The sequence below is a fragment of the Caretta caretta genome, chromosome 10 (genome assembly GCF_965140235.1).
Source record: "Caretta caretta isolate rCarCar2 chromosome 10, rCarCar1.hap1, whole genome shotgun sequence".
Taxonomy (NCBI): Eukaryota; Metazoa; Chordata; order Testudines; family Cheloniidae; genus Caretta; species Caretta caretta.
Genome location: NC_134215.1, coordinates 48,008,213 through 48,061,310, shown reverse-complemented (window position 1 = coordinate 48,061,310; position 53,098 = coordinate 48,008,213). Strand labels below are relative to the sequence as shown.

Below are 53,098 nucleotides of genomic sequence, written 5' to 3'. Positions count from 1 at the left end.
AACAGTGATTATTTTGCTTGGCTTTAATCATGGTGTCCCCCAAGGTATGTAAAAGAACCCCTGTGACTAAAATAGTGGAATTGGGAAACAGGAAGAGACAGCCGAGCATTTCTTGTTTCTCTAAACGAAATATTTTTACTAAGTTTTGGGATGAAATTATTTGACATTCAACACAATTTAAAATGACCCCTTTCCACCCCACACTGAGTTCACAGCAGTATGGACTGGTTTAAATCAGAGCGAGTCAAATCAATGATTTTCATTGTGATTTAAATCCGCAGGCACAGGAAATCTTGATTTAAATCAGTGATTTTAATCTTGTTTTCCATTTTTACTTTTTAGATATTTACCTAAAGAAAGGCTGATTCTCAGAGCTTGGTATAATTTTGTACTTCTTTTTCCTAACCCCTGAGGATGCACTAAGTGTAAGCAATTATATAGCTTAACATATGTTTATTCAGTCTTAATTTTTACATTTTTTATTGTGATAGAAAATTGTGAATCATACATTTCCTATTTACTGGATGGTGATTAATCTTTTACTCATGATTTGTGTCAAGTTAAATTTAGATGGAAATTGGAATACAATTAAAAATGCACAAAAGTGTTTTTAAATTGTTTCTTATTAAAGAAAATGATGTTAAATGTGCTGGGTACATAAGAAAATATGTAAGTTTATCAAAGCCTGTTTTGCATTTAAATCTAACTGATTTATTAAATGAAAGAAGTACTATCTGCAACTGATCAGTTGAACTGATTTTTTCCGGTCACTATGTCTGTCGAGATTTTAGAACTAATAGATCTCATCCTCTCACATCTCTTTTTAATTCATAGATTAGAAGAGGAAAACAAGCTTTCCTGCTTTTTCAACTCCCAAACAAGTCCTAAACTTTAGATGAACTACTCATTGAACTGAACTAGTTGGATAAACTGAAATGAAGAAAATATTCTCTCTGAATCTGCAGAAGAGGCTACTGCCATTGAAATAGGGTTTAGTACTTCAGCAAACTCTAGTTTCTTCCAAGTGGTTAGTCAGTGACATCTACCAGGTCAATGCTTTGACTTTCTTTAAAACTTTGACAGCAAGCCCAGATGGCTAGAATATTTGCTTATTTAATTTCAGTTATAATAATAGATTATATTCATTTTAGGGCTGAATATAGGTTGTCATGCTTTCATATTTAAATTTTAAATAGATTTATCTGTAAAAGTGTATTTAATTTGAAGAAAAAATCTGATTACAATAAAAATATCTGATATTTTTGATTTTTTCATTGATTTTTTTATTCACCCTCGTTCATGGAGGAATCAGGAAGAGAGAGGAAGGGGCACTGAGGGAGAAGAACGAGGGGGCAGGGAGGTGGAAGAAAGAAGGGAAGAAGAGGAGAGCTCAGATTCCTTTTCCCAGCCCCTCACTGGAATGTTTCCCCCAGATCAGCCTGCGGGAAAACTGGAAGATCCCCCTTCTCTGTGGAAAGAAAAGGAGTACTTGTGGCACCTTAGAGACTAACCAATTTATTTGAGCATGAGCTTTCGTGAGCTACAGCTCACTTCATCGGATGCATACCGTGGAAACTGCAGCAGACTTTATATATACACAGGTTTCAGAGGAACAGCCGTGTTAGTCTGTATTCGCAAAAAGAAAAGGAGTACTTGTGGCACCTTAGAGACTAACCAATTTATTTGAGCATGAGCTTTCGTGAGCCACAGCTCACTTCATCAGATGTGTACTGTGGAAACTGCAGCAGACTTTATATATACACAGAGAATATGAAACAATACCTCCTCCCACCCCACTGTCCTGCTGGTAATAGCTTATCTAAAGTGATCATCAGGTTGGGCCATTTCCCGCACAAATCCAGGTTTTCTCACCCTCCACCCCCCCACACAAATTCACTCTCCTGATGGTGATAGCCCATCCAAAGTGACAACTCTTTACACAATGTGCATGATAATCAAGTTGGGCCATTTCCTGCACAAATCCAGGTTCTCTCACCCCCTCACCCCCCTCCCAAAAACCACACACACAAACTCACTATCCTGCTGGTAATAGCTCATCCAAAGTGACCATTCTCCCTACAATGTGCATGATAATTAAGGTGGGCCATTTCCAGCACAAATCCAGGTTTTCTCACCCCCCACCCCCATACACACACAAACTCACTCTCCTGCTGGTAATAGCTCATCCAAACTGACCACTCTCCAAGTTTAAATCCAAGTTAAACCAGAACATCTGGGGGGGGGGGTAGGAAAAAACAAGAGGAAAAAGGCTACCTTGCATAATGACTTAGCCACTCCCAGTCTCTATTTAAGCCTAAATTAATAGTATACAATTTCCAAATGAATTCCAATTCAACAGTTTCTCGCTGGAGTCTGGATTTGAAGTTTTTTTGTTTTAAGATAAGGAGTACTTGTGGCACCTTAGAGACTAACCAATTTATTTGAGCATGAGCTTTCGTGAGCTACAGCTCACTTCATCAGATGTTTACCGTGGAAACTGCAGCAGACTTTATATACACACAGAGAATATGAAACAATACCTCCTCCCACCCCACTGTCCTGCTGGTAATAGCTTATCTAAAGTGATCAACAGGTGGGCCATTTCCAGCACAAATCCAGGTTTTCTCACCCTCCACCCCCCCACACAAATTCACTCTCCTGCTGGTGCTAGCCCATCCAAAGTGACAACTCTTTACATAATCAAGTCGGGCTATTTCCTGCATAGATCCAGGTTTTCTCACATCCCCCCAACCCCCATACACACACAAACTCACTCTCCTGCTGGTAATAGCTCATCTAAACTGACCACTCTCCAAGTTTAAATCCAAGTTAAACCAGAACATCTGGGGGGGGGGGGGGGGTAGGAAAAAACAAGAGGAAACAGGCTACCTTGCATAATGACTTAGCCACTCTCAAAGAAACTGCGGAATCACCTGATCAAGATCCTCTACAGCAAACAGGGAAAGATTAAGAATGAGCTCTCAAAAATGGATACTCTCATAAAGAACCAACCTTCCACACAAACTTCCTCGTGGCTGGATTTTACTAAAACTAGACAAGCCATTTACAACGCACACTTTGCTTCTCTACAAAAGAAAAAAGACACTAAACTTTCTAAACTACTACATGCTACAAGGGGCTACAGCAATGGTTCCCTCACCCCACCTAGCAATATTGTTAACCTATCCAACTATACTCTCAGCCCAGCAGAAGCAGCTGTTCTATCTCGGGGCCTCTCCTTCTGCCCCTCCACCCCCACGAACATGATACAGTTCTGTGGTGACCTAGAATCCTATTTTCGACGTCTCCGTCTCAAGGAATATTTCCAAAATACCTCTGAACAACATACTAATCCACAGAGGTCTCCCTGCCAACACTACAGAAAGAGGGATTCTAGATGGACTCCTCCTGAAGGTCGAAACAGCAGACTGGACTTCTACATAGAGTGCTTCCGCCGACGTGCACGGGCTGAAATTGTGGAAAAGCAGCATCACTTGCCCCATAACCTCAGCCATGCGGAACGCAATGCCATCCACAGCCTCAGAAACAACTCTGACATCATAATCAAAAAGGCAGACAAAGAAGGTGCTGTTGTCATCATGAATAGGTCGGAATATGAACAAGAGGCTGCTCGGCAGCTCTCCAACACGAGTTTCTACAAGCCATTACCCTATGATCCCACTGAGAGTTACCAAAAGCAACTACAGCATTTGCTCAAGAAACTTCCTGAAAAAGCACAAGATCAAATCCGCACAGACACACCCCTGGAACCCCGACCTGGGATATTCTATCTACTACCCAAGATCCATAAACCTGGAAATCCTGGGCGCCCCATCATCTCAGGCATTGGCACCCTGACAGCAGGATTGTCTGGCTATGTAGACTCCCTCCTCAGGCCCTACGCTACCAGCACTCCCAGCTACCTTCGAGACACCACTGACTTCCTGAGGAAACTTCAATCCATCGGTGATCTTCCTGATAACACCATCCTGGCTACTATGGATGTAGAAGCCCTCTACACCAACATTCCACAAAAAGATGGACTACAAGCCGTCAAGAACACTATCCCCGATAATGTCACGGCTAACCTGGTGGCTGAACTTTGTGACTTTCTCCTTACCCATAACTATTTCACATTTGGGGACAATGTATACCTTCAGATCAGCGGCACTGCTATGGGTACCCGCATGGCCCCACAGTATGCCAACATTTTTATGGCTGATTTAGAACAACGCTTCCTCAGCTCTCGTCCCCTAAAGCTCCTACTCTACTTGCGCTATATTGATGACATCTTCATCATCTGGACCCATGGAAAAGAAGCCCTTGAGGAATTCCACCATGATTTCAACAATTTCCATCCCACCACCAACCTCAGCCTGGTCCAGTCCACACAAGAGATCCACTTCCTGGACACTACAGTGCTAATAAACAATGGCCACATAAACACCACCCTGGATTTGAAGTTTTTTTGTTTTAAGATAGCGACCTTCATGTCTGTGATTGCGTGACCAGAGAGATTGAAGTGTTCTCCGACTGGTTTATGAATGTTATAATTCTTGACATCTGATTTGTGTCCATTTATTCTTTTACGTAGAGACTGTCCAGTTTGACCAATGTACATGGCAGAGGGGCATTGCTGGCACATGATGGCATATATCACATTGGTGGATGTGCAGGTGAATGAGCCTCTGATAGTGTGGCTGATGTTATTAGGCCCTGTGATGGTGTCCCCTGAATAGATATGTGGGCACAATTGGCAACGGGCTTTGTTGCAAGGGTAAGTTCCTGGGTTAGTGGTTCTGTTGTGTGGTATGTGGTTGTTGGTGAGTATTTGCTTCAGGTTGCGGGGCTGTCTGTAGGCAAGGACTGGCCTGTCTCCCAAGACTTGTGAGAGTGTTGGGTCATCCTTTAGGATAGGTTGTAGATCCTTAATAATGCGTTGGAGGGGTTTTAGTTGGGGGCTGAAGGTGACGGCTAGTGGCGTTCTGTTATTTTCTTTGTTAGGCCTGTCCTGTAGTAGGTAACTTCTGGGAACTCTTCTGGCTCTATCAATCTGTTTCTTTACTTCTGCAGGTGGGTATTGTAGTTGTAAGAAAGCTTGACAGAGATCTTGTAGGTGTTTGTCTCTGTCTGAGGGGTTGGAGCAAATGCGGTTGTATCGCAGAGCTTGGCTGTAGACGATGGATCGTGTGGTGTGGTCAGGGTGAAAGCTGGAGGCATGCAGGTAGGAATAGCGGTCAGTAGGTTTCCGGTATAGGGTGGTGTTTATGTGGCCATTGTTTATTAGCACTGTAGTGTCCAGGAAGTGGATCTCTTGTGTGGACTGGACCAGGCTGAGGTTGGTGGTGGGATGGAAATTGTTGAAATCATGGTGGAATTCCTCAAGGGCTTCTTTTCCATGGGTCCAGATGATGAAGATGTCATCAATATAGCGCAAGTAGAGTAGGAGCTTTAGGGGACGAGAGCTGAGGAAGCGTTGTTCTAAATCAGCCATAAAAATGTTGGCATACTGTGGGGCCATGTGGGTACCCATAGCAGTGCCGCTGATCTGAAGGTATACATTGTCCCCAAATGTGAAATAGTTATGGGTAAGGACAAAGTCACAAAGTTCAGCCACCAGGTTAGCCGTGAAAACCCCTCCAACGCATTATTAAGGATCTACAACCTATCCTAAAGGATGACCCAACACTCTCACAAATCTTGGGAGACAGGCCAGTCCTTGCCTACAGACAGCCCCGCAACCTGAAGCAAATACTCACCAACAACCACATACCACACAACAGAACCACTAACCCAGGAACTTATCCTTGCAACAAAGCCCGTTGCCAATTGTGCCCACATATCTATTCAGGGGACACCATCACAGGGCCTAATAATATCAGCCACACTATCAGAGGCTCGTTCACCTGCACATCCACCAATGTGATATATGCCATCATGTGCCAGCAATGCCCCTCTGCCATGTACATTGGTCAAACTGGACAGTCTCTACGTAAAAGAATAAATGGTCACAAATCAGATGTCAGGAATTATAACATTCATAAACCAGTTGGAGAACACTTCAATCTCTCTGGTCACGCGATTACAGACATGAAAGTTGCAATTCTTCAAAAAAAAAACTTCAAATCCAGACTCCAGCGAGAAACTGTTGAATTGGAATTCATTTGGAAATTGTATACTATTAATTTAGGCTTAAATAGAGACTGGGAGTGGCTAAGTCATTATGCAAGGTAGCCTATTTCCTCTTGTTTTTTCCTACCCCCCCCCCCCACCAGATGTTCTGGTTTAACTTGGATTTAAACTTGGAGAGTGGTCAGTTTGGATGAGCTATTACCAGCAGGAGAGTGAGTTTGTGTGTGTATGGGGGTGGAGGGGGATGTGAGAAAACCTGGATTTGTGCTGGAAATGGCCCACCTTAATTATCATGCACATTGTAGGGAGAATGGTCACTTTGGATGAGCTATTACCAGCAGGATAGTGAGTTTGTGTGTGTGGTTTTTGGGAGGGGGGTGAGGGGGTGAGAGAACCTGGATTTGTGCAGGAAATGGCCCAACTTGATTATCATGCACATTGTGTAAAGAGTTGTCACGTTGGATGGGCTATCACCATCAGGAGAGTGAATTTGTGTGGGGGGGTGGAGGGTGAGAAAACCTGGATTTGTGCAGGAAATGGCCCAACCTGATGATCACTTTAGATAAGCTATTACCAGCAGGACAGTGGGGTAGGAGGAGGTATTGTTTCATATTCTCTGTGTATATATAAAGTCTGCTGCAGTTTCCACGGTATGCATCCGATGAAGTGAGCTGTAGCTCACGAAAGCTCATGCTCAAATAAATTGGTTAGTCTCTAAGGTGCCACAAGTACTCCTGTTCTTTTTGTGAATACAGACTAACACGGCTGTTACTCTGAAACCTTCTCTGTGGAGTATCTGGAAAGGTCCCTCACCCCTGTGCTGGGATGTTCGAGCCACAGAAGAATTTTGATGTTTCACGTATAATCGCAGATGACAGTGAGGATGTGGATTCCTCCACGAGTTCTGTGTAAACAGGTGCTATACACTCCAAAAATGCTCCCAACTGTCTGAAAAGCAGAGCCCAAACAGCCATGTGCTCCCTCCTCCAGCTCCCAGAGCACACTGAGCCACAGGTTGCCTACCCGCTTTGTGACCCAGGGCCACTGCTGACATCACAGTGGCAAGGTGGCCTGGAGCTGTCTGGCTAGGGCCCTTGGGGTTTGCATCCCCCAGATTGGATTAAGGGAGGATTGCTCTTGGCATTTGTTGGGGATTTTAATCCAAGGGGGCCCTGGGGCCTCCCCACAAACCCTGTCCGTATAATGTGTCATGAGAAAAGGAGATTCGACCACAAGGTGCAAAATCATTCTGTGTCAGACACTCTGGAGATCATTTGTTCTGTCCACTCCAGTATCTTGGCTCTTGCAGCAGCAAAGGGGAAGGTGAAATCCCCACAATGCACCTGGCCAGCTTTGCAGTTCTGGGATATATGGGTAAAAAAATCCTTCCTTGCCCCTCAGTGACCATGGAATCCCTGAAGCATGAGATTGGACTGGCCATCTCTCTCAGTGTGAGGCGCTCCAATTGCTAGGCCAGCCACAGCTGCATTGGTGCCCTGGACTGAGAGAATAAAAGGGCTGAGAAGATTCTTTCCTAAGGATACACACAGACACTAAATCCCATTCTTAAAGGCTGCAATAAAAGGCAGTCAGAACGCAGGTCCGTGGGTATTTATTGAGTCCCAACATCATGCTGGGGGCTGTACAACACAGGGGAGGGCACAGCCCTACCCCAAAGAGCTGAGAATCTCTTGTTTGGTTTATTTGATTTCCCATTCTTCTGAGCAGGATCTTGTATAAGGAGGAACTTGAAGGAAGAGAGGGAAGTTTGGGGCAGGAGAAAGAGAGAATAATGTTAGCCTGAGGAGCAGCATGGCAGGGGGTTGGCAAGAGAGAGCTAGGGAAGGACACAAAAGGAACGGCTGGGAGAGTGGCGGGGGAATGAGCCCGGAGAGCTAGGTGGGGACGAAGTTTGCAAAGACTCAACACGGAGCTGCACTCGGGTGCTGAATGGAGCTGAGCGAATCAGTGACTTTTCAGTTTGGGGGCCAGTCGGAGAAATACAAATACAGGTTTGGTCTGGCCTGAAACAAAACTTGTTTTGGTTTTTTGTTTCAGGTTGGTTGTGGATGTTTTTCAACCTCCACTTTTTTTTTAAATTGCCTCAATTTTAAAATGAAAAGTGACGTTTTGCTGTGGAATGGTCCAAACAGACTGGTTTAACTTTTAAAGCAAAACATTCCCTTTTTGTGTGTGGCTGAAAGGATTTGCTGAATTCACACGTGGTTTGGGTGGCCCTGAGAGATGCATTCTTGGGGAATTTGCTAGCTCTAGCATAGGACCTGCAAGGGAGCCAGGGGATGGATCGGAATGGGCTGATCTGTTGGGTGAGAAGATGATTTTACAGCGGGCTCTGAAGAGGAATGAGAGGAGATGTGGGGGGAGGGCAGAGTTAATGGGATGGGTGATCGAGGCCTGGAGCAGGTGGGCTGGAGAGGACAAGGGGGATTGTAGAGACGTGGTAAAGGAAGGACTGGCAAGATTGGGCAGCAGCCTGGATGTGGGGTTGGGGGAAGGGGAGAAGAAGGGGCAGAGTTGTAGCTGATCCCAAGGTTGAGACAGTGGGGTTGATGGAGAGGAGGGTGGCTGTGGGGCCGGCATTGGAGGGGAGGGTGTGGGGCAGCTGGGCAATGCAGCTCTCACAAGGGCTAGTATGAGTTGTGGGGAGAGAGGCGGCCATAGCCTGGAAGGTTTTTGTATTTGTTTTATTGGAATAAATTGGCCTAGAGATTGAAAGGTGTTAACACAGGGGTTTTCAAACTGGGGTTTGGGACCCCTCAGGGGGTCATGAGGTTATTGCATCGGGTCGCAAGCTGTCAGCCTCGACCCCAAACCCTGCTTTGCCTCCAGCATTTATAATGGTGTTAAATATATTACAAAGTGTTTTTAATTTGTAAGGGGGGGCTGCATTCAGAGGCTTGCTATGTGAAAGGGGTCACCAGTAAAAAAGTTTGAGAACGACTGTGTTAACATGACCCCTGCCACTGTACAGCACTAAACAGTGAAATAAGGCTTGGGATTTTGGAACATGCAGACATTGGTCTGCTCAGTCCCATGACAAACACCCCGTTAAAAATCGTTGTAACCTTTTATTAAAGACACAGAACAAGAAGGAAACAGTTCAAGCATTTGAAATGCCATGTACTGAGTGAGGCTTTAGTTTTAACAGTATTCTTTTGCAATAGAGAGAATTTTTAGAAGGGAAAAGCCCTGCCTGAAGGTCTCTTTGAATGTATTAAAGATGGTTATAACTGTCCTTTATTTTTCCCGTTGTTATTTTGGGTTTTTTTTGTTTGTTTGTTTGTTTGTTTTTGGTAAAGAGAAGGAGTTTGTTGAGATGGGCTGGATCTGTTGTTGCAGATGAATGCTGTTTCCAAAAAGACAGAACTAGCCAAAAACACACCAATAGGGGAAGACTGAAAAAACAGCTTCAGTTTCTGGTGTTGACTTTCACTTTCAGCTTTATTGCTGGTGATCTAAAGGCACAGCAGCACACGGTCCGATCAGCCACCACTGTGAGACCTGGCAAACTTGTATCAGCGTTGGGCTGCTTAGAACATTGCTTTTCGCTGCGCCTTTAGTCACAGGATCACAGCAGTGTTGCAAAATATGCACTCTTGGCCAGCTCAGCCAGACTCTTACTAAACAGAAGGCAAAAGAAGAGGAAAGAGGAGAAATAGGAGGGAAGGAAAATGACACACAAAGGTGGGGGCGGTGGTGACAGCAGGAACCAAAGTCTTACATCCCAGGTGGTGTTCGGGATTTGGCCGGAGCCAGTGGAGGTGTCAGTGTCATCTTGGTTCCTCTCTCTCAGGCCTGGTTGGACAGGACATTTCCCAGGATCAGGATCATGAAGGCCCAACAGCATTACGGTGGATCCTGAGGTCCCTAGGAGATGGTGGATGTGGCAGCCATGCGGTGAAGCTCACTTCTTCCTGTCTACCTGTCTCCCAGCTAGTCAGAACACTTCATTCTCCCCGCAAGGTCTTTTTTTTTAAACACACCCCAAAGGGAGCAATGGGTGAAATAGTCCTTCCCCTTATTATTTTGTCCAACAATTAGGCCTAATTTCCGACACACCAGTTTTGGTCCCTTGATTTCCAGCCCCACAGTTCTCTTGTTGGCCTGACATGATCTTAACACCAGGTCCGGCACACAACATTTTGGCACCTGAGGTGGGGAGCTCAAATGACGCCCCCATGCCCCCTTGCTTGGGCCAAAACTTTGAAAGCTCTCAATTCTGCCGCCTTCCTGTTCTGCTCCTCTCATGGTACTGCTCTGCTACCTACCCCAATGAAGGAGAACTAACAACTTAAAATGCCTTCTTCAAAAATTTTAGGTAACACTTAACTTTCAAATGCCTGAATGTAACTTTTCTTGTCTGGATAGTAAACACTGGCATTTTTATCTGTTTGAATAATCAAAGTGGTGCTTTATGTGCCTTCTTGGTTGCAAAGATTTGAACTGCTTCCTGCTGAAGGTCCACAGTCTGGGCCAGCTCATGCTCTATTGAGATAGTTGCAAGGCTGACCAGCCTCTCCTGTGTCATTGTGGAGCGTAGATGTGTTTTTATTAACTTCAGCTTGGAGAAGCTGCGTTCTCCACTGACAACTCTTACAGGAAGTGTTAGAAGTATGTGCAGAGCAACAAAAGCATTTGGAAAGAGGGTGGTCATCTTATTTGGGCACATATATTCCAGAACAACCTTTGGAATTGATTCTGCTGAAATGTATCTTGAAAGGGCTTTCAGTTCATCACCTAAATCACTTGCATCAATATCACACATGTCATCTTGTGTCAACTCTGTCTCTAGTGCCCTGCACTGCTGGTGTAGGTCTTCTTCAGATATAGGGAGTAGTCTTGGAATATCATACAACATCCCAAATATCCTGCTGTGTTGCTTGAGCTGCATGAAACATTCTTCAACTGACTGTATTGCACAATCTAGCACCTGGTTAAAGAATTCAATTTGAATTGTTGTTTGGGGTCTCTTATGGGATTATCCCATGCCTTGTAACCAAAATGTCGTCTTCTTTGGTGACTCCTGTATTCTTGAATGGATGGGAAAATAGCTTCAGTGTGAAGTTCCTCTGCCAACTTCTGTGCACTCTTCAGAACATTTTGAAATCCCTCATCTGACCAGTAAGACTGTAGGTATGACTTTGCTTTATCCAGTTGTTCCATTGCTCCAGATATATCAAGGTCAACACTTTGGAATCTCTTGCTTACAACATTTATTTCAAACAGTATGTCATGCCACAACACTTAGCACACAGAAATTTGAAGTTATGTATGTTTCTGGTGATTCCATTTCCCTCTGCCACTGTTCTCCCACGAACAGTTCCTGTCATAGCATTATCCTCCATAATGGCAACTATGGCATCATCTATCTTCCCAATTTGCTGTTTGATAGGCTTTATCGCCTCCACTCGACTTTCCCATTGTGTGGCACTCAGTGGTTTCAGTGTCAGAGAGGATGTTCCCAGATGTTGCTTCAAAATTTGTCATCGATGAGCTGATGCAGAGAAAAATACATAGATGCTTTGAATTACATTAAAAAATTCAGCAGCCTCACTAGAAGCTGATGCTGCATCACTGACCACCAAGTTCAATGAATGAGAACTGCATGGGACAAAAAAACCTCAAGAGTTTCACTCTCAGATCCGTGTCTGCTCTCCTCTGTTCTTTCCTCTCATGTTGGCACCTCTCATGTCAGCTATCGCAATTCCCGTATCTTCTGGCTTTTTAAGAAGCACAATTGTCATACCAGCTCCTGTAGTATCATCAATGTCAATACATTCTAGAAACTGCTCTCTGACAGTCACCATTGCAGGGACATTTTCACTAGGTTCTGTTGTTGTTACAAAATGCACCATTAAAAGTCATTTGTTCCGTATGGCTGATGTCAGAGGTGCAGTCCAGAATAACAGAGTAATATCTTTCTGACTTCAGATCTGCCACAATCTTCTGTTTGACTTTTGTTGCCAGTAACTGTGTGATCTCATTTTGAATTGTTTTTCCAAGGTAGTGGTGTGTGTACATTTCTTGGGTGGTGACTCTTCTTTGATGCTCCTGGAGTACAGCATCAAACTCAGCCATCAGCTCCACAATTTTAAGGAAGTTTCCATTGTTTGGCACATACAGCTGATCTGAAGTGCCGCGCAGTGCTAGGTTTTGGGTAGTAAGCATTCTCACAACGGCAACGAGCCTTTTCAGAACATTTTGCCAGTAAAGAGACTCTGATGCAATCTTCTCTTGATGCTGATCATCTATGGTGGCCTTTAACTTCAGTCTCATCTCAAGCTCTTTCCACCTATGGAATGCTCTCTGGTGATTTGCTGCCTTCTCATGGCATGCCAGATTTCGAGCCAGATTTTTCCAGTCCTTTATTCCTGTAGAGCCCAACGTGGCTGGAACATTAGACTGGAAGAGTTTGCAACAAAAACACCATGTAGCATTCTGGGTTTTGAGCACATAAGCCATGGCCTCTCCACTTTGTCACCATTGGGGATTTCATGCCAATAATGTGTTGGATGAAAAATTCTATTTTCATTGTCTTTGGGGAACATGAAGTTTTTCACTTGCTGTGGCCCATGCAGTACAAGGAAGTCCCTCAGGCTACTGCTCAAGTGGATCCACAGTCCTGGATCGTCTAGACTTAAGGAACTAAACTCAGCAGCAGCTGTTTCTTGTGCCTCCACCACACCCTTCTCTGATCTACACTTTTCTTCAGGAATGTGCATGGTTACATCCATTTGAGATGGAGATATGGATGCTGCAGTAGCTGCCAGGCACCTGTTCTCTGACTAACTGGAAGATCAGACATCTCCTCACCACTCACATCCTTACTGGGGCCGGAAGGTATCTGTGTATCTGTGTCTGTGTATCTCAGGAGAGATCCTTCCTGCTTAGATAGAAAAGCTTCCTTTGCTTGCTTTCTTTTTCTGAATGTGCCCCAGAGGGGTGTTTCTTTCAGTCATGATTGCTGTCCTGTGCCAGCTTTAGTGGCTCTCAACACTCAGTTGAAGGGGACAAATAAGCAGGCTGGTAGCAGGGCCTGGGTGAGGGAAGATATCAGCGTCTTAAGGGCCTAATGACAGGTTTCAGAGTAGCAGCCGTATTAGTCTGTATTCGCAAAAAGAACAGGAGTACTTGTGGAACCTTAGAGACTAACCAATTTATTTGAGCATGAGCTTTCGTGAGCTACAGCTCACTTCATCGGATGCATACCATGGAAACTGCAGAAGACTTTATATACACACAGAGACCATGAAACAATACCTCCTCCCGCCCCACTGTCCTGCTGGTAATAGCTTATCTAAAGTGATCATCAAGTTGGGCCATTTCCAGCACAAATCCAGGTTTTCTCACCCTCCGCCCCCCCCCCCCCACAAACTCACTCTCCTGCTGGTAATAGCCCATCCAAAGTGACCACTCTCTTCACAATGACAGGTTTCAGAGGAACAGCCGTGTTAGTCTGTATTCGCAAAAAGAAAAGGAGTACTTGTGGCACCTTAGAGACTAACCAATTTATTTGAGCATGAGCTTTCGTGAGCCACAGCTCACTTCATCAGATGTGTACCGTGGAAACTGCAGCAGGCTTTATATACCCACAGAGAATATGAAACAATACCTCCTCCCACCCCACTGTCCTGCTGGTAATAGCTTATCTAAAGTGATCAACAGGTGGGCCATTTCCAGCACAAATCCAGGTTTTCTCACCCTCCACCCCCCCACACAAATTCACTCTCCTGCTGGTGCTAGCCCATCCAAAGTGACAACTCTTTACATAATCAAGTCGGGCTATTTCCTGAATAGATCCAGGTTTTCTCACTTCCCCCCCACCCCCATACACCCACCATATGGGGGTGGGGGGGAAGTGAGAAAACCTGGATCTATGCAGGAAATAGCCCGACTTGATTATGTAAAGAGTTGTCACTTTGGATGGGCTAGCACCAGCAGGAGAGTGAATTTGTGTGGGGGGGTGGAGGGTGAGAAAACCTGGATTTGTGCTGGAAATGGCCCACCTGTTGATCACTTTAGATAAGCTATTACCAGCAGGACAGTGGGGTGGGAGGAGGTATTGTTTCATATTCTCTGTGTGTATATAAAGTCTGCTGCAGTTTCCACGGTATACATCTGATGAAGTGAGCTGTGGCTCACGAAAGCTCATGCTCAAATAAATTGGTTAGTCTCTAAGGTGCCACAAGTACTCCTTTTCTTCTCTTCACAATGTGTATGATAATCAAGGTGGGCCATTTCCTGCACAAATCCAGGTTCTCTCACTCCCTCACCCCCCTCCAAAAACCTCCAATCTCTCTGGTCACGCAATCATAGACATGAAGGTCGCTATCTTACAACAAAAAAACTTCAAATCCAGACTCCAGCGAGAAACTGCTGAATTGGAATTCATTTGCAAATTGGATACTATTAATTTAGGCTTAAATAGAGACTGGGAGTGGCTAAGTCATTATGCAAGGTAGCCTATTTCCCCTTGTTTTTTCCTCCCCCCCCTCCCGCCCAGACGTTCTGGTTAAACTTAGATTTAAACTTGGAGAGTGGTCAGTTTGGATGAGCTATTGCCAGCAGGAGAGTGAGTTTGTGTGTGTGTGTGTGTGTGTGTTCCCGGGGGGGTGGGGGGGTTAGAGAGAGCCTGGATTTGTGCTGGAAATGGCCCACCTTGATTACCATGCACATTGTAGAGAGCGTGGTCTCTTTGGATGAGCTATTACCAGCAGGAGAGTGAGTTTGTGTGTGTATGGGGGTGGGGGGTGAGAAAACCTGGATTTGTGCTGGACATGGCCCACCTTGATTATCATGCACATTGTAGGGAGAGTGGTCACTTTGGATAAGCTATTACCAGCAGGAGAGTGAGTTTGTGGGGGGCGGGGGGGCGCGGAGGGTGAGAAAACCTGGATTTGTGCTGGAAATGGCCCAACTTGATGATCACTTTAGATAAGCTATTACCAGCAGGAGAGTGGGGCGGGAGGAGGTATTGTTTCATGGTCTCTGTGTGTATATAAAGTCTTCTGCAGTTTCCACGGTATGCATCCGATGAAGTGAGCTGTAGCTCACGAAAGCTCATGCTCAAATAAATTGGTTAGTCTCTAAGGTGCCACAAGTCCTCCTTTTCTTTTTGCTCTGTATAGGAATGTGCTACCAGTAGCACTTATCGATATGTGTAGATTGTAAGAAACTGCTATTGTATTAAACAGCTACCTGATGTAGCAAATGCCTACAGAGAGCAGTTTCTCACCCTATTGTGTACGTGAAATTGCTACATGTAGAAAAGTGCTATCTGTAGCAGTTAGCGATACATATAGATTGCAAGAAACAGCTTTTGTAAAAAGATGCTACTGTATTTGTACATGCTTGAAAACTGTTATCATATTTCAGTCTTCCCTCATTGGTCATGTTTTCTAGACCTTAAATTTTCACAAACTTTATAAGTGTACTCTCTATGCCATTATCTAGGTCAGCGGTCTCCAAAGTTTTTGGATTGCGCACCCCCACGGTGCCGCGGAAGAAAGGAGAGGGGAAGGCCTGCCGCAGGCATGTCGCCGGAAGGGAAGACCTGCTGCATGTGTGCAGAGCTGCCGCCCGTGCCTTCTGGCTGTGGTCCTCCTGCCGCGCACCCCCTGGGATCCACTGGCGCACCCCCTGGGGCATGCGCACGCTACTTTGGAGACCACTGATCTAGGTCATGTTTTCTAGAGCTTAAATTTATAAGTGTACTCTATGTACTCTCTATGCCATTATCTCAATCATTAAGATTTTGAATAGAAACATATCCAGAACTCATCCCTGAAGAACCCCACTCATTATGCCCATCTTATTTATCGTTATGTCCATCTAGGGTTCATGTCCATAGTTTGTTTATGAGAAGGTCATGGGAGACAGTATCAACAGCCTTACTAAAGGCAAGATATACCACATCTACTGCTTGTAGGCTTTTTACACTGTTAAAGAGAGTGATCAGGTTGGTTTTACATGTGAGACTGCTTGAAATACCTTTTTTAGCAAAGTTGTACCTGTCGCTGCTGCAAACTATAGGGATGTGCTACCTATGACACTACAATGCGATGAAGCTAATTCCTACAGACAGCACTTTCTCACGCCACTGGTATGTAAGGCTATCTGTAGGAATCAGCTACGTCAGCTGGCCTTAGTGAGTTCTTACCATTAGCAGTTCCTGTTAGCCTTGTGGTGTTCTGAACAACATTAGCTATTATGCTAAGAGAAAGTGAGATGGATTGGGTACAAGCTAAAGATATGACAGTCTTAACTCCTCTGCTGACAAAACATGAAAATAACTTTTTCCTTACATATGTTTCTGGATGGTACACAACTGTGGCCAGCTCAATTAGGGCCCAGCTGGCCCTGATAAGAGGGCTGTGGGCCAGAAGCTGGAGAAGTCTCACTCTAGCCCTGGAGTGAGTGGGAAGGGGACTAAGGTACCTGAAGTGGAGCAGTGCTGGGGAAGGGCACGGGGAGCTGGGGAGCTCCAGCCTGTTACCCCCAGGCTGCAGGTCTTGATGAAGGCCTTTGAAAAGGTACTGGGGCTGCAGAGGGGCAGCCTGGGGATAGGAAAAGGCAGCAGGTCCTAACCCCTTGCCAATGATGAGTGGCCATTACACTGCAGTCTGCCTCAGTGAGCGGGGGCTAGATGATGACTGGCAGTAGCCACTGAAGCAAGGTGGGTTTAGAGGGTTGGGGGTTCCCCTGGGAGGGGAAACCCAGAATAAGAGGTTACTGCGGGGACAGCACCCCAAGGTAAAGGGCACCGGAGTCCAGCAGGGACACGGGTACCAACAGCAGGCGAGACACTGGCCAGTCGGAGGTGCTCTGTACACTGGAGAGCTAATTCCCTAGACTACCAGCAGGGGGCGCTGCGCTGGTGAGTCTCGACCTCGCTACAGTGCCATTGGATTAGAGAAGCTTTTGTGGCAAGAACCACCAGGAGAGCAATGTATGTGTAATATAACTATGTTAAAAATGCCCACCTTAACCTATTATTTCCCAACTCATGAGGATAAAAGAACTAACACACTGGATACCAGTCATATTATAAACTTTAACTTTTCTTTGTGGGTCAGTTGGACAAGTCTGTACAAATTAATGAAGAAAAATAACCAAATTATCCAACTGACTGAAATCACACAGGCCCAGGTTCAGACATGCAGTCTGGCTATTTTACATCAGGGATCTGAAATATAAAGAGTATCTGCACAAGCAGAACAAATTATAACACACCATTGGTATGATATTCTTAAAAGATGGGCCCCCTCTTGGTCTTCAACTTTAAAAATTGTTACACCCAATTATTCTTTTCTGTGTTCTGATAAGTTTAATGTTAATTGTAAAGTGTGGTATGTTCTGTTGTTTCAAACAGCTCAGGTTGTTTCAAAAAAATTATACAGCCTTGAGACAATTACATAAAGTGTGATCCATTCAGTGCCTCTGGATTGAAGGGTCATTTGCGGGTCAATGTAGAGCTGAATTGACGAAATTGTTTCTTTTCTTTAATTATTTATTACTTATTAATATGACTTTATTTTGTATCAAATGAACAAACCAAATTTCACTGTTCTAACATTGTAACTCCTGTTTGCCTACCAACATTATAAATTGTTCGTTACACTTGTTTTAATAAGATTCTATATTGTAACTAAAACCCCATTTTAAAATGCTTACTCCATTTTGCAAAACCCTGTTGTAACCTCATGAACTTAGTTCAGGTGTGTGAATGAGGTATGCACAGATATCAACCTCCAGCTGCAGCCTGTCCTGATAAAGTTAAGTGCAAACACCAACGGCTGAAGATGCAGACAACAGCCTGACAAAGTAAGAAGAGTCCACCCCAAAAGAAAAGAAGAAAGGTACAACTGAAGCAAGATCAAAGACAGGTGCAACTGACGGGTGATCAATCACACCGAACCCAGAGGCAGCGTGACACAGCAAGACCTATAGACTCTGAATTCAAACTAAAAGCCTATAAAAAAGGATGGGTGAGATGGAAGACTGTGGGTAACATTCTTCTGCCAACGTCGAGGGGCATCTGTGCGCGCCCAACAGAGACCCAGCCCTTCCTCGTACCCGGCTTTCCTGGCCAGTTAGCCGCTACGAACCCAAGCTGCGAAATCAGGCCACGTACTCAAGCTACGTTCAGGACTGGTAACTATCCAGCAGCTGCAGAACATTTGAAGTGTGTGTGTGCGTATGTGTGTGTGTGTGTGAATATTAGGTATAAGCTATTGGTTATAGATCAAATTGTGTTATAATAAACGTGGCATCTTGCCTTGTCCCCTGAAACGATCCTGTGTAGTTTTATCTGTATCACATTTTATCTGTCCCTCCCCTGTTAACTCAAGAGTAAATAGTCCAGCTACAATTCTGATTTCAGCAGCAGATATTTTCACCCCTCTGGATCTATCACCTGGTGGTGGATAGAAGTTGCTGTGCCTCCCACCTCTCTTGTGTGGTGTAGTGGACAAAAGAGTGAGAGAGAAATGATTTTTGCAAACAAACAACAGATTTATTTAAGGGAAGTAACATCGGGAAAAGGAAAAAATCATGAACTATAAAAAACATAGGCCCTAAATAACCGGAACCTTGACTGTCTCTATAATGAACAGCCCCCGAGCGATGGGTGCTCACACCGTTTTTTTTTCAAGATGCATGTGCCAAAGTTCTGAGGCAAGCAGCTCTCTAGGAAACAGGTGTAACTGGTTCCAAATGTCTCTTGGCCTCTTTATGGAACTTTGGACGGAAAGAAACTTCACTCATTTTTGGAGACAATCTACCATTGTGCTTTATACAGACTTCCACTTCTGTCACCGTTACACACACTTAAGGAGTAAAGAGGTATCACCACCAAAATGACACTCAGAACTGTGGTACTCACGTCACCTCATTGCTCTCTCATTTAATTTTTGAGACGTTTTCTTCAGCCTTTGTCTTCACTGTTAAAACGTCACTTGTCTTGTGTTGTTTTCATTAGTTTTATTAGCAGTGAAAAAAAGGCCTATCTCTGCATAATGGGGACACCCGATATATTAGACACATCTGGACTATTCTTCAGTAAGTGATAATATCAGATCCTTCTCATTCTCAGTATGCTGAGCTGAAGGGTCTGTCTTCCCATCATCCAGATTGCTGGGACAATCACTTCTCACTGTTCAGTCTTTGTACCTCAGGTTGTTTCCAGTTATTCTTGTAGGCTGTCATTGTCCACCTTTTCTTTCTTCCCCCCACTTTCTGGAAGGCTCTTTGCTGTGACCTGGGTCAAACAGCACCCACTGTGTAGAGGTATCTGATCTTGGTCAAGAAGTCCCCATTGTATAGCACTATCGTTCAGAGGTTTCTATTGCACACAGTTCCTGGGGTAATCTTTATGTGTTTATGCTTTCATTCAATAAGCCACTAACATTGTCTGGCCTCATCCAACAGAGCACATTTGAAATACAGAGACATGGTCAATATTTCTAGCCTCAGATACAAACATTACATGCATACAGGTTGGATAAACACAGTCAATAGGTCTTAAGTTTTGCAATGATACCCCATATCAGCCATCTTGTATAAAGTATACATTAGCTATGTCATATCCATATCATAAGCATATTTTCATAAAGAATGTGGAGTATAATGTCACACCCCACATGTATGTTTGCTGATCTGCAAATACTAAAGGAGCATGCAGCTTTGGGTGAAAACGCTTATGACAATCGTGCACAGCCATGCAAGCTCCATGATTCTGTGTGAGATGGCAGACAGTGAGGAAGGCCAGACAGGTTAGTGGGTTTAGAAAAAAAGGTGTAAACGTTATGTATACGTTTATGTATGGGATACATATAAAATTAGTGGATGGTTAACAATGCATTATAAGAAGTTTGATCCCATGGCCACAACCACCCCTGTCTGACCTGTTTGGTACCCAGCATATATTGCAAAACCAAAGCTTCCCAAAATACAGTGGGTGGACAGTGGGATATCTATTCATGGTGCACCTCACTCTGAATCTATACAAGTGCTTCTGGTGAGTACCCTGACTGCTGAGGCAAAGAGTCCAGGAGGCATGCACACAAGTGACGTAGTAACCATAGTAAATCTATGCTGACATAACTTGAGTTAACCCACACTTAAAGTGTAGATATGGTCTTTGGTATACGAAATGTTTGGCAAAGCTAAGATTCATTCAGGTGTTTCGGCTCAAGGCATTGGAACTGGCCTTACTGAACCCTACAGGCTCAGGAACAAAGAGGCACAAAAAAAAGATATAATTTCTTTATTAAAAATTCTTGACTGGAGGGTGTATAACTCATAAATTTAGAATTCTTGTGGCTGTAAAGATATCTTGGGATTGTAGATGAATTTTCATTATACTTTGAAAGGAAAAACTATGAATGGATTGAACAAAGAATTAGATCAGTCCCTCAGGATAAGTAGATTGGCTATTAGCCAAGATAATTGTCACGGAGTCCCCGGGCGATGCTCTGGAACTGCTCCCTATGAAGCCAGTCAGGACTCTGGTGAAGTCTCCTCTCTGTGAGCAGACTATCTTCAGGGCAAGAAGCTCACACGGCTTCCTCCTTCCTGGATCTGACCTTGGAGCATTCAACATCCTCTCCCCCTCCGTGCGCTTCCCACAGCAAGTCTGCCCAGGTGGGGTCCTGGGGAAGCCAGAGGGTCCTGCACCCCAACTTCACAGTCAGACATGACTCTCAGCCAGCCAGTAAAACAGAGGTTTATTAGATGACAGGAACACTGTCTAAAATAGAGCTTGTAGGTACAGAGAACAGGACCCCTCAGCCGGGTCCATTTTGGGGGGGCAGTGAGCCACACAACCACATCTGCACTTCGCTCCACGTCCCCAGCCAGCCCCAAACTGACTCACTCTCCAGCCCTTCCTCCTCTGGGCTTTGTCCCTTTCCTGGGCAAGGAGGTCACCTGATTCCTTTGTTCTCCAACACCTTTAGCTATCACCTTGCAGGGGGGAAGGGCCCAGGCTATCAGTTGCCAGGAGACAGAGTGTTGGCCATTTATGTATGTTGGCCCTTTGCTTTGCAACAATTACATCCCCTTATCCCACCACCTAGAGACTTAAGAAATGCATAGGATGTTGTGGAAAACGAGTCATACTTTTTGTTTGGTTCAAACAATCTGAGGCCTTTTATTGAGTACAAGCATGCAGGGAGAGAGAGTCAGAGATGGTCACACGCAGGTGCCAGCCTGATTTCTCTCTGCCCTGCCCCTATAACACCAGTCTTATATAGGTCCATGTTCAAGTCGAACCGATTAGTAATTTTCCACCACTCAAGCATTATTAATAAAGCCTTATAAGGAAAATAAAAAAACAGCTTCATAATTAGCACAGTGCTGATGCACCTTGTCATTATCAAGATCTGCGGTTTGTTGTGGCAGCATTTTGACTAGGGACTTTTTGCAAGGTGGAGGGTGCATACAAGGGGCAGCTAGGGCCTTTTCAGAGGCCCTTTGGTTCTTATTTAGTTAGAAATTGGCCTAGTCCATTATTTGTGTCAAGTGCCATAGCCTAGCATACGTCAATGCTTTAGCTCAAGCCAAGTCTTACAGGAGATAGGCCTGTAGGCCTCTTGCATTACAGCCCTTGCATATGTTGCATATAATGCATAGATGGAGCTGTAGAAAGGGGAGGGGGTTAGGTCTACAGAAATTGCCCCCACAAGAGGAAACTGAGGCACCCCTACAGTATTCAGAGGAAACATTAAGAATGTTCCCACTTTGTCACAATAATCAGGGATGCAGGCCCATGCTCTGCATGTCCCTAAACCATCCTTTGGCTGCCAGATGCTGGGAGTGGACAATGGGATGGTTCAATGAGTCATTGCCTGATCTGATCATTCCCTTAGAAGCACCTGGCATTGGCCACTGTCACAAGACAGGATATTAGATTAGGCGGACTATTTGTCTGACCACCAATATTTACACCATTGGTGGATTGACTCAAAACAGAGTTTTGACAATAGGTCAGAAATTTAGTCAGTGGAAGTCAGATGATCCAACAGAATAAACATCTGCTCTAAAAACGAGAAGAAAAAATTAGAATTAAAAATTCAGGAAATCCCAGCAGCAGATAAAACAACTTGGGAAACTGCTTGGAGACTCTATGCATTCAGATACAGTGATAAGGGATTCTTTGTTTCTGAGGGGATAGATGTAAAATGTTTCACTGAATTAAGTCTTGGGGATTATCTACACTGGCAAGTTAAAGCGCTCTAACTTGCTGGCTCAGGGGTGTGAAAAATCACCCCCGGCCCCCGAGCACAAGTTTGAACGCTTTAAAGCGCTAGTGTGGACAGGCGCGGCTCCCAGTGCTCGCAGCTAATCCCCTGGTCGAGGTGGATTACCAGGAGCACTGGCACCCGCGGCAGCGCTTTGAAGTGTGCAGTGTAGACATAGCCTCAGCCGGTTAGATAAGACAAAGAGCAGCTGCATTGAGGAGGCATTGGATGCCTGTGACTTTAAGAACCCGGCCCTGGGAAGCCGATGCTGAGAGGTGCTGTCTGTGAGAGGGGAAATATAAAAAAGCCCCTTTGCCCCCCCCATTTTGGCAAACGCTGGTGTCTCAGCCCCACTGGGGTACCTGTTACCCCCTGTGCCTGCCTGGGCCAGGTTTTGCCCTCTGTCAGCACCTCGCTCCCAGCTTAACTCCGGCTCCACCCTGATTTTGCCCTTTAGCCCCTCTCCTTATCCTGCCTCCAGCTGCTTGACCGCCCCCGACCGGTCAATTTCCGCCCCCTGCGCGGACCCTGGCCACCCCCCTGCCCCGATTCGCCCCCTTTTAAGCCCTGTAAGTTGCAGTCCGCAGATTTGTACGGCTAGTAAGGGCAGAGTGAAGGGCTCTGGCTTCCGCAGATGTTACTGAGCATGCGCAGATGAACAGAGCATGCGCAGTACACTTACGCGGAGCCGTAGCCTGCGTTACGCCGGGCTCCCCAGCCGCGGCTCGGCCCGTGTCCGCGCTGCGCCGCGGGGCCATGGCCGGGCCCCAGGTGCTGAAGCACCGGCGCACCACGCTGGAGCGGGCCGAGAAGTTCCTCTCCGAGCACGGCTTCCCCGACTGCAACCTCCGGGGCAGGTGGGAGCCGGACCGGTGCCCCGCTAGTGCCGCCCCCTGCGGCCGAGGGGGGCGCGGGGCGCTAGTTGCGTCGCCGCACCCCCAGCCCCTGGTGCCTGCTGGCCCGGCGGTACGCAGGGGCCGGGGCCGGGGCCGGGCGGGGCTGGGTTTGGACAGCGACGTGGCTTCTCCCCGGGGAAACCCGCTGCTCGGGCTGTGGGTCTGCCTGGGAGTGGCGGTGACTCCAGCCGTGCCCGGGGCGGGGGACATCGGGTGGGATGTGCCCGCCTGCTACAGCACGGGGGCCGCCGCTCTGGAGCGTGGCGCAGGCTCGGGGGGAGGGGGGGTACAGGGACACTTACTTACAAGATCCTTCATTGTGCGTTTAAAATTAAAGCCTTGAAAAATCAAAGGTGCCCTGCGGCTCTTTCCTTCCCCTTTGCCGTTTCACTCTGCAGTTAGGCTGGTCAGTTTCAGTTTTGCTGCTTCTTTCTCTCCGATTCTGATAATCCTTTTGGGTTTCTCACACTGTAGGACGGAGGTGCTCCTTTTCACCCTGTGCAGCAGCTCATAACAGATCCTCTCACAGGCCCATCTGTCTTACCAGCACCACAATCTTCCTGTCAATATTCCTCTCAAATATTTAAATAAAAAGACTATTTTCATAGACCCTACCATGACTGCTTCTGTTCCTGGCAGCTGTCATGTAAATCCTTGCTCCTGCAACTGGTTCTGCTCAGGAGGAGCCCAGCGTGGAGGCTGAGCCTCACTGACGTTAATGGGGCTTCTGCATAGACGCACAGCCTGTCCATTTACAATAAATTGCAGGATTGGGGCCTGAATCTACGCATGCACAGGAAGCTAGATGTGAGATCAACAGTATTGCCACGTGTGTGTCCCCCCTCCCCCTTCCAATCCTGCCATGGGGCACAAAGGAGTCATGTAGGCTGGGTTGAGTGGGAGAAAGTAGGAACCAACCAGCCTCAGAGCAATACTGCTATTCTCACAGCTAGCTTCCTGCCCACGTGCGCTACTCTGATAGCAGCATGCTGCAGCCACTAACCTGGGAGGATGTCTGAAACCCCCCACTTGTATTACATTTTAAAAAAATCCTTCAATCCTGTTTTTCTGGAAAAGAACAAACCAATATTTGCATTGTAACCCTCTTCTTCATAACTTAGATAAACGAATGACATGACGGGTCTAAGACTACGTCACTCTGTTGCTTCAAGAGTGGAATTTCTCTCTGGACTATATCTACATGGACTTGATCTATGCAGGAAATAGCCCGACTTGATTATGCAAAGAGTTGTCACTTTGGATGGGCTAGCACCAGCAGGAGAGTGAATTTGTGTGGGGGGTGGAGGGTGAGAAAAACTGGATTTGTGCTGGAAATGGCCCACCTGTTGATCACTTTAGATAAGCTATTACCAGCAGGACAGTGGGGTGGGAGGAGGTATTGTTTCATATTCTCTGTGTGTATATAAAGTCTGCTGCAGTTTCCACGGTAAACATCTGATGAAGTGAGCTGTAGCTCACGAAAGCTCATGCTCAAATAAATTGGTTAGTCTCTAAGGTGCCACAAGTACTCCTTTTCTTTTTGCGAATACAGACTAACACGGCTGTTCCTCTGAAACATCTCTGGACTATAAATCTCTTGATGCTTTAAGTCATAATGTGACTATTACTGCACAGCTAGTGTCTTTAAAATCTGTACAAGTAGATAACTATACCATGGTATTGCTATACGTGGCTCATGTGAGTACACGTAGTGACAGATCCTCAGCTGGTGTAGATTGTCATAGCTTCATCCAGTGCTAATATGGGGAATACTACTGTAACCTTTGCTTGCAAAGGTATTTGTAAAGCTTTGAATGGGGGCTACTGTAATTTAAATAGAAAGGAACAAAAGGGAAACATTGTTATGAAGAGGATGGTGATCAATTGTTCTCCACATCCGCTCAGGATAGGACAAGAAGTAATGGGCTTAGTTTTCAGCAATGGAGATTTAGTTTGGACATCAGGAAAAAATTTCTAATTATAAGGATAGTTAAGCTCTGAACAGGTTATCTGGAGAAGTTGTGGAACCACCATCATTGGAGGTTTTTTAAGAACCCCTTGGACAAAGACCTGTCAGGGATGGTCTAGATTTACTTGGTCCTCTCTCAGCACAGGAGGCTGGGCTAGAGGTCCCTTCCAGCCATACATTTCTATGATTGTGTGATTTGTGGGAACAAAGAAAATCTCCATGGCTTGGCACTTGTGGTAGTGAAAATATACAAGGCAGATACAGGTGTTCTGCTGCTGATGGTGACCACGTGCCACTCTGGGCACCCAGGCTTATTGTCAGGCTAACAAGAAACGGGATTGTTAGTTTTTTAAAACATGGTTTGGGGTTTTTTTAAACTGAATGTTTCTGCAATGGTGAACCACTGAGAAAAACCAAGTGTGACAAAATTTTAGTCTTGGTCGGGAGACTGGGAGACAGATCCTCGTACCTTGGGGCGTTTGGCTTTATTGCCTGTCATCTTTACTGCAGGCTGTTTGGGGACACCTGCCCCCTGGTGTCTCTCTCCTGCTTCCAGACCCCTCAGCGAATCCCACATGATGAAGCTGTCAGACAAGAATTCAGACCTGCGAAAGTTGGGGATTCCTTTGGACCCACGTAAGTACCAGCCTTAGAGGAACAAAGTGACATGAACTGTTTTTTAACTGTCTCTTATTTAAATGAGGAAGTGGTGTGAAGACACCATTGGTTTTCCCTTTGAGGGACACAATGAGCTCCGTGTGTGAGGTTTACTCCCCAGGTGCTGCAGATTAATCAGTAGAACTGTATGCAACATGTGTGTGTATACAGTTATTCTTTTCTACACCTAAAGATATCTTTATCACCTTGCATCTTGAGGTTGCTTGTAGACATATTAGCTAATCCTTAGACACCCCTGATGAAGTAGGACAGAAGATATTTAATCGTCTCTGTTTTACATTTGGGGAGAAAGTAAGGCATGGAGAAGTTAAGTAACTTGAGTGAGGCCGCATGGCAAGTCACTGTCAGAGGCAGGACTAGCCTGCGAGCCAGGCACTCTGAAATCTCTTCGGTCAGCCTTCTACCTCACTTTTTTGGATTCTTTCAGCTCCATGTTTAGGACTTGGATTTTGATTTATGCCTTGGGCCTATCGTCAAATCTCCAGGCAGAACAGAAGGTCTGTGATAATGCTGGGGCAGTTAAAGGAGGTATCATAAATACCTCTGTCTTGGGTGTTTATAATTTGGTCATAAAAATAAACTCCGGACTAAAACTTGACCCAAGATCTCTGGAAGCTAATTAGCTGTCTCTGTCCATCCAGAGCCCCTGTCATTCAACTTGACTCCCCCGACAGCTGTCTGTGTGGAATACTTCATGTTAGACTACGGAGGTGCGGGGAGTGGATCTTTGAGACTTGGGGCTTCATGAACTAGTGTTGATTTCATCCCTTTTCTCCCCTTCTGAGGCCTTTTCCTGCCTGGTGGGTAGCTGCTCTATCCCTGCAGTCACAATCTCCTCTGGTCTCACCCCATGCTGATAATGTGAGACCCCCCTTTGCGTGCCTCTTGTGCTTCCAGCATGGCAGCTCCTTTGTCCTCCTGGAATTGCTACCTACAACACTGCCAAGCCCTGCTGCATTGGGGAATGCCATGGAAAAGGGAGCTGATCTCAGTGTCCTGTTTGACCTGCGCTGTCAGAGAAATCTACTGCTAGACAGCTGGCTGAGATGCCCTGGGTCTTTGGGGACCAAGGTGGAATGTGTGGGTGTCTCAGTCCAGTTCCTAGGTGACAGGTGTCTGTACTGTAAAAGCGCCTCTAAACTTCCCCCTCCTTGATGACCTTCTGACTGACTGAGCCATGGAGAACAAACTGCCCGTGGATGTTCCTGGTGCATCTGGCTTGATGTGTATGGGTGGAGGCAGAGCGTGGGGTGCTTGTACTGCTGTTGACCATGCCCTATTGTACCTGATCTATACAGAGCAGACCTCTGTCTGTGGGGCTGTCAGCTGAGCATCTTCCACTCTTAGGAAAAAATAAAAGCAAGCCCTGGAGGGATTGTCTCCTGTGTGTGTGTGTGCGTTGGTGTCTGTACATACTGCGTGGGTTCCCCACAGACCTCCTTAGAGATTCTACTGAGGCTGCATGTTAACTGTGCATGTTAACCTTTCATAGGGAAATGCTTAATCATTAATGGCTCAACATGAGTTCAGGAGTGTATGTGCCTGTCTTTTTCAGGTGGTGGACCTGCTGGTTTAAAGTGGAGCTTAGCATCCCCAGAGCATGGGCGGGGAAGGAAGTGCATCTCCTGTGGGAAAGCGATGGGGAGGGGATGGTGTGGAGGGATGCGCAGCCGGTCCAGGTAAGAGGAAGTACATGTGCCAATGCTAGATCTTCATTAGAAGTACATCCTGGGCAGTGCTGCAATCAATGCTGTTTCCATGATGTGTCCTCTGTCTCAGCCCTTTATAACGGGGCTGTAGGAATGCCCTGCCATTTGTTACGTGGTTTGAATCAGACTGGATTTTAATTTCCTCCTAATTATATAGCGCTTTTCCCTGTTTTCTGAGATTTTTAATGCAATAGTCCTGACCATTGGTCTGTGGCATGGAATACCCATGGGATTGGTGTTCACACTGGGGTTGCAGCAGCTCTCCAGGAGAAGCCAACCCTTTCCACGATGTTTTTAGTGTGTGTTTGATGGGGCATGGAGACATGTCCTAGGGAGTTTAAGCAAAATCTTCATTTAGTGGGGTGCTGCAAATACTCTTTGTACTAGTTCCATAGGCAAACAGTGAGCACAATCTCAGTATACAACTCCATGGTAATCTGCCATGTGTCAGAAGGGGCCCCTCTGCTGATATGTATCAACAAGCCATGGGTTAGTGATTCTGTGCTGATGCAGAATGGCAGCCGTTCCCATCGGACCTGTTAACATCTCTGATGTGAGTGTTGTCATGGAGCTATTTTAATGTCCCTCCTCCCTGTCCTGAGACACAGGGTTTGACTAAAGAAGGGGAGAAGACCAGCTACATCCTGACAGAAGGCCTCGAGGAGGCGGAGCCTCACAGGTGAGCATTGACACTTGCTGAAATTCAGGGAAACCCCCACCCTGAACTGGTTGGAGGGGCCATGAGGCACTCTTGGCACAGCCACAGCACGCAGGGAAAGTGCCCAGGCCTCCCTGTTCAGAGCTGTGTGAAGACCAGTGATGCAGCATTGTCACCCATTGGCTGCTCAGCTCCTGAGGTAACGTCAGGCTGGATTACAATGGCAAGGTTTATTGAGTGCTGTGCTTCAGGGTGTGAGTTGCTCACTAGCTAGGATCAGAAAGAAAATTGTCCCCTGTGGAACAGTGTTGCGGAGTTAGGGAGGTGTAGTATGTCTGTCTCTGAAGCACTGGCCACCATAAGAGACGGGATACCAGACTAGACAGGCCACTGGTGTCTGGCCTGGTCCAACCGTTCCTGTGCTTTTGGCAGATCTTGTTTCCTAGTCTCCACGCAGAGAACACAGTGAGTTGGTCATTGATCTCTGGTGACTTCTGTTTCCATTTTTCTCATTTCTACAGCCTGACTGTCTATGTGGAAGTTGCTTGCAATGGTCTCTTTGGGGCTGGAAAAGGCAGCCTGATTGCACCTCCTGACCCTGACAAGAAGTTCACCCTGAACAAGGCGGAGCTTGTGGTCTTCAACAGGGATGTCCATGAGCTGCTGGTAGATTTTGAGATACTAGTGGACATGGCCAAGGTAAATACTTTAATCTTCTGTCTCTTTTATTCTCCAGCTCCTCTACCTCCCTCCCGCCTCCTTTTTTCATGTCTTTCCCTTGATTTAGCCTCCTTCCCCTCAGCGCTCCAGTCTCTACCAAAAAGACCTGAAGGAGTAGGTATTTGCCATCGTAGCTTATGTCTCCTTTGTCTAATCATGCCAGCTAACATCTGCAGCCTCTGAGTTCCAAAAAAGCAAGGTGCAGACACTAGGTGAAGGAAACACCACCTTTGGGTCTGTATTGCATCAGGCTCCACGTGTCATTGGTAGAGGTGGGAAGTTGGTAGGACACGGCTAATGGGCTGTCCACATGTGCAGCAGTTCAGCATGCTGTCCATCACCTCGTATAGACTCTCAGCCTGTTCAATATAAGAGTTGCTGAGCTCAGCGTCTATCTCTTCTCACTCTTGCCCTCCCTCAGCTCCTCGGGGAGGAAAACCAGCGGAGCTTCCAGACCCTGTACGTGGCCAATCAGATGGTTAACCTGCTTGACGTCACTGACCCCTCTACCTTCCCTGCAGTGCGTCAGCTCGCCTCTTCCGTCTTCAGCCAGAAAAATGGAGAGAGCCAGCACACTATCCACGCTATGGGCCACTGCCACATCGATTCTGGTAAGAATGAGTCCAGGGGATGTGTCCTTACTGAAACGTCTGTGGTTAGTAGGGCTGGCCAGTGACGCTGGATTCTGCCAGAGGGGAGCGGTTCTCAGGCGAGCAGGCACTGAGGGTTCTGTAGAAGTGATGCTCTGAGCCTCTAGGGGAAGGGACTGGGACATCCCAACCATCAGCTACGAAATGTACGTAGCCGTGTCAGCCTGGCTGGAGATGGTGATTTACCACAGGGCTGAAAGGCATCCTTTCCAAAGGGGCATGTCAAAGCCTTCCATGCCCATTCCTTACTTCCTTTGCCTGGCCCCTAGATTTCAAATTCCCAGTGGGGTTTTCTCTAGTCATGCTATTGTGAGGAAAGGAAGTGAGGCATCCAGGACAGGCAGCCGCCCCGTGAGCTGGGGACTCCTCAGGATTTACAACCGTGCTTCAATCCATTTTCATTTTAATAGTGTGATTTTTCCCATGTCTTCACTCCCCGCAATAGTTGGTTCTTGTAAAGGCAGCATAGCTTGGATCCCGGATGAGTAGGGCCCTGCTGAATTCACAGTCTATTTTCGTGAATTTCACGGTTGTAGCATTTTAAAAATCTTGAATGTCACGATTTCAGATATTTAAATCTTAAATTTCCCGGAGTTGTAGCAAAGCATGAATATGTACTGAAAACCGGAAAAATACAAACCTGTAAAGCCCTTAAGTCAGCGTTTCTCAAACTGAGGGTCCCAACCCAAAAGGGGGTTGCAAAGCTATTGTAGGGGTGGTTGCAATATTGCCACCCTTACTTCTGTGCTGCCTTCAGAGCAGGGTGGCTGGAGCATGGCGGCTGCTGGACGGGTGCCGAGCTCTGAAGGCAGCGGCGCCACCAGGAACAGCGCAGCCTTCAGAGCTGGATTCCTGGCCAGCAGCCGCTGCTCTCCGGCCAGCAGCCGCTGCTCTCCGGCCACCCAGCTCTGAAGGCAGTGCCACCAGTAGCAGCAGCGCAGAAGTAAGGGTGGCAATACCATACTGTGTCATCCTTACTTCTGTGTTGCTGCTGGAAGTGGCACTACTTTGAGACCTTGGTGCCTGGCCAGCAGCTGCCGCTCTCCGGCCACCTAACTCTGAAGGCAGCATAGAAGTAAGGGTAGCAATACTGCGACCCCTATACAACGGGCTTGAGACCCCCTTTTGGGTTGGGATCCCCAGTTTGAGAAACGCTGTGTACTTGTATATACTTTTACCCTATAGTATAAAAGAGTATAGTATAGGGTAAAAGTACTCAAAAGATCAGATTTCACAGGGGAGACCAGATTTCATGGTCTGTGACACTTTTTTCACGGCCGAGAATTTGGTAGGGCCCTACAGATGAGGCTCAGTTGTGTCTTTCCAGCCAGGGGAAGGCAGCACACAATGGGCACTAGCAGGCTTCAGGCTGTGTGTGTATATAAAATAATGGCCATTTAAAATGGAAAAGCCATGTGGCCACAGTGAGCTCAGCCTGCTTCTGTCCCTGCAGCCTGGCTGTGGCCATACGAGGAGTCTATCCGCAAGTGTGCTCGCAGCTGGGTGACTGTCATACGCCTGATGGAGAAGAACCCGGAGTTCACGTTTGTCTGCTCACAGGTGAGTTGGCGTCTTCTGCCCCGAGGTGGGCAGCGAAACTCCTGGAGCAAAGACAGGAGGAAGGTCAGTGCATATTCTAAGGAGCATGGTAAGTGGCTGGGAGGGGGGCTTCAATGCAAGGGACTTCTCTATCCCTAGTCTCCAAGTTGCTTCTACCATGCTCCCAAACCCAGATGCCAGGTGCAGATTTCAGCCCAAGCCTCCTGCCTGGCAGCAGAGAGCTGTCCTGCCAGGTCTGGGACCAGTCCTATTTGCACTGAGCTCCAATGCCTGCTGAAAATTTAGGTTTGCAGCTGCTGTGAGCCAGAAGCTTTAGCCAAATTGGATAATCTCTAGAATAATTTCCATGTGCTTCTTGGCTCCGTTTTCTTTGCAGGCCCAGCAGTTTGAGTGGGTGAGGAACTGGTATCCTGGGCTGTACGCTCAGATTCAGGACTATGCCAAAGAGGGACGGTTCATACCTGTTGGTGGCACTTGGGTAGAAATGGTAAGATCACAGCAGCCCTTCTGCACCACCCTCTGAGTCTTCTCTATAACAGATCAGTTACTGAGTCTCAGATGCCTTCTTTTAACATGTTTTTCTGCTCAGACCCTCAACGGGAACCATGAGAGGGGTTTTGGAACCCAGACCCTGGCCCGGGGAGCCCTCCCTTCTGGAAGTATAACCCTAACCCTACCATTTGGAACACTAATAGTACCTGAAGACCACTATCTCAGACCCCTACCCTTTGGGACATTAATCCTAGCTGTTGGGGCCTAGCACAGTGACCCCTACCCTTTGGAGACCTAAATGTATCCTGGAGAACCCTATATTCTGAAACCCTAACCTTCGCCAGGGGAGTCCTTTGCATTGGAAACCTAAATATAGTGTGGGGAGTCCTTTCTGTTGGAACCATAAGGCTACCTTGGGGATCCCTACCCTGTTTAACCCTGACCCTAGTTTGGGGAGTTGTATCATCTTGAATCCTAATGCTTGCTTGGGCAGCCCTGTTACCCCGGGTTTTCAGAACCCACAGCGCTGCAGTGGTAACTTAACTGTTTCTCTCCAGGCAGCATCAGGAATAAATCAGTGGGGACACAGCTCTTCCATCTGATAAATGATTGGCACAAACGAGTGCTTTTACTTAAAACTACTTTTTTATGAGGTCTGAAGCGCACACACATCTAAATGCTTCAGCAGTAGGGCTAGAGCATTCCAAACATTTATATTTACCCAAAGTCTGAAATGGTTTCGAGTGATAGCCAGCCAGCTTTCCGGGGGCCCTTCTGTCCAGCTGATGGGGAGTTTAGGTATCAGCTCCTTGCCTGAAGAAAAGCTTCCTCCGACTGCTCCAAAGCATGCTTTTTAACTAAACTCTTTATAGATTTTCTCCAGACAAAGCGCATAACTCACAGTAGCCTCTAACAGGCTAACAATTTCCCTAGCAACAGCCAATAACAATTCATTATTCTCCATATAAGCAAAGCAGCTTCAGCCAAAAAAACCCTGATAAACACAGACAACCAGAATCAGGGTCAGTTTTCCATGTTTCCCTCCCACACACGCCTTCCCATGAATCTGTCCTTTCACTTTTATCTATCCCAGCCAGTAAAACTGCAGCTTGCACCTGTTTTTGTTCTGTCTGCCTAAGCAAGGCCAGATTATTCCTATGTGGTGTCCTCGCTTCCAGCTTATGGGGGGCTAAGTGCACAAGATGGCTGCGAGTTATATCAAATCCTGTTCTTTCACAACAGCCCTACCCTGGGAACCCTAACCCTCGCCTGGGGAGTCCTCTCCCTGGGAACCCTAACCCTAACCCTTGGGGACTGTTGTCCATTTAAACTCTAACCCTAGCCTAAGGAACCTTATCCTCAGGAACCCTAACTCAGGTGAGCCTTACCTGTTGGAACCCTAACCAGGGGAGGCCTATCCTCTGGAACCCAAACTTGAGGAGCCCTACCCATTGGAACCCTAACCTAAGCTTGGGCTGGCCCTACCTGATGGAATCCTAATCTGAGTTTGGGGAGCCCTATCTCTGGAACCCTAACCCTGGCAGTCCTACATTCTGGAACTCTAACCCTAGTTTGGGGAGCTCTACCCTCTGGAAACTTAACCCTAGCTGGGGCATCCTATCCATTGGAAATCTAACCCTAGCTTGGGGAGCCCTGCCCTCTGGAACCCAACCCTAGCTGCAGGACTCCTATCCATGTGAACCCTAGGCTTGGGAGCCCGACCCTCTGGAAGCATAACGCGAGCTTGGATAGTCCTACCAACTGGAATCCTTACCCTATTCCAGGGAGTCCTACCCTCTGTACCCCTAACTCTAGGTTAGGCAACCTTATACCCTGGAACCGTAACCCGGTAACACCCTCAGCTGTATTGTCAACACAGCTCTTCCCTTTCCCCAGGCCCTGTTGCCCTCCCCCACCCCTCTGGAGGGTGTGTCAAGTCCATACATGACTGCAGTGTCTCAGCTGGGAGCTGTATGGATTGGGCCTGCCATGGGGTGCATGCTACTGGGGTGGCCACTCGCCTTTCTCTGTTGGCAAGGGGTTCGGGAGATCTGCACAGAATTCCTCAGGGCTGCCATTGTTTCCCAGGACGGGAATCTTCCCAGTGGTGAATCAATGGTGCGTCAGTTCCTGCAGGGACAGCGTTTTTTCCAGCAGCAGTTTGGGAGGCTCTGCTCAGAGGTACGTGTTCCTCCTGAGTGGATCCTCTACGCGTTCCCTCTCTGTGTGTGGGGGAGGTGATGCATGTAGTCCCTTCCAGAGCTGATATTCCCACTGTCTGCGCTTCATTCTTGGTGGGACACGCTCACTTAGGAGTGATCTATCTAAGGGATGTATGTGGCCCATCACTGTGGTATTTGAGTTCTTTCGATCCCTTTTGTATCTATCCTCATGCGCCCCTGTGGGGTAGGGCAGTGCTGCTATTCTCATTGTACAGGTGGGGGAAACTCAGTCACAGACAGGCCCAGTGACTCGCCCAGGGTCACACAGGAAGTCTGTGGCAGAGCAGGGACTTTATTCCAGGTCTCCCAAGTCCTAAACTAGTGCCTGAACCACTGGACCATCCACAAGAAACTCCAGCTGGAGGCTGCTAGGGTCTTATATATATTAGTGCAGTGTACCTCTTCCTACTCCCCAGTATATAGGCCTTGAGCAGTTCATATAGCACGTACTACCTAGCAATATTTCCTCCAGGCTGTGGGGGCCCTGTGCAGGGCATTTGGGCCACAGTGATACGTGGCTGACTGTACGGGGTATCCAGAATTTGGGCCTGTTCCCATCTCTGCCCTTGAGATGTGTGGAGAGATAGGTGCACCCGGATACATTGTCTGAGAGACACCTGAGCAGGTGACGGGGTTGTGTTTTTCTCTCTCTCGCACGCTCTCTTCTCTGCTCCCAGTTCTGGTTGCCAGACACTTTTGGATACTCGGCCCAGCTGCCCCAGTTGATGCGTGGTTGTGGGATACAATGGTTCCTCACTCAGAAACTCAGCTGGAGCCTGGTGAACACCTTCCCGGTGAGCTGGGCTTTCCTGCTGTGGGGGTGTGTGTGTGTGTGTATGGGAATCTGCCCAGTGGGCTCGCGTGTGACCAAACTTCCTACTAGCTGAACTGTTCCTTCGGCTCTCTGGGCCTAAGCCCTCGTTCAAAGAGCTCACCAGAGCTGTACATGAGACTGACTGGATCAGGTAGTTCATAGCCCATGACAAGAGAAGATTTGGTTACTGATCACATTGTGGTAAGGTGCTGAAGTATGAAGCTGACAGCTTTGAAAAGTTAATGGTGGGCAACCAGAAGTTTCCTTTCAGTAGCTCCCTGGACTAATGTGCCCCACTCTGGCTGTCACTGTGGTGCCCCTCTGTGAGGCTGTTATAGACTCCCACTTGGTGACATTTTGCTCTCTTCCAGCACAGTACCTTTTTCTGGGAAGGCATCGACGGCTCCCAAGTTGTGACCCATTTCCCGCCTGGCAATTCCTATGAGCTAAAAGGTCGAGTGGAGGAGGTGAGCGATGTGACATGGTAGGCAGATGGGTATGCATCTGCCTTTCTGTCCCAGTGTACCCAGCTTGCAAGGGAATGTCACCGCCATCTGGGCTGTAAGCAAAGGCTGTTGTAGGGGAGCGCCACATGGCGAGAGGTGGGGAGAAGGTGATAGGACGAGCAGGTGGGGGTTTTAGATGTTCAGAGTAAAGCCCAGATTTGTCTGTCTGTGCAATGTGTCAGAGCCTTGAGTTTTTATAATTAGCGGCATTTTAAAGATAAATCCACAGGGGAGTGGGGAGCTGATGAGTCACTGCAGGAGGGCTCTCAACTTCTCCAGCTTCTCCTGTCTCCCTGGGCCCTGGTGGATGTGTCTCGGGAGGCAGAGCTGAAAAGAGAGTGAACATGGTGAGAAGACAACAAGCTAGTGCCTGATCTTTACGCCCGCAGGGCTCTCCTTGACTATGTGAGGGCCTGACACTACGTGTCATGTGTATACGTAATCTCCTCTAGATGCTGAAAACCATGAACAACAACAGAGACAAAGGCCGTGTGAACCACAGCGCCGCTCTCTTTGGGTTTGGAGATGGAGGAGGTGGCCCGACCCAGAAGATGCTGGACAGACTGAAGAGAATGAGAGACACAGATGGGCTACCCAGGTCCAGGGAGAGACTGCCCTCTCTTCTCGTGTGTCCTTAAGAGCTCAGTACCGACTGCTGACTCCTGAAAGCTTTCTGCTAACCCCTTTGGTCCTAGCGTTCTGGAGAGCGGGGCTGGAGGGAGCTGATGATTCATGGCTGGGGCTGTTTTTCCCACTGGCAATCCATCGACTCATGCTAGGGAAGGAACCACAGGGCTCCTTGTTCCCTCTGCAGTGGGCAGCAGCTGCTAAGCCTGTCTTGTCACTATCTGCATTTCTCCCCCATAGGGTTCAGATGTCCACACCTGACCGGTTTTTCTCTATGCTGGAGAAGGAGAAGACCCAGCTGTTCACCTGGATAGGAGAACTGTTCCTGGAGCTGCACAACGGCACTTATACCACTCAGGCCCAGGTTACCACTTGCCCGGGATGGGAGGGGAGATAAGGCAGTGGGTGGAAACTATCTAGATCAATGTTAACTCTGACCAGTAGGGAACACTTCCACTCTGAATCCACCTCCTTGGTGTGCCGTCGTTGGTGCAATTTAGCACCATAGTAGGACCCGATAAAGACCTTGTGATTCTCTAAAGCTGTGAGCCCATGTAATTTCCCCAGTTAGTCCAATATAAGTTATCAGGACAGAGCCCTATGTGCTACAGTGATTGGTGCTCTGGCTGCACCTGAAAAATTAACAGAAAACTCCCATCGGCGTGAGCCCTAGTGTAGACAAGACTCCTGCAGATGGTCCGTTTTGAATGCCATTTCTATTAGCCTTGTTCCAGTGTAGACACACCCTGTTTCTAGTCGGTTCCGCTTTCTAGGTCTCATGCTCTGGGACAGCATTGGTGGGTTGGGGTTTTTAGCACTGCTTTTGGTTAATTCAGGTTTTCTTCTTTACAGATCTTAAATCTCAGCTTTAAACTATTTGACAGGGTCTCTTTGAACTGTGTTTGCAAACAAGAGGGATGCTCTTGTTTGAACCAGAGATGATCTGAAGCTGCTCATTGTATCTCGGGTTGATTGCTGAGCCACTGGGGTTTTCCCTGTAGTAGGAAGGGGCATTCAGCCCTCAGTTTAGTGTGTCTCTATGCCTAACCTTTGTAACATGGTTCAGAAAGGCTGCCAACCAAAGCCCCTTGTTTCCAAAACTGACACGGCAGCACTGGGTGCTGCTGTCGATTTAACAGAGCATTGTGGGAAGTACCATCTTTCAGAACAGCTAGCTAATTTCTGAGCGACTGTAATCTCTGCTGTTAGAGTGGGAGGGGCTCTGGAGAAGGAACCCTCAAGGAAAAGAGAATCTGATTGCTATTTGTGAATACGTAATAGATACTGTCTACATCCCAATGTCTGATCTGATATTTTGCTACAGATGGCAAAAATCTCCTCTGATATAGCTCTTCCTAAAAACCTGTTTTCTCCTACTTTGGGATCAGATAAAGAAAGGGAATCGGGAGTGCGAGCGGATACTCCATGATGCTGAAGTACTGAGCAGTTTTGCTCTGACCCACAAAAATACTTTCCAGTATCCTTCCATCAAACTGCAGCATCTCTGGAGGTAAAGTACTTCGTCCGAGTGCCACCATTGATTGGATAAAGCTGCAAGCATGACTGGAGCCCTGCGCTGATACAGAAATGTGGATCTGCATCTGTGATAATTAACTTGTATCTGACCTGCAGTCCGCACTCCCCCTTTTATATGCATTTGCATCCGCACCCTACCTCACTGGTAGAGCTCTGCGTGCATACAAAAATTTGGATCCGCATCCGATCCGTGATCTGCAAAGATGGCAAACAACACAACTGCATCAGTGGATGCAGATATCTGCGGGTATAAAGTGGATAACCGCAGATTTGCAGGGGTCTAGTGATAAGCACACTCAGGTATATAAAAAACAAGCAGACACAGTGTTTTCATTAGATGAGATCGTAACGAACAGTGTATTAAGTAGCAAACCAAAAAATAGCCTCATTCATTTTTAGCGTAGACCAAACCCCAGACAATCTCACAACAGACTGATTTAGAAGAATTCCTTTTATGGACAAGTATGTCATAGTTTCCTGTATATCACAGGCGATTAGAAATACCCCTCTGGTCCTCAGGAGGCAGAACTATTGTGTGCCACAGGCAGAGACCAGGAGAGACTAAGATGCCACCAATGCCCAAGGTTACTGCCAAGGCAGGGAATTGAAGGAACAAGTACCTTTGTTTCTGTGAATTCCCAAACCTGTGCCCAGGGAATCCTCCCAGAAGAAGGCTAGGAAATGCCTGGCTCAGGTGACATCTAAGAGAGCTCAGGGCCGGCGAGCCGGCTGCTCTCTCTCTTGTCTCCAATAGCAGCAGAGCAGGGTCCAGCAGAACTCCCGTTTTTGATGGATGGAATGAAAGTGGTGACCTGAAGCCAGAAGTTACCATGTGCATGTGAGAACTGCCTGACTATTGCAGTCCCCATCAGCCGGCTGCAGGATACAAAGGGCTTTGTCCTCTAGCACGAGGGTGGCGTGGTTCATTCATAGCGATCCTAATCCGTAGCTCTCTTCTGGTTCTTGCCTCGGTCCCCTGTGCTCAGGCTGCTGCTCCTGAATCAGTTCCATGACGTGTTGCCGGGCAGCTGTATCCAGCTAGTGGTGGAGGATGCCATGAGATACTACGCAGGTGAGGAGTGATTTGTGCTAAGAGGCTTTTCCTGCCAAGTGGGTTGGGTTCATTGTAACACCCTCTGTCAGGTGGGCTTTGAAAGGTTTTGTTCCTGCTTTCTGACCTGACTCTTCACCTGGTTTGGTGAATGTTTGGTTGTGGTTTGGTTTTGTTACAAGTCTGAGAGGCATCGGGGACTCTACATTAATAGGGGTGCTCTTGGTGTCAGTAATAACTAATGGGACCTGACCTGATTTCCTGCCCTGCCCATCCTGCTTCCAGTGAGGCTTGTAGGAGGAAGGATGCATGTAGTGCCCTGGGCCGTGGCCCCCCTGTACTCAGCCAGTCTGCATTATGCCATTTGTCGATACCCAGAGAACACAAGTCCCAACTGTGTCTGGTTACACAGTCCTAGTCTGGCAAGCAGAGACTTCCCCCTATAGGTGGAGGCTCCCAGGAGCCCTGTGACACTGGAAGAGACCGTGCATGGGACGGGCTGGTTTGAGCAGTGGGGACGGGGAGGATTGTTGGGAAGGTGCTAGGAATGGCTGCAGAGATGCGTCAATTCCAAGGCTAGACGGAATCACAATGATATCACAATGAATATCACTGATTCATAGACTTTAAGACCAGAAGGGACCATCATGACCATCTAGTCTGATCTCCTGTACATTGCAGACTACAGAACGTCACCCACCCCTTCCTGTAGTAGGCCCCTAACCTCTGGCTGAGTTACTGAAGTCCTCAACTCATGATTTAAAGACTTCAGGTTACAGAGAATCCACCATTTACACTAGTTCAGCAAGTGATCTATGCCCCATGCTGCAGAGAAGACAAAAACTCCCCAGGATCTCTGCCAATCTTACTTGGGAGGAGAATTCCTTCCTGACCCCGAATATGGAGATCATTTAGACCCTGAGCATGTGGGCAAGCCCCATCAGCCAGACACCTGGGAAAGAATTTGCTGACCTCCCGTATGACACAGGCCAGAGAACTTCCCCAGAATAATTTCTGGAGCAGATATTTTAGAAAAAAAAATCCAGCCTTGATTTAAAAGTTGCCAATCATGGAGAATCCACCACGACCCTTGTAGGTTGTTCCAATGGGTAATTACCCTGACTGTTAAAAATGTATGTTTTATGGCCAGTCTGAATTTGCATGGAAGATGGAGGAATGTTAGGATGGTGCAAGGAGGGAATACAGAGTTTAACTGGAAAAAATGCAGCACAGAGTTAAACACAGCAGATGAATGGAAGGGAGTTGGGGGAAGTAGGGTTAAGAGTAAAGAGAACTTGCTTAGTAAGATTAGGCATGAATGGGGCAAATGGACAAGCAATTCTGAGGACAGTGTGTACTACATCCTTTCTCTCTCTCCATGGTCTTTTTGTATGTCTCTAAAGGGGCTCGCCAACTTTGGGTGCTCTATAATTAATAATAGTCTGCTCTGAACTGAAATGACTTTTCTTTGCCCAGAAATCCGTAGCGTGGGTGGTCTCCTCATTGAAGATGCTGTTCGGTCCTTGTTTGGAGAACTTTTGCCGACTGGTCCCGAGACAGCAGAAAGCCTCCTTGTTCTGAACACTTTGCCCTGGGAACGGACTGAAGTTGTCTCTAAGACTGGAGCAAAGACCTTAGGTGCCATTGTCCTGCCTATCTAAGGACTTCCAGATCGTCCCCCGCAAAGCACAGATGCACCCTAAATCTTCTGGTGGTAGGGACAGGAGCAGAGGAGGGGAGGTGGACCAGGAAAAATAGGCCAACAAAGTGATGGCTGGCTAATTCCACTCACATGGAGGATACAGAACCATTGCCTTTCGCACAGCTGAGAAGGACATTGGCTTATCCATTATCTCTAGATCAGGGTTCTCCATGATCACTGTTCCCTCTAAGCTGTGTCCATGTGCACGCACACAGATCCAAACCCCGCGCACACGGCGAAACACCGCGCGCGCATTAGTCCCTCATCCCGACTGCACATCGGTCAGGACGCCCTTTGTCCTGATATCGGGGACCGCTCATCATCACCGCCAAAGTCCCAGGGCTGGCGTGGCGGCGATTCTTGGGGCAGCTCCTGTCAGCTGTCACTGTCAGCAGTGCGGACAGCCCCCAGGCATAGAGGCGGAGGGGGTCTCCATGTGCTGCACTGCCTCCCTCCTGCCCAATCAGAGCTGCAGGGGCGGGGCTTGCAGGCACTGGCAGTGGGCAGAGAGCTCTCTGCTTCCCCCGTCCAACCTGATCTGACCCTAGGAGCCAGAGGGACCTGCTGGCTCTTAGGATCGCTGCACACTGCCGGCGCCTGCAAGCCCCGCTCCACGGCTCCGGCAGCTCCCATTGGCACTTTTCCCTGCCCTCTCCCCTCGCCACTCTGACCCTAGGAGCCAGAGACCTCCCAGCAGGGCTGATGAGTGCAGCCAGGGAAGGGGGCAGGGCATGATGGAGTGAGTGTCTGGGGGGTCTGTGAGACTGGGCTGTGAGGTGGTGGAGGGCGCTGGGCAGTGGATCATTTGGACATGCTAATGTGTATTAAGAGTTACCAGTTGGTTGGAGGACTGATAGATCTGGACAGAGTTTATATTGAATGGGCAAATGAAAAATGTCGCAGGGAAAAACATTAAGGTTAGTTTAGCAGTCTTTGACAGTTCGACCAGTAAGGAAATTAAAATGCATTTGTAATTACAGTACATATCTTATTCTTGGCTGATAATCATTTATTGATTTTTTTTAGGAAAATTTTAAATTTAAAAAACAAACTCTTGTTTTTCTTTTTTTACTTATGATGTCTCTATCTGAAAACCCATATAAATTGACACAAATTGCAAATTAAAACTTTGTAAATGTATAAGCATTTTACTTGCTTGGACGCATTTGTCTCATGGCGCACAAATTTGAACTCGGCTTCAGAAATTCGCACAGAAGAAATTTTTTGTGCACCCGGCCTGTCAAAAATTAGAGGGAACATTGGCCATGATCTTTAGAAATAGGCTTCATCTCCCTCAGCACCACATGGAAAATTATTTTTATGTGGGAAGCTCCTGGGCATCAGAGCATGGGGGAGGTATTTCCTAGTGAAGAGGAGGCTCAATGCACGGAGCGAGAGAGAAGACATCTCTTAAAGGGCAAAGCGTTTGAGTGAACCGCTCTGCCTCTCTTCCTTTCAGCCCTGGTGAAGGTGCCTAGCATGGGCTACTCTGCCGTGGAGGATTCGTTAACACCCCCTCATCCCGTGACGGTGACGAAACAGGTGAGCCGCCCTGTGGGGTTCCTCGTTTGTACATCAGAAAGCTCCACGGGCAAAGCTCCCAAGCTGGATTTGCAACACCGTTTTCAGTAATTTGTAGCATTCCACACACTAACTCACTCTTTGGCTGATGCGGAGCCTGTGCTCTCTCCTGATTCTTTCCTCTTTCTCACCAGGCGGACGGCTCTGTGACCATGGAGAACGGGGTTATCGCGGCTCACCTGGACTCCATGGGGCGTGTGGTGTCGCTTCGCTTAGTGCACTCGGGGAGGTATGATGATTATTCTTCGTGTTTATTGCAGCTGTGCCTGAGGGCCAATCCAGATTGGGGCCTCATTGTGCCAGGCACTGGGCAAACACGGGAGCAAATGGACCCTGCCCCAAAGAGCTGACGGTCTACGTTGTTTTTATTTAATGTTCGTAGAATATGGATCTGCTGTCACTGAAACCGTATCCAGTGATTCCACAGACCGGGTGTGAAACCCAGTGGGGACTCATTTGGGGCCTCTTCTACTCAGTTTCATCATAACTAAGGCTGCCTGTGGGGCTTGAACCTCAGTCTGCCAAATGAAAGGCTGGTTCATTTCTCTCACCAGAGAACCTAAAGTGGCAGGTGTCTGTTTCCAGGCTGTTGGAATGTTGTTTCAGGTCACAGAATTTCTTGTCATCCACTGCAGCTTCTTGTTCCATTGCTGATCCTCTGCCTCCCTGCTTTGTTTCAGAGAGTCAGTCCAGGATGGTCACTGCGCTAACCAGTTTGTGATATTTGATGACGTTCCCTTGTACTGGGATGCTTGGGATGTGATGGATTATCACCTGGAAACCAGGTAGGTGAGCAGTGCATTGTGGGTACCGGTACTTCTTTAGGACCCTGCAAAGATCTCTGCCTCTTGGTTCTTTGCTACTCTGGGATTGTAGCAAAGAACCAAGAGAGAGGACAAAACTTCTGCAGTGGAAAACTATGTGCTTGTTCTTTCCAGCGCTTTGTGTCCAGGGGAGAAGCGTAGAATAGTGTAAGATTACACAGCACCTGGGAGGGGTTCTAAGAATTCCTCTGGTGAGAAAAACGGAGCGTCAGGTGGGTGGGCAGTATCCCTGCTCCCTGCTTGTCTTCCAAGTGTAGGAGCCTGATGTTGACCTTTTGAACGCATTGCTGTCACCCCCTGAATCTTAACCCTTATGCTTGACATCTGTTTTAGGAAGCCAATCACAACCCTTCTGAAGCCTCTGGAGATTGTCCTGGCTGGGGGCCTGCGAGGAAGTGTGAAATTCTCTCTGCAGATCAGTGAGCGGAGTGTCATCACCCAAGAAGTCATCCTGGATGCCATGTGTCCTTATCTTCGATTCTTGACCCAGGTTTGGAAAGGCCTGTGCAGGCCAAACCCTCCTTATACAGACTGCCGTGGTGGGAGGAGAGAATCCCAGAAGGACGAGTGCTTTGCAGAAATGGAGCATAGAGTGGCAAAGGTGTGGATGGCCGGGGCGAGGTCCAAGGAAAGGTTGCATTCTAGGCAAGCCAAGACCAGAACTGGAGGAGAGTCAAGAAGCAGCCAAGATAGGGAACGTTCGTAAGCAAAGACAGCCGCGTCTCCTCACTGGAGGCAATACCCAGAGCCTCTGCTGCCTTTCCTGGATGCCCCTATTCCCACCGAGCCTTTACTGCAAATAACGGGTGGCCAAATTTACCGACAGTCTGAGCTGCATACGACAATCTTCAGAAGTTTGAGAGCAGGGCATATCTGCTGGGGCTTGGGGCTTCAGCCCCACTCCTGCTGAAGCCCTGCGCTCTGGCAGGCATGTCCCATGGGACTTGAGCCCCAAGACCCCCTGCCCTGCTGGGCAGAAGCTGGAGGTGACATGGGGAGGGATGGGACACGGTGGGTTACGTGCCCCCCAGATATTTGCCAGGGTTTGCTAGCCCCACTCGGTCACATGGTGCTGCCAGGCCTCATCCCTGCACAGCAGCTGCTGGAGCCGGCAAGCTGGGAGCTGCGGTCGTGGGGAGAGGCAGCCGCACACAGCTGGGAGCTGCAGGGAGAGACAGTGTTTTGCTGCTGCCTCTCCCTACGGAGCCAAAGCAGCAGCCCCTCGCTGCAGCTCCCAGCTATTTGCCGCTGTCTCTCCACAAGGAGCTAACACCTGGATGCTGCAGGCAGGGGTCACTGACACTGAGGGTATGAGGGGGTGTGTGCCTGGGAGGGCATCACTCAAGCTGTTGGGGGGGGGGCAAATGTTTAAATTTTGCCCCCCACCCTCAGCAGGTTCCAGTCATTTCTGGCAGAAGCCCTGAGCCCCACCACCCTGTCGCAGGGCAGAAGCCCTGGGCCTCCCCCGCTTCTCCTACCCAGTCTGGTAGGGGGAGAATGGGGGGATTCAGTGAGGTGCATTTTAAGTGTAAAAGAGCCTCATGTGGCTTGCGAGCCACAGTTTGGCCACCCCTGGCGTATAACGAAGCACTTCGGAAGAGCTTTGGGATTGTTTAAAGCCACTGGGATGGATTGATGTGATCAGGTTTTCCCATGTTCAGAGGCAGAAGAGTACAGTCCTAGGGCCAGTTTTAGCCCTTGCTTGATACTTTCCTGCTGTTGCCCTTGAACCAGGTCCCTGTTGGTGGGGCTAACGAGCTGGCAGACAATGGGGAAGCGAGCACAGGGGAGCCGCTGCGGTGAAGATGACGCAGTCTTTCCTGTCTCCCACACAATGACCTGAGCCTCCTTTTGGCCGCCCGGTTTGCTCTAGGTTGACTGGAACGAGGCTCACCGATTCCTGAAGGTGGAGTTCCCGTTGCGGGTTCGGAGCATGAATGCAACGTATGAGATTCAGTTTGGACACCTGCAGAGGCCGACGCATTGGAACACGTCCTGGGACTGGGCTCGGTTCGAGGTAGGAGGGCAGCAGCCTGGGCCCTGCCGCTGCCCCAGCTCTCTAGGTAGAAATAGCCCTGATAGATGGACACCGTCCCTTCTTTTCCCACCCCGCGTGCCCTCTGAGAACAGCTCGCTTCGGGCCACAGCTGCTTGCTGAACTGCTGCAGGGATAGGCTGCCTCCTGGGCGGAGGGGAACCCGGCAGGAGCAGATTCCCCGTATCCCAAGAGAGCAGCACTTTAAGCAGGGACCTCGATGAGAGCGAAATCTTGGGTCGCTGTGTCGGCGCTGCTGTTCAAATCCATCCCAACCAGGGCACAGATACGGCTTTGTACACTGACATGGCAAAGTACCAGCCTCCCACGGCCCAATAGCCAGCTCCCTCCGGGCGATCCAGGTCGGGGCTGAACTGCCTTGGAAAGGCCTGTGGTTTGCCAGCCGGGGGCAGATGAGGCTGCATTTCAGTGTGAAGTGGGTCATGCAGTTCCCCAGAGCTAGGGAGTTTGCATCCCGGCCTCACTGCAGCTGCCGGTCAGTTTGGTGATGGAGCCCGAGCCGCCTTTCCTTCATGGGGACTAGCTTTCCCGTTACGCTCCTGATTGGTGCACCTAGGCCGTTGACAGGGATTGGCCCCAGTAATCTCTGCAGAGCCCAGGGGGCCATCGGCTGCGTCCCCCAGGCACCCCTTGTGTTCTTGATCAGTGGGACAGTTTGTGTAGCACCCACCTTGCTCCACAATGACCATCCTGGGTGACAGCCCCCGAATGCCAGGCTGGTTGTTTTCCCCAAGGTGTGGAGTCACAAGTGGATGGACCTGTCTGAGCACGGCTTCGGTGTGGCACTGCTGAACGACTGCAAATACGGCGCGTCCGTGCACAAGAACGTGATGAGCCTCTCGCTGTGAGTGGGCAGGGGGGCGGGTCTGGGCAATGGATGCCTTGGTTTTACAGTTCTGCTCGCTGGGGATGCTGCAGTCCCGTGTGCGCTATCGTTTAACTTTGCAAACGCTGTGGTCTGCACCCTGTATACAGCAGCGGGATTGGACTGGAAATGGAAGCCCTGGCGCATACTGTGCTTTAGAATGTGTCCCATTTATAACGGGATCCGCTCTCTGCCCCGTCCCGTCAAGTACAGAGGTTTTAACCCTTTCCTGCAGCGGTCAGGAATGCATGCCGCTAATGCATGCCACTGTCATTGATCTAGTTATTGATCTAGAGAGCACCTTGCTCTCTCCAGTGGGATCAACTTCTTGAACACTTTGATCCTAGTGTTGGGTCAGTGTTTGGGGACAAGTTAAGTCAGAACTAGGCCTCTGGCGTGTGAGTGCAGTGGTCTTGTGGCAGGAGCTCCTCCTCCAACGGGGCACCACCACGGGGCCTGACTGCGGTGCAGTTTGCAGGGGTCCCTGCTGCGTGTTGGAACGGCAGGGTGGTTTGACATCGGCAGCGTGCGTGCACTAGCGTTTAAAGGGAGTGGGGCTGGTTCTAGGCACTGCCAGTGGAAGAGGCTCCACCCCCTTAACCCGCCCTTCTCCTCCAGGCTGAGAGCGCCAAAGTCACCAGATGCCACTGCAGATATTGGACCCCATCAGTTCACCTATGCCCTGATGCCTCACAGGGGTGAGTTTCGGGGGCTGAGCAGCACAGCCCTGATATGCCCCATAGGAGCCTGCCAATTCATGAAGGGAGCATGTGGGCAAAGAAGATCGCCCTCTCCTGGTGTGGGGCAGCGGCATGGCGACCGCTCCCCTCTCACTGGGGACGGCGCCGTTGCTGTTTCTCACTGTGCTGTGCGCTTAGCTCCTGACAGCTGCTGTTGTATTCTCTGTGCAGGTTCCTTCCAGGAGGCGGGTGTGATCCATTATGCCTACAACTTGAACTTCCCCCTGCACACCGGGCCAGCTTTGTCAGCGCAGCGCCCAGCCTGGAGTGCCTTCTCTGTGCCCTCATCAGCTGTCGTGCTGGAAACCGTCAAACAGGCACGTGCCCCAAAGAGAGACGAGGAGGGCAGTGGTGTGTTGAAAGACACAGAGCACTGGCAGCTCTTGTGTTAGCATTGTGCGTTGTTACAGCAGTTTGGATTGACAGAGGCCAAGTGCCTTGCAGGAGAGTTAGCTACAGCTCTCAGTCCTAGTCCAGTGATTGGTCCTTTTCATTCATCCTTAATCTGCCCCCACCTCCCAGGTCTTTGGCATTCAGCTGAGCTGAGCAGGAATTTCCCTACACTGACAGGGCAAGCAGTGTGGGCTAGTGGTTATAGCAGGAGTCTGCGAGTCCAGCAGCCTGGCTCGCTGTTTGGACTTGGAGGAATTGCAGTAGCCAAAATCTTGAACCCATAGCTGTGGCAGCTTCTCTTCCATTTTTGGGCACGCAATTTACAGTGCCTTGGGCCTGATGCTCAGAGTTGCTGAGCGCCCAGAAATCCAGCGTACTTTGCTGGGTGGGGATAGGACTGAGCTCCTCTGGAGATCAGGCCCAACATGAACACTCACAGTACAGGCATCTAAACCCAGTGGCCACTTCTGGGAATTCAGGCCTGGATGGGCTGAACAATTCCTGGCTGTGTCAGCACTCTGAGGGCTCTGGAAGAGAATTGCAAAGCATTACTCCTCATTACAGCCTCCTGCAGGGACTTGCAGAACTCAGAATCCGTCTGTTCTAAAAGGGGGCGACCCAGCCAGGTTCAGAGTTTGACCTCTTCCTGCTGGCTATCGTCTAGTTGAAATGGTGAACCAAAGCTGCTCTTGAACATTGATGATTGGCAGGAGGCACCATGCCCTCTAGGCAGCATATGCTCGTGGCTAGAGTACTGGACTGGGGCTCAGCTGACCTGGGTTCTAGGCCCAGCTCTGCCACAGGCCTACTTGGTGTGTGTCCCTTCCCCTCCCGTGCCTCAGTTTCCCTGTCTCTAATATGGGTTAATGATACAAAGGGAGGGCGGGGGTGGTAAAGCATTTGGAGATCAGGTATCATTAGCCATCTGGCTGATCCTGAGAATAACGTTTCTCTCTGTCCATGAAGGCTGAGGACAGGCTGGACGGGCTGTTAGTCAGGCTGTATGAGTCACATGGCAGCACGGTGGTCACGTGGCTCCAGACCTCCCTTCCTGTGAAGGAAGCAATCAGGTAAGAAGGTGGTGGAAGGGGGAGGCCACATATTCTGGGGCTTCACCTTCATCCTCTCTTCTTCCTTCCCCAGCTGTGACCTCCTGGAGCGGCCAGACCTGAGCAGTCATCTGCCACTGGAGGAGCATGGCCTGAAGCTTTCTTTCACGCCGTTCCAAGTGCGCTCTGTCCTCTTGATCTTGAGGCAGTAAGAGGACTACCTTGCTGGCAGCCCAGCTCCTATCCCGGCACCAGGCAGAAATCACTGTGCTCAGGGCGATTCACTAGCTTCTCAAATCATGGACACGTCGATTCCAGCACCACAGCTACACAATGGGGGTAGTAATGAGTTGCCCCTTCTCAGTGTGCGCCAAGGGGCGGTCTCAGGGCAGAGCTCAGCTGCCTCTGGGCTCAAGTCAGCACTGATTCTGAGTGTAAATGCCTGACTGGTGGGCTACAACCTTAGTAACGTCGGGGGGTGGGGAGATCTTGATTTGTGGGGGAAGATCACAGAGCTGGTGTTGTACTGGCTTAACCCACTAGTGAACATCCCAAATAGAATCCTGTCCTTTTCAGGGGAGAGGTGCTGGGGTTTGATCCTTGATAATGGCAGAATCGGTTCCTTTTTCTGCGTGCCCTACAACTCCTAACCGTCCTGTGCTTCCCTGGGTGGGGTTTTCTCCACAACACTAACAGCAAGGCGCTTTACTGTTTCTGCAGACGTGGCTTCTTTGGGCCTAGTCTTTCTGTAAAAACTGAGCATTAAACACTGAGTCACTTGCTGAGTAAAGTTCTGACTGTTTGACTCTTGCCTGTGGCATCAGAAATGGGGCCGCTGCCCTTCACTCAGACCAGTGCCCGGCTGCTAATAAAATCCCTAGTGTAGGAGCCACAAAGCTTCCTAAGCTCCTAAGTCCTGTTTTTAGGCTCAACTGTGACTCTCAAAGCTCCTGTTCGGCTGCCGTCCAACGCTGCAGGCCCCTCCGGTTCTGCAGTGTGTGCTAGGGTTTCTGCCTCTCTACACGCAGGCTGTTGCCTCACTCGAGGTGTCCTACCTACCCCCCAGAGCGAGTGAGCCACGGCCTGGTGTTCCTCTGAGTCACAGGTGGGGCCAGTGGACATGCTCAGAGGCTGCCTAGCTCCACAGGACAGCTGCGGGGGGAGGACTTCCCTTGTCAGCTGTAGCCCTGTGATTAGACTGCTGGGAGGAGACCCCTGGTTCAAGTCTCCCCTCTGCTGGATAAGAAGAAGGGATTTGTGCAGGGATCTGCTGCCTCTCAGGTCAGGGGCCCTGAGCATGGGATATTCTCATGTAGTCTCCCTCAATCTCTCCTATTGAGGTTTTCACTTTAATTAAATAATTGAATAATTAACAGGGCCAGAGAAAGTTAGAATCACTCTGCTTGGGGCACTCACCTGAGAGGTGGCAGAGGTCTGTTCAAATCCCTTCTCAGCTGGCAGAGGAGGGACTTGAACCCCATTTGTCCATGCTCTTTTGTGGAATTAGGCAGCTTCTGAGTACCCTTACTGGATCGGGCCCCGCTTCTGACTTAGGCAGCCGAACCCCTGTCTGCTCCTGGTTTGTGGATTCCTACCAAAGATAGGTGCCTTCCACCAGCCCAGATTTAGGGGCTGAACTCAGAGAGAGGGGCAAGGCTTAGCACACTCCTCTTGCTGGCCTCTTCCATTGTCTCCCTACCTACCTTACTGGCTTTATGCATTGTTCTCAAAGGCACCTGTCTCACCCCATTCACTATGGAGGCCCCTACCACAGGGTTGTTCCTGTGATTTTCTAGGTGTCTAAAAGTTAGGCATTGTGGTTCCTCAGACCCTTTTGTGGATACAGGCCTTAGGGCTTTCAGTATCATTATCCCCACTTGACAGTGGGAAACTGAGGCACGGAGCAGTGATGTGGCTTGCCCAAGTAGTCTACTAGCTTGGACCTATGTTGAGCGCTAAGGGGTAACCATCAGCTAGAAAAATGTTCTTGCTACCACATTAGGCACCTATCTGGTGCTCATCACCAGGGTGGATGGAGATGCTGGAAATGGTGCAGTTTTCTAAATCATGCAATATTTAAATGTTGGGCATCCAATCACAAAAAGAGCCACAGCTCATAGAAAGGTGGTTTAATTTTGACCAAAATTGGCAGAAAGCATTGAAATACAATTGGTAATGGAACTACATACTCAAAGCAACACTGGTTTGGAAAGATTGGGAAATATTTAGTCCCCCCAGTGATATATTTTATACATATTCCTGTGTTGTTTTGCCTTTGGTTAAAACAAAAGTCTGTGGTCACACAACATTATGAGTTTGTTTGTACCATGTATTACATCAAAATATGTGTCATTATTTGTAGAATGTACTAATTTGAGAAAAGGTTTTCCGTCTGCTATTTTTCTGAAGTTATGCAGATAAGACCCCCTACCTCTTAATTATAAAACATAGTTTGATGTTATCTGCTCTGCCGGAGACACATGAGGAAGGAACATGGAATGGAATCTGTAAGGCTAGGGCAGAGAGTGTAGCCTTAAAATGTAGACTATTGCAAACTATAATCATGGCTGTTAAATGGTTAAGACAATATGCCACAACATTGGCAGGGCAAATAACAGAAACAAAGAAAGAGTACAACGAAGCAGGGGAAGCCACAGAGCCCTGGAATGCTCCCGCTCTCCTAACAGCTCCTAACAGCAAGCAATCCAGGAACAGAATAAAACATTGTGGAAACAGCTGTAAAAAACCTACAAAAAAAGAGAGGTGCTGTGCCATTATATATATTGGTGGTCAGCAGGCATCAGGTAGCTACCCTGTGCCTGAAGAGTGGGAACAGGAATGAAGAAAGGTGGCCCTAGGAAAATGAAAAGATGCATTAACAGATGGAGTTGCCCCAAAACAGTTAACTGAAGCATATAAGAGCACTCCTGCACTCCATGTGGCATGCAGACAAAAGCAACAGACACTGGGATGGGGTGGGGGAGACAAATTGAGGTTTTGCAAGAGCAGGTAACAACCCCCACTTTCAAAGCCCAGATAAAAACCAGGGGTGCAAGTTCCCAACTGCTTTAACCCCTGGAGCCACGCTCCTTGCTCATGGCTAAAAATATAACCACCTTTCGCAAATATTTTTACATACCAGTTAAGTTTTCCTTTATCGCCTTTCTCAGTCTGCTAAACTTGCTGCTGATGCCAGTACCTTAAGATAACTTTATAGAGTTAATTTCTCTTGGCTCAAGTCTCGCTCCCTTCCTCAGTTGCTCTTCATCCCCTCTTCCCCTTCCTCTCCTCACTTGGTCTCTTTCTCTGTTTTAAAAGTTACAGTTTTACAGAAACTTCCAAAACATAAAACAACAATCAAACAAAGAAAAAAACAAGGTAAACATTTTACTTTAAAAAATATCCAGTAAATTAATAATTTTAACCCTTCAGGAATGCAGTTGCTGGAATTACTCCTAACTTGAATTATGATTGCCAAGCAACAGAAATGCACACTCTGCTTCTAATCCTAACCACTCACTAATATTTGAAACATGGGCGTTCCTTATTACCACATAGCAGAGTTTTAAAATAAAGTTAATATAAAGTAACGGAAAAGGCCTCGTTACTGAATTAATACAACAATTTTTGCAAATATCAATATGAATTATTTTTATTAAAAATTAAATAAGGTAATAATTTGCTTGTTTAAAGGGCTAACCATTTTGTTTATTTTTTTAAATATTTTTTTATTTTTGTTTGTCTTACCTGGCGTAGGTATCAGTAAGAATTCTGGCGCCACTTGTTTTTAATTGTAAGTTTGTCACGTATGCTGCCCTGTGTTGTACGGTATGGGTGTAACATCACTTTTTTTTTTAATTATTTTTATTTTGTTGCAACAAAAGTCAATTTTATACCTTTAAATATATATATATATATATATATAAAAAAGTGGTACCACATAATATTAATACCATTTTTTTAAAGTTCAGAAAGGTCTGTTTATAAATATATGTACGTGTATTTCTGCCTCAACAAATAATGCAATTAAAAACCAAAAGCATTCTCTTTTATTAATCAGTTTTTTTATTTTTATTTTTTATTCAATGAAAGAGGAAATCTCAACATTAAGACGATTGTGAGCCTCTATTCTAGCAATTAAGCATTACATTTAGTATCAAATATTAGTAACGCACCTCAAATAAAAATTAATATCTCTACAATTGCAAAAGGAAAGCTTGCGTTATAAAAGACTCGGTCACCATTACATTGTAAACAAACACAGTTAATCTGTATATTAAAGTTGGAGGATTAAACAGCAGAAGAAATGTCAAGCAAACAAACTTTATTAGGTTAACTAACTAGCTGTTTAAAGTTGCATCCCACAGACCAAAAACAGCAGAAGATATCAGTATACAGTGAAGGAACCCCCAAGCATTAAAAAAAGGAAAGTGCTTTATAAATAAGAGACTGGTCAACTACACCTCAGTTTACGATATATGGACAATTACATTGGCAATCAGCTAGAAACCACTAACTGGACCAAATTAAACTGTCATTTAATTGAATTTGGCTACTGTGTACAAACCAATTGTGTTATTGCTGGATTTCTCTATTATTGCTGTACAATGTTTACAATGTGCATAACCTTGCTAAACTGTTTAACCAACACACAGGTAAAAATCAACAAACCAATGGCAGCAAACAACATGAAGGCAAGAAAAAAAATGGTTAAAAAATTAAATTACATAGTAACTACAAATTGGGTACAGAAATTCCCTGCTAGTACCACCCAAAGAATAGTGCACGTGTGAGCCCAAGATCTTGCTCTATCTGAGTCCAAGCTCCACATTATCACCCTGCTTACTTTGAGTGTTTGCTTTGAACATACAAACAGGCATAATGGGTCAGACCCATGGTCCCATCTAGCCCAGGAGCCTGTCTTCCGATAGTGGATGGGGCCAGGTGCTTCACAGGGAATGAACAGAACAGGGTAATTATTAAGCAATCCAGTCCCAGCATCTGGCAATCAGAAGTTAAGGACACCCACAGTATAGGGTTGCATCCCCGACTGTCTTGGTTAATAGCCATTGAAGGACCTATCCTCCATGGATTGATCAAATTCTTTTTGAACCCAATTATACTTTTGGCCCTCACAACATCCCCTTGCAATCAGTTCCACAGGTTAACTGTGTTGTGCAAAGAAGCACTTCCTTCTGTTTGTTTTCAACCTGCTGCCTATTAATTTCATAGGGTGACCCCTGATTCATGTGTTACTTGAAGGAATAAAGAAGACTGCCTTCATACGACTCATGATTTCCTGGACCTCTATCACCCACCCCCGTCACCTCTTTTCTAAGCAGAACCGGACCAGGTTTTTTAAAATCCCTTATCCTGTGGACGCTGTTCCGGCCCCCTAATCATTTT

At 47.6% G+C, this 53,098-nt stretch overlaps 1 protein-coding gene across 3 annotated transcripts; it reads left to right on the top strand.

Moving 5' to 3' along the window:
- The first annotated feature begins 23,070 nt into the window (after nucleotides 1–23,070).
- MAN2C1 (mannosidase alpha class 2C member 1) lies at nucleotides 23,071–48,482 on the top strand. Of its 3 annotated transcripts, none has more exons than XM_048868383.2 (26): nucleotides 23,071–23,251; nucleotides 25,770–25,895; nucleotides 27,493–27,616; nucleotides 28,255–28,325; nucleotides 28,826–29,003; nucleotides 29,446–29,635; nucleotides 31,128–31,234; nucleotides 31,611–31,721; nucleotides 33,815–33,907; nucleotides 34,626–34,742; nucleotides 35,134–35,229; nucleotides 35,721–35,866; nucleotides 36,136–36,259; nucleotides 37,284–37,405; nucleotides 38,418–38,503; nucleotides 39,959–40,120; nucleotides 41,644–41,726; nucleotides 41,900–41,994; nucleotides 42,446–42,550; nucleotides 42,923–43,079; nucleotides 44,463–44,606; nucleotides 45,380–45,489; nucleotides 46,129–46,208; nucleotides 46,422–46,567; nucleotides 47,610–47,713; nucleotides 47,787–48,482. In XM_048868383.2, exons 1-26 carry the CDS (start codon nucleotides 23,151–23,153, stop codon nucleotides 47,902–47,904), a joined length of 3,096 nt encoding a protein of 1,031 aa, XP_048724340.2. In that variant the 5' UTR covers nucleotides 23,071–23,150; the 3' UTR covers nucleotides 47,905–48,482. The 3 variants fall into 3 exon arrangements, with proteins under 3 accessions (XP_048724340.2, XP_048724339.2, XP_048724341.2); XM_048868382.2 differs by having other exon boundaries at nucleotides 28,249–28,325; XM_048868384.2 differs by lacking the exon at nucleotides 34,626–34,742 and having other exon boundaries at nucleotides 28,249–28,325.
- Nucleotides 48,483–53,098: the final 4,616 nt, after the last annotated feature.

What these genes read in the sequence shown, in the direction of transcription:
- MAN2C1 (XM_048868382.2), top strand. Translation starts at nt 23,151, where the DNA reads ATGGCCGGGCCCCAGGTGCTGAAGCACCGGCGCACCACGCTGGAGCGG. An exon ending in GGGATGCGCAGCCGGTCCAG is followed by an intron (nt 27,617 to 28,248) that starts GTAAGAGGAAGT and finishes CCCTGTCCTGAG; the next exon opens with ACACAGGGTTTGACTAAAGA. An exon ending in GACACAGATGGGCTACCCAG is followed by an intron (nt 35,867 to 36,135) that starts GTCCAGGGAGAG and finishes TCTCCCCCATAG; the next exon opens with GGTTCAGATGTCCACACCTG.